Source organism: Coffea arabica, chromosome 9c, assembly GCF_036785885.1.
Source record: "Coffea arabica cultivar ET-39 chromosome 9c, Coffea Arabica ET-39 HiFi, whole genome shotgun sequence".
NCBI classification, from domain to species: Eukaryota; Viridiplantae; Streptophyta; class Magnoliopsida; order Gentianales; family Rubiaceae; genus Coffea; species Coffea arabica.
Genome location: NC_092326.1, coordinates 31379515 through 31451603, shown reverse-complemented (window position 1 = coordinate 31451603; position 72089 = coordinate 31379515). Strand labels below are relative to the sequence as shown.

At 36.0% G+C, this 72089-nt stretch overlaps 1 protein-coding gene and 1 long non-coding RNA gene across 2 annotated transcripts; one reads left to right on the top strand and one right to left on the bottom strand.

Annotated features, from left to right (window-relative positions):
- The first annotated feature begins 21759 nt into the window (after positions 1–21759).
- On the top strand, positions 21760–24927 carry LOC113707763 (uncharacterized). The gene is made up of 2 exons (XR_003452325.2): positions 21760–22122; positions 24759–24927. It is a non-coding gene; the product is annotated as an uncharacterized lncRNA (long non-coding RNA).
- Positions 24928–48693: 23766 nt separating this feature from the next.
- On the bottom strand, positions 48694–49701 carry LOC140014174 (uncharacterized). Its single transcript, XM_072064588.1, has one exon. The coding sequence runs from the start codon at positions 49699–49701 to the stop codon at positions 48694–48696; it is 1008 nt and encodes a 335-aa protein (XP_071920689.1).
- Positions 49702–72089: the final 22388 nt, after the last annotated feature.

The window sequence follows — 72089 nt, the reverse complement described above, 5'->3', positions numbered from 1 at the left end:
GACAACCACATGCACAAATAAAATGATTGAAAGCACAGACAATGGTCCCCAAATTAGCAATATGAACTAATCGTCAGAATGTCCCCAATAATGCAATTAGTGATGACCAATCTCACAAAGTAAATATGTGAGAACCCGTACTTTTTATATTTTCTAGGGTTTTATTTATTTAATGGCTTGTTTTCTGCATTTTCTTTAGTAGGAAAATTTTCTAGATAATTTTTATGAGTAAATATAGTTTTTAAATGATTTTTCTAGTATCGAATAGGTTTTGAGAAATTAAGAGCGTATACCGGACGTGGGACCCACTAGGGCGAAAAGTTCGAAAAAATTCGGCCAACTCAATTAAGTTTTGGATACTGAAATTAATTTATCGGGTGTTAAAAGATAATTAGAGGGTGCTATTTGGATTGGTGTGAGAGGAAACAAAAAGATAGAGATGCATTAATGATGGTGACAAGTGTCACCATAGGGTTGGTAGAAACTTTTGACTATTATTCCATGTCTTACCATTTGACTTAATAAACTAAAAATTTACCAAAAATTGCTTCATTTCTTAGCTCAAGGGGCCGGCTCTCTCAAGGAAGGAAGGAAAGAAAACCTCTTCAATTTCTTGATTCCCTCTTGCTCAAATCCAATCACTCAACCATCTATTCTTGTTTTTGTTCCATAGAAAACCTTAAGGGAGTGTTTGTGAGTTGTTTTGTGGAGTTACTTGGAAAGCTAAGAGGACTAGTTGCTCTCTTTCTTGTCTTGCTAAGGTAAGTTGAGAAGGACCCCTCTCCTCCCTCTAATGATGTTAAATTCATGATTAGTGGTAGTATAAGGTGTAAATTTATGGATTATATCTTAATTTGTGGTTGAATTGATGAAGTTTTGTAATTATTGGGGATTTTTCTGTTTTAATATGAATATGATTATGTGGTCATGTATGATGATTGTAAATGATATTTGAAAAATCTAGAAGGTGGAAAAAGTGGTTAATTGCAAGAAATTTCTGTTTTGGAAGAAAATTGAAAAAACTAGGGTTTCATTGTTCTTCATTTTGCCTGGTACTGTAGCTCATAATTAGAGACCGAATTGGTCTTGGGTTAAAACATAAAAGTTGTAGGGAATGATATTTTAGAGATGCCTGCAAAATTTCAGGTCAATCGGAGTAGCATAGCCTGAGAAAAGTTGAAATTACCCTTGCTGTCCTGGTTTTACCCGAATTTGAGAATTGCGTCTGTAATTGGTTATTTTGGTTAGGAATGCTTCAGAATTGGTTGTTGAGGCCTTCTGATGAAATATAGCCCTGTTTCTAAGCTTTCGGATGGCTTTGGAATTATTAGATTTGAACTTAGGTAGCTTGTTTTATGATGTTTACACCAGAATGCGTTTTGTGAATCTGTTTTTCCGGTTCTGGTGTAGTATCTTGCATTTTTGACCTTGTTACACTCGAAACTGGACAGAGTTGCCTTCTGGAACATTGTAGCCCTATCTCTTAGCTTCGAAACGGTGGATCTTGTACTTTCATCCGATAATCGTAGTGCCTTTGGTGCCATTACCGTAAAACGAGGTCAAAAACTATTTTTTTCAGGGCTAAAGCTAATTCCATTTCCGGATTTTTCTGGTTTCCTCTAATGCTTGTATATGCTTATGGAACCCTATTGGGGTCATATTTGGTATTGGTTTATGACTCGTTATCGAGTCTCATTGTACTTTTTTGCATGTTTTAGGGCGTGACGGTGGTTCACGACGTTCTTTTGACGGAAGTGCATGAAACACCATTTGTAAGCTTGGTGAGTGTACTACTCACTTGTGTGTTACTATATGGCTTTGATACTTGAACTTGATGCGTTGAATGTTAAATGATTGAAGTGAGAGCGTACTTTATCACTCTCACTTATTGCTTATCATGTTATTGGAATGCTATATGAAATGTTACATGAAATGAAAGTACTTGACTTGGTGTCGTTTGGACGAGTATCCAACGACCATGATTGTTACCATTGAGCTCAACCCCGTTGGTAGTTGATTGAATCGAGCCGGCAAGGGTTTGGTTGTGCCAATTAATGAACCTTGGGGACTGTTATGGAATCTTGTAGTATGAGAGACTCTCGATTCCGGTATACTCGAGTAATACCACAGTGCAAGTGTTTGAAGTTCAGGCCCGGTAGGGGAATATTAGGTGGAAGGAATGGAAGTAAAGTGAAGTCTACGATTGGTTACTTTTAAACATTGACGGAGAGTCAATGAGATCAGATCAAGAATGCAAACGAGGAAAAGGGCTATTGAGAGCCGCCCGTATCCTCTTATCATCATTATTGATGTGTGTCTTTATTTACTTTTGATGAATTGGACTGAAAAGCTTGATGCATCTATGAACTTGGTTGCTTGAGTAGTATTATCTCACTGGGCAATTAGCTCACTCTATTCCTTTTGTTTTCCTTACAGGAAAATAAATACTTTTGGACTGCAATTGATATTTGGTTGCCGAATTGAGCTAGTTGGACATATCTTTTGTATAGCTCATTTATTGAAACCCTAAATGTACTTTTGGGTCTGTATCTCTTTTGTTTTGGCAAACCATATATGTATCCACTTTTGTATGCCACTTTGGATTGTAAATACTAAAGTTCAAGATGTGAATGTTTACTTGATATTTGGTTGGGTTCTGACGGGTCGGTTACTACTCATGGCCGACTCCGGATTTCTTTTTTTATTTTATTTTTTTTATTTTGACATTTTGATTTGTTTACGCGCATTTGTAAGTTCCAGAACGCAATAGATCGCTCTAAACTGCACCGTTAGTCCTGGCGAGAGTTGGGCAGGCAATCCGCTAATCCCTTTGATTCGCCTTAGGGGAAGGTGGGGCTGTCACAAAATCACGTGGCACAGGGCCCCAATTCAATAGGCAATATCAGAAATAATTGAACCAAAACCTCAGTAATCGAAACACCGGCAGAGATGCCTTCCAATGATCAATAGACAAATGCAAAATTTCATCCCACCCAAAATTTCATCAAAGACTTGAGTTGGACAGTTAATCACACAAGCAACACCAAACAATATCAAAGACTTGTAATTGGAGTTTGAGTACCTCCACCATTGGAAGCTGCCAAATAATCACCGTGACAGAGAATGATGTCGGCGGCCAAAGGATAGCTAGTGGTGGCAGCGTGCGTGCGAGGGTGGGATCGACGGCGGTGACTTGACTAGGTGGCCACGTGGGTGGCACGCGGTGAGGTTGAGCGCGCGAGGGAGAGAGCTGTGAGGGGGAAAGAATGGGCTGCTCACGCGGGCTAGGTGGGCAAAGAGAGAGAGAGATGCGGCGATGTGGATCGAAGAAGTAGCGGTGAAACGAGAGTGGCGGAGCACGGCAACAGAGGAGATGGCGGCAGATCGATGGCACGGCGGACAGAGGTTTTGCGTCGAGCAGGAGGAAGAAATAAGGGAGAAGAGAGAAAGGAGAAAGAAAAAGAAAGAAGAAGAAAGAAAGAAAGAAAAAGAAAGAAAAGAAGAAAAAGACAAAGAAAGAGAAATTGTTTTTGTTTTGTTTTTAGTTTAAAACAATTATACTTTGAAAATCTAAGCTACGGTGAAACAAAAATTAAAATTTTTTTAATTTAAAAAAAAAATTTTGAATTTTTTTTTGAAATTTTTTTTCTCATTGGCAAATTTTATTTTCGAGATTCAAAAGCAGAGATTAAACGACAATCAACAACCATTCTTGAGTTTTTTAAATACTTATCTCTCCCGCGAACGTGACGTGGGCACGCCATGAAGGCACGGAAGGAGGAGCTTTCTAGGTGACTGGACGCGGACACGTCATGAAGGTAAGAACCCTTCTGACCGTGAGCTTTACATGTGATTTGACGCGGGCACATCAAGGGGATCGGAACCCTTTTTACCAAGCACCAGGAGATCGCAATATGTCACGCGCCCAGTTGACGTGGGCGCGTCATGTCAAAGAGATACCTATGAATCATCAAAAACGAAAATTGAAGTCATAAATCAGTCAAATCCAAGGAAAAATATATTTAAACTAATGACCAAAAATAAACAAATAACTAAAAGAAATTGGTTGCCTCCCAATGAGCGTCTTTCTTTAACGTCTCCGGCTAGACGTTGTCATATTTGCTCAAGGAGGATAAAATCTTATAGCTCGTTTTAATGCTTCATCCTATATATAGTCCTGATAACCCTCGTAAATAGAGTAATTCTTGAGCACACGAGCTACGGTCTTCCCTGGATTACTAAATGGCGCCAAACAAGTCAATGATAATTTGAATTTTCTATTCACTCCTCCCTCACTTGCATTTATTGGTTCAAGATTTCTTGCCATCGCCACTCTTAATTTATTCTTGTCATGAAATTCAAAATTTTCTGATATAATAAAGTCAATTGCATTAACAGAAATTGAAAAATAAGAGTCAGGAGAATATTGATGAAGGAATGGATGAGATGTCATCGCATTTAAAGATTGTTCACCGGATTCATTTACTTGAACGAGTTGATATTGGGGTCTCATTTCTTGCACTTCAGCTCCCTTTTCAACTGCAGCTTTAGATCTGTTTTCTTGAAACTCTTGCACTTCCATGTCATTTGGTCGGACAATTGCACTCTCATCTTTTTCAAGGTTGATATTGATTTGTGCGGGCAATTCTTCAAGATGAGAAACTAATCGCGTTATTCTGGATGTCAATAGATGTACTTGATCTGCCATCACGGATGTCAATAGTTGCACTTGATCCGCCATCGCTTGTATTTCCTATTGAAATCGATATGAATTAGCAGTTAGTAATTCAATCATTTCTTCAAAAGATATACCTGACACGGAGGATGATTGCTGAGACTCTTGCTGTTGAAAATCCATTGGCCTGGTCGCATAATTAAAATTAAAATTTTCCCACCATCCTTGATCATACCTGTTTGAGTAAGGGTCATACCACGTTTGAAATCGAAGTGAAAAATCTCCAAAATTATTAATTGGAGCACTTAGGTTATCTTGAAATACGGGGCATATGTTGGTTGGATAACCTGAGGCAAAATAAGTCCCACAATTTGCAACTGTCAATTAATCATTAGGAAAAACACGAGTCTCATAATCACATTCAGAATAAAGTCCAGTCTATCATCAAAATACGGAATGTTAGCAGCCATAAACTACATAAAAAAAGAGAAAAATAAATAAAAAATGAAAACAATATGAACTCAAAAAGAAACAAATTAATCTGACACCAGTCCCCGGCAACGGCGCCAAAAATTGACAGGTTGTCGGCCTGTGCAATAATCAAACCTGCTCAACTAAAGTTAATTTTTGTAGATAGGGGTAAATAGGGTCGAATTCACAGGGACTGGATGCAATTGTTTCTTTTCAAATTCACAATAACAAAGGGGGTGTTTTTGTACAAAAGGTGACAATCAAAGAAATTCAAATAAAATCTAAGAAACTACTAAAAATTAAATAACAAATTACTAAAATCAAATGAATGGTAACTAAAGATCTAGCCAAGAAATAAGTTCAGCAATGGTTCACCTAATTGATCATTGAAGCAAAGTCAAATCCAATTATTTCCAATAAATAGGTTACAACTGCCAAACAAGCGATGACAATCAACCCCTCCTTAATGTGTCGGTGATTAAGGTATGCCCGTTAACCACTACTCTAATTGAGAAATAATTCTAGGTACGCCCGTATGATTTAATATCTCAATTGCCTTACGTATTAGAGGAGGCATATTATAATCAAATAACGCACTACCAGGGTTATTTTAGATTAGCCCGCGTATCCCTCATGACACAAATCTAATCATGCCAGTTGTCACTAATTCAAGGCAATTAAACAATTACGGATTTAATGCCTTAATTGACAGTAGATTATCAAGTTAGCTAATTATCTGGATCCAAAACAATCAATTAATTAAATAATCATAAATACTACAATCGAGAAATATACGAATATCAATAAATAAAAGGAAAAGATGAAATTAAATCGATATCACAATTTTGGGCGAATCAAAGCCTTCATTGTTCCTTGACTAGACAAAGGGATTTAACTCATCCCTTGTCTACACCTACGGAAAAAAGAAAACGACTAAAGACGAAAAGAAAAGTCAAAGGCTCAGCTCCAGTCCTCTGACATACGTAGGAGTAAAAAGCAAAAGAAAAGTCCCAAGGAAAAGTCCAAGACAAGCTAAGCTGAAAAGTTTTCTTCTCAATTTCTATCTAAATCTTCTTCCTACGCTGGCACTGTGCGGCGCCCCCCTTGCGGAGAGGACCACCCACAGCCCTTCGTTCCTTTCCTCCTTTTATGCTGTCTTTCGCATATTGCCAAAACAAGGTCGTGCCTTGATATTTCAAAAATGCCCCTGAACGCCTGCCTTTTGAGCTCTTTCCCGATAGTCATTAAATTGGCTCTTGTTATGGTATTTTCGATCTATTCCCTGAAATAAATGTAAATTAAAAAAAGTGAATAGAATCTAATAATTAATCCACATCAAGTCAGGTAATAGGAGAAATTAATAATAAAATAAATGACAAAATTGCAACCTATCAATATGTTTCATAGAAATGTGAGTGCTACGTTGACAATCTTGTGGTAAAATCAAAGAAGCGAGAATGTCATATTCAAGACCTTTGAAGAGTTTGTCAACGCCTTCGAAGATACCAATTGACAGTGAATCCTTTGATGTGCATATTTGGGGTCACTTCTGGCAAATTTCTTGGTTTCATCATTCATCAACGGGGAATAGATGTCGATTGATCTAAAATTAATGTCATTATGAACATGCCTAAACTGCGAAATATCCATGAATTGAAAAATCTTCGAGTAAATTGGTTTACATCCGGAGGTTTATCTCTAATTTGGTTAGACGATGCCAACCTTTTAGTCGACTAATGAAAAAAGGGGTCCCCTTCGAGTGGGATGAAATTTGTAGAAATGCTTTTACAAGTATTATAATGTACCTCATGAATCCCCCTGTGTTAGTTGCGCCAATTCCAAGAAAATCATTGATCCTCTATATTTCCGCTCAAGAACGGTCGGTTGGGGCCTTACTTGCTCAAGAAAATAATGAAGGTAAGGAGAATGTACTGTATTACTTGAGTCGAATGATGACATCTAATGATTTGAATTACACACCCATCGAGAAGTTATGTTTGGCACTTATATTTGCCATTCAGAAGTTGAAACATTATTTTCAAGCACATACTGTTCGACTCATATCCAAATCCAATCCCATTAAATATGTCATGGTAAAACCTGTACTGTTCGATTGACTTGCGAGATGGTACCTTCAGTTTCAACAATTTAAAATTATTTATGTACCTACGAAGGCTGTCAAAAGGACAAATATTGGCAGACTTTCTAGCCGATCATCCCATGCCTGCCGAGTAGGAGTTGACTGATTAACTCCCGGTTGAAGAAGTGTTTATGGTCGAATCTCCGTGGTCGATGTATTTCTATGGAGCTGCTCACCATGATGGAGTTGGTGCGGGAGTTGTTTTTTATACTCCTGAAGCAGATATATTGCCGTACTCTTTCACTTTAATACGTCATTGTTCAAATAATGTGGCTGAATATCAGGCGTTAATTTTCGATCTTGAAACCGCTGTAGACATGAAGCAGTTACATCTCAGAGTCTATGACGATTCAAAATTAGTGATAAATCAACTTCTTGGCATTTATGATGTCAAGAAACCTAAATTGATCCCATATTATAAGTATGCAAGACAACTCATAGGATATTTAGACAATGTCACTATAGAACATATCTCTAGAAATTTCAACCAACAAACTGACTATTTGACAAGGGTGGCGTCCATGATCACTCTACCTTCTCATCGAAATCAAATTTCAATATGTCAAAATTGGGTCATACCTCCGATGTTCGATGAAGAAGATAATGGTGGAGAAGAAAATACTTATCATATTTTTGTCCATGAGATTGAAAAGGAGGATTGGCATCATCTCATTATGGATTACCGTAATAATGGAAAGTTATCAGAAGATCCCAAGAAAAGGGTTGATATACGTCGTCGAGCGCCATGCTTCATTTATAACAAAGGGACGCTTTACCGAAGGTCATTTGATGAAGTGTTTCTACGATGTCTTGGAGAAGATGAGGCCATGCAAGCAATGGAGGAGACTCACTCTGGGATATGTGGCCCTCTTCAATCTCGTCCGAAATTACACTTTTGCATTAAAAGAATGGGATACTACTGGCCAACGATGGTGAAGGACTGCATCGACTTTGCTAGAAGATGTCAAGCTTGTCAAGTCCATGACAAATTCATCCATCAACCTCCTGAACTATTGCACCCAACTGTGGCTTCTTGGCTGTTCGATGCTTGGAGTTTGGATATAGTTGGACCGTTTCCAAATTCTTCTGGAGGACACATTTTTATTTTGGTTGCGACAGATTACTTTTCAAAATAGCCTGAAGCAGTTCACCTAAGAGAGGTAAAAAAGGAAAATATAGTAGATTTCATTCGTTTGCACATTATTTATCGGTATGGAGTCCCACGTTATATCATCACCGATATGGCAAACCATTTTGCAATATAGCCATGAATAACCTTTGCGAAAAGTTTCATTTCAAACAATACAACTCTCAATGTACTACGCTGCTGCAAATGGGCTCGCCAAAGCATTCAACAAGACCTTATGTAATCTGTTGAAGAAAATCGTGGATAAATCAAAAAGGGATTGGCATTTTCGAATTGGAGAAACTCTTTGGGTTTATAGAACTACTTTTCGAACTCCCACACAAGCAACCCCATATGCGCTTGTTTACGGTGTTGAAACTGTTCTTCCACTTGAATGTCAAATACCTTCGCTAAAAATTGCCATTCTGTGAGGACCTAGTCCATTCGTACGTTGAGATTAGGGTTATTCATTATTTTGTACGGTTAAATTAAGGTTTTAGGGCTAAGGAGAAACCCTAATCTCGGTCAAAATTGAAAACCCTAACTTTGCTTATGATAAAACCCTAGTTTATGCGGTATTCTAGTGTGTGTTTTGGCACAAGTAAAAGTAGGATTTGTTATAGTGTACAGAGGTTTAACAAGTTTGAAAATGGTTAGTAAACTCTGGATTAGTAAACCTCTAGTGTTACAATTTTAGGAAGCTTAAGAGGAGTTTTATTTATCGCCCGCCTTTTCTACATTTTCTTTATTAGAAAAATTCCCCAGATAATTTTTATGAGTAAATATAGATTTTAGATAATTTTTCTAGTATCGGTTAGTTTTTGCGAAATTAAGAACGTATATCGGATGTGGGACCCACTAGTGCGAAAAGTTCAGAAAATTCGGCCAATTAGGTTAAGTTTTGGATACTGGATTTCATTTACCGGATGTTATGAGATAATTGAAGGTTATTATATGGATGAGAGTGGAGAGAGACAAAGTGATAGAGATGCATTAAATAAGGTGACAAGTGTCACCATAAGATTAACTCTTACAATTTGACTTACTATTCATACTTTTACCATTTTGCTTAAATATCTCAAAAATTTGACCCAAAAATTATCAAAAATTCCTCCATAAGAGCCGGCCCTCTCTTCTTTTCTTTCTCTCTCTCTTACTCCAAGCACAAGGAAGAAACACTTCAATCTTGTTCCAAATCATCAAAACCAACCATCCAACCTTGATTTTGCTCCATAAAACACCTTCAAGTGGTGGTTGTGAGTTGTTTTGTGGATTTGTTTGGAAAGTTAAGGTGGTCAATAGCTCTCTCTCTCTTGTTCTTAAGGTAAGTTGTGAAGAACCACCCTCCTCCTTTAATTGATGCTTAAATCATACTTAGTGGTAGCATAAGATGCAAAGTTATGGTTTATTTCTTGATTTGTGGTTGTAGTGATGAAGTTTTATTATTTTTGGGAATTTTTCTGTTTTAATATAAGCATGATGGTATGACTATCTATGATAATGGGAAATGGTATATAATAACTCTAGGAGGTGGAACAAGTGATTAATTGCACCCAATTTCTGGTTTGGAAGGAATTTGAGAAAGTTAGGGTTTTATATCCCCAATTCTGTCCAGTTTTGTATCTCATGGTTAGAGGCCGAATTGGCCTTGGTTTAAAACATGAAAGTTGTAGGTAATGATGTTTTAAAGGTGCCTGAAAAATTTCAGGTCAATCGGAGTAGTGTAGAGTAAGATAAGTCGAAATTACTATTGCTGTTCTGGTTTACCCAGAATTGGAAAACTGTGATTGTAATTGGTTGTTTTGGCTAGGAATGCTTCCGAATTGATTGTTGTGGTCTTCTGATGAAATGTAGCCCTGTTTCTAAGCTTTCATATGGCTTTCGAATTTCTGGATTTAGACTTGTGTAGGCTAAGTTATGAAGTTTACGCTAGACTGCGTTTTGTGAACCTGTTTTGCTGTTCTGGGATATTGTACTGCATTTTGACCGAGTTATACTCGAAACTAGATTGAGTGGTCTTCTTCAACACTGTAGCCCTTGATTTCTGAATATACCTGTAAAATCTCAGGTCAAATGGATTAGTGTACTCTGAGTTATGGACAAAAACCTCAGGCCTGTTTTAGACATTACTTGGTGTACATTTGGAATTTTAGTTTCTGATCGTGGGTTTTTCCGTGTTTATCATGTACGAACTGGGTGTTGATCCCTTCATATGAAATTTAGATCTTGGTCTCAGCTTCGAAACGGTATAAAGTACGTCAAAATCCAAGTTCCGTAGCTCCTGTTATGACCGAAATAAAAGTGATCGTCAGAACTGCCTTGTATCTGGACAGTTCTGACGGGTACTTTGGCACTCGATTCTCGTTCTGTTTTGAGTGGATTCAGGTCTTGGCCAAAACATCAAAGTTTTAGCCTTGTGTCTTAGCTTTCTAATGCCTTTGGAATTTCCTGATTTGGAGTTGTGAGCTGGGAGTTATGGTCCAGCAAACAACCCTGTTCGTCATCCTAAGACGTAAACTTCTGGTACCGTCTTCCACGATTTCGGCCTGCTTTGATTCAGATCTAGATTAAGGTGTTTTCATGAAAATTGTAGCCCTATCTCATAGCTTCGAAACGGTATCTTGTTCACTTTGATCCGACATTCCTAGCCTAACTTTTGACCAAAACGGTTTGAGATGGCAGATTTGGCCGTCCCGTTTGCCGTTCCGCGCCTACGCGTGTGCCCCTTTTTGCCGTTTCCGCACTTGCGCGTACCAATTTTGTCGTTTGGCTTGTTTTAAATACGTTAGTGGCCGTTTGTGATATATTATGACACAATCTTCTATTTCAGACAGTGGTGAGTTAGGCGGAGCCGGTGGGGCCCACTACTAGCGAACACGCGCGAAGCAATTTTACTTTTGTACTACTTTTGTATTTTGAGTAAGTATTCAGGCCGCTTTTATGTGTTAGTTGCTTATATGTTTCGACATGTATGAAGAGGGTACTTAGGCGAGAGTGTACTTTATCGCACTCGCTCTAAACCCGAATTTACGCTCATATTTGTACATGACTTATGTATGTGAATCATTTTGGAACTAAAATCCTTGAGCTTGTGGCTTGGGGTGATTTTGAATAATTTTGTGAAGTTTGTGAGTTTGGGGCGAGTTCTTGACCTAGATGGACTATTCGAGCCGGTTAGGGTTTGGTCGAAGTCAGTCCAACCTGGTTGGAGGTCACCAAGTTTGTGAATCCGGTTCACCGAGTATGTGGACCAAGTTTGTGACCCGAGCTTGTGACTCAAGCTCAAGTTTGTGATTTCGTTCGCCCGGGCAAGTTTGTGAGGTGACTGGCTAGTGAGGGTGATAAGGTGTCGGTGGGTGTACAAGTGAAGTTCTACGGACCATTAAGTGTGGTCGACGGAGTGTCGGCAGGAGATCACGCATGGCATATGAATTGGCTTTGGAGCCACCTGTATCCTTATTATGTGATGTTATTTTTCTGCTTTTGCTTTACTCTTACTATGTCACTGTTGTTACGTGAAATTTACGCTTTTGCCCCTGTGTACTTACTAAGCATATAACTTACCCCATTCCTTTTGTTTTCCTTAGCAGGGGCCGACGCGGGGACTTTTGACTCGTACACTAGTATAGTTAGATTGGCTTGTAATAGTTGAACAGTTAGAATGTTTGTTTTTGTTTTGGTGGTTTGTATAAGAACCCTTCTTAGGGTCTATCTTCTGCTGGTGGTGGTTATAGTGTATTAGAGTGATTTGACTCGAGACTTTTGAAGATGTAAATATAACTTTTGGGATTGTATATATTGTATATAGTGATCTTTCGATTTATCTAGTTTTATTGCGTTAAGTTTTGAGTCCTGGCGCGAGCTAGACAGGCGGCCCGCCGATACCCTTGGGTTCGCCCTTGGGAAAAGCGGGGTCGTCACACATTCAAGAAGGATTTAGTGAAGAAGATAATGTTCGTTTTCGCCTTGAGGAGTTAGAAGCACTCGACGAAAAGAGATTGGAAACTCAACAACGGATTGAATGCTATCAAGTTAGTCTTTCAAAAGCATTTAATAAGCACGTTTGACCTCGCTCTTTCCAAATTGGAGAGTTAGTGCTCGCCGTTCGGAGATCAATTATCCTCACTCATGGCGGACAAAAGGAAGTTTACTCCTAAGTGGAATGGTCTATATGTTGTTCGAAAAGTGTATACAAATGGTTCATATAAATTGGTTGCTGGTGATGGATTAAAGGTTGGCCGAATCGACGACAAATACCTAAAAATGTACTATGCATAATCGGAACAGCATGTTGTTCCTGGTCCGTATGAGCTAAAACTGTAGATGACAACTATCAATAGTGTAGTATGTGGTTAAACTGTTGACACACATCACCAAATCTAAGGTGGTAAAGAAATGGACACTCCTGACCCGCATGAGATTAAAATGTGAATGGCAGGAACTACGTGTGACTTGATTCTCTTTTGGGATACGTAGACCGCTTAGAGAGTGATTTCTAAGTTCAGTTACACCTCCTAAATTAAACCTTTTTTTCTTATAAAAAAAGTCTCTTCTTTTTTATTTGAAAATAAAATGCTGAATTTAAAAAGTTCTTTTCTCTTAGGAAAACAATAACAAGAGATAAGGAATGAAAAGTATTTTATTATTCATAAAAAAATTCATTACAAGGAAAAAGAATGAAAAAAGAATTCAAAAAAGACGTGGTGGAAAGTCTAAATGTCAAATTTGTAGTCCACTACAGCTATTTTACATGATTCAAGTGCGGATTTCATGTCTTCAAGTTTCTTCGCTGCATCATCAGTTAAGACGTTAGCATTCTCAACAGAAGAAAGCTCATCATGTGCTTGGGTTACCGCAGTCTGGATCTCTTTGAAAGTTTCGTGCTTTTGATCGATTGTTGAGCTAATCTCCATGCCTTGTTTCTCCAGATCGATAAGTTCCCATTGCATGTCTTTCTTCCTGTCCTCAATGGACTGTAACTTTTCTTGAAGACTTTGCAGATGACCAGTTAGTTTTTCTTCCCTTGCCTTGACTCTCCCGAGTTGGGCAGTCGCTTTGGAATAAAGTTCTGCATGTGTTTCCTTACTCATCTTTTCCCATGATGAAGATGCCAAAATATCATACGTTTCTGCTTTGGCAAATAATTCTATCAAGTAGTCTTTTAAAGGGAGACCATTTGTAGGATCCGTCCTTGTGATTTCTGTAATAATTTCCTCTGCACACTCTTTTAAGAAAGAGATTTGCTCAATAGGGGTATCAAGAATTTGTCCGTGAAAATCCATCCACAAACTCTGCAAGTACTTCCTTCGATGGGTTTGGATTAATTTTTGCCCATGAAATTCTGAAATCAATGCTGCCTTAGGTCTTTTCCGGATCTCGTGCGAACTAGTTAACTCCTTCTTATGCATTGATGAGGTACCTCCACTGGGGCAAATGGCTGTGGAATGCTGATGACGACTTCGTCACTTCTCTTGGTTGAAACCGTATCATCAGCTTCAAATTTGAGTGGTGAATTGTTACCAACATCTTCTTGATGAAATTCAAGAAATGTGGGCTAAAAATAAAAGAAAAAAAGGTTAGAAAAAAAAAAGAAGGAAAAGAAAGGAAAAAAAGTTACAAAAAATAGAGAGATGATTACTTTAAGTGGCGACATTCTAACAAGTGATGTGTGAAGGAAACCTCCTCCAAATCAGAAGATGTCCTCTTCTTTGATTGGTTCCAATGACGGTCTTGACTACTACTATCGCTCGCCAACGAACGGGTTCCTCCTTGAATAGATCCGGTGCACTGAACTTGAGTCCCCTCCTTTTCAATAGTGATCATCCACCGTTTCAATTTCGACATCTTCTCTCTTGTGAGTCACGGATAAAGGTTTTGAATGTTTGGACAACGTCTTCTTTATTGGAATCAATGGTTATGCTTCTTTGATGGCCTGTCGAGAGTCCTTTGAAGACTTGTTTTTTATGACAATATTTTTCGAGGGTGCATATATTTTACGAGGGACTGCTAGTAATTTTGTTCTTCTGTAAGGTGGATGTAGTAAGACCCGTTACAATCTCTATAGCTCCGTTATGATGTACTGACTCATTGACGGAGGTAACCTTACCCTTCTTCGATGATTATTGAGGGATTTTAACGGTGAATTTAAAGGAAGTTGAAGAGACACTATTTGACCGAGTTGATCACCAGGCGTCATAGTCTTTTGTGATCAATGGATGCTTCCTCTGCATAGGTATAGTCATCCGAGATCGCGTCTGCATGTGAACTGAGGAATTTCATAGTTGAATGGCCTCATCTAAAGTATAAGTGTGAGTGATCTCTTTCAAGTTGTTTGGAATATCCTGACAGAAGCCGAATTGTCTACTAAGCCTGCAAGGATTATATTTTTCAATAATAAAAATATTGTCCCTACATAGAGTTAAGTGACACGAGCGTTGACTAATAAAGTAACTCGTGAGCCTTAATGATCAGGATCCATGGTTGATCAACACTTTTTTTTCATTCTCGGTCCAGCACAGCTTGGAAAGCATCAAGGGATTCATTTCTTTGAAGATTTCCTTAGCTTTCAATTTACCATAAAATATTGTCATTTTCTCATTACTAAATCTCGTTATGCGTGCGTGGTGGCTACTCACTTGGTTATTCTCATAATACACGTCAAAGTATTGGCCGATCCAAGCGTAGACATAATGGATAGGAAAAGTTACCCCGCATTCTCTAAGGTTAGGGGCGTAGACGACCTCTCTCAACCCATGGTATATACTCGCAAGTACGGGAATTGCAAGACAAAATTTTTTTCCCGTGGCCATTAAGCATGCAACCTTGAAGACACTTGGGCGAATGCGGTCGACTTTCTTGCTTGGTAAAAGAAACTTGCAAATCCAACACGCTATGAATGATGCAATATAGGTCACCTTTCTTAGAGACCCTGGGATATCCAATGTGTCCAAAGGAATGTTAAAATCCTTTGTATTAGCAAGATCGTGAGGCTCTACGCTTCCGGAAGGGTTATAAGTCATTTTTGGCTTAGAGGTGGTCTCTCTTCTATTCGCCCTGTTCGGGGGAGCCCTATATCTAGCCTTCCCTTTGAACCAGAAGCGGATCCAGTCTTTCATCCACACTCCTTGGTCATTCGTCCAAAGGTGATAGTAAGTTAAGAGATGCCTGCAACTCTCGGGGAGAAGTGGCTTCCCTTCTTTGTCGCAAGTGAGAAGTTCCTGCGCTGAAAGAATAATTTCATCAAAGAACGAGCCATCGATCGAAAGGCCACCAAGTTGATAAAAGTCCCAAAGTGTGATGGACAACTCTCCAACGGGTGTATGAAGTATATTTGTCAAGGGACACCAATATTTGAAGAAAATCCGCAAGATATTTTCACAGGGATCGTAAGAGAATCGTGACGCGTAGACGGATTCAAATATGCCGGCATGTGTGATCACTTCCTTATGTCTTCCAAGAATGTCATCAACCCACTCCCAATAATGAGAAGTGAAGCACGCCTCGCCAAAGAAGAAAGAGGGAATCTTCCATGTAGCTTTGTCAATATTGAATCCTATGAACGGAAGCGTGAATTTAGTTATTTTTGGATCTCCATTATGAAGTGACGAGTTCAATACGACCACTTCTTCTTCCCTCGACGTAGTAGAGAAAGTCGACGGTGCTCCGACTTCTTTGGTCCACTTGCTAGTCCAATTCTCAAGATGAAAGCATCCTTCAAGAGGTATAAAAAATTCAGCGAACGTGCCGATTACTGGTTTATGAACATGTAGTGACAAGCTCTTTGATTGAGGTCCACCCCGCTCGTCCGTCAATGAAATATGGGGCAACGACTGGTGTAGTCCTTAATTTGCATAATTGCTGAAATTTGGTAAAAGAAAAAATATTAGATGATGAAAAGAAATTCTTACAAAATTTTGGTATTCAAATTTCTTAATCGGTTGTCCTTTTCTCAAGTCCTCGAAATTACTTAAACCTGTTTTTCAAGCGCGATTTTGGTAATCTACAAGAGAGCAAGGTTATAAAGTTGAAACATTAATATCGAAATTTTAGCCACAAGAAACTTCCCAAATATCATGCTAGTATTTTAATAGATCAAGAGGCCAAGTTATCTTATGATATGCCAATGACGCAACTCTACAAGTCCAACGCACATGTTGAGCAGACAAGTAAATTCCAAGTACTAATCACATTCAAAGCACCTAATGAGGAAATATGCAAAGGCCTTGACTGGAGCTTCTCGTAACGATTAAATGTTGTGAGTATAAAAAAAGGGGCTTCAAGTACCTAAGTATGCGAAAAGAAAATTATTGGAGTGCAACTGATGGATGATGATTGATGCTTGCGGCTCGGCAAAGGTGATAACCAACTTCAATTGTCTCCATTAATTAAAGGACAGCAAAGCGGGCGAATGGCAAGTAATAAGTGGTGGTGGTAGCAACAAAGTAATTTACAATAGCATCAACTTGATGATGAAAAATAAGAAGAATGGAATGAAGCTCGGTTTTTAAAAAAGAAAAGCTTTCATTGAAGAATTGAGGGCTTCGGTCTTGACTACTTATAATAAGTAGAGTTAAGTCCTTCAATGTAAGGAATCCGTAAGGTGAGTTTGAAGTTGATTATAAGTCTAACGTGAATCTGGCTTCGGGACTTTCCAACTTGGTTAAGCGAAGATTGGACTATGCATATCCCATAGACTCCTAATGGATTTCAAATAATACTTGGAGTTCTCTATGGCAATTGGTCTCCTAAATTTTCCATCTGAAACTGAAATTGGTTTATCAAGGTCTTTGGATTGCGTTGGTATTAGAAGAATTTGTAATGGCAAAGAGTTTTAATCTGATATGGAGTTGAGCGAGTGAGCAAGTGTGACTTGTCATGGGCTGTGATTATGTTTCAACAAAATGATAATACAATTTATATGGAACTCCTCCTTGAGTTGTCGGATTCAATTCAAGAATTTACCAAGGACGCAATTCCTAGCTTTGAGAGGTTATCCAAAAGAAAGATTCCTTATACACATGATATTTGAATTCCCGAAAGTAAAAAAAAAAAACAACATCTATAGCCAAGACCGTGGACCTGAGGCAAGTACATGATGAGATTTGGTCTTGGAAATTGAGATCACTAATTCACCAAGCTTTGCATGCATTCGGTGACTATCGTGGCATTTTGCATGGCCATCTTATATGATTGAGTCGTTGCCAGGAAATTTGTAAAAGCCTTGAGTTTGGTCCAATTATGGGCTTGCAAGACACGGATTTGTCACAAATTATACCCAAATTATACCACGTTCAAGGAGAATTCAGGTTGAAGAAATTTCTAATTTGAATCCGAATGGGTTTCTGCTCCTAACGGAAGTTCAATTAATAAGCTTGGGATTGGTTTGTCCAGACATAGTTTCCTTTTGAAAGTTGATCTCTTATCTATAAGAGTCGGCACCGAAATATTTCCCAAGTTCCTAAGAGATTGAATTCACAAAGGACAAGAATTCTTGTGCATATGGTAGACTAACAAAAGGAAAGCTACGGACATCGGACATAAAACTTCCAAATGAAGTGATTCGGCCTCGGGAAATTGAAAGCTAGTGATCTTGGAAATTGAGATCAATAAGGGATGCATTGGTGGTATTTCACGTGGAGTTTGAGACCACTAAGTCATTGGACTTTATTTAAGATCACTAAGTCACTAAAACTTCAAGTTTAGTTTATTTATGGACTTATTTGAGAATTAATATTTCGACGGTGCTCAAATTAAAAAAAAATGTCGAAACTTGTCCGTTCAAATCTTGCTTCAGTTTTCAGCATTTGCGAACAAGTTTCGAGGGGGCATTTGTAGACAATGGAATTTTAATTAATTCTTAAAATTACCATTGGTCTATAAATTATTTTTTATGGCTTATTTCTATCCAATTGGATATTGCCATATGTCATGTATACTTGGAAAATTTGGTTATTAAATGGCCAATTATATTTTGCCATGTGTCAAATTGAGGTGTTCCAATCAATTGAAATTATTGGGATATCTACACCAACCAAATTATACCATGTCACATGTCTATATGACTTGACAAAATTTTGGATAGATATCTAAATATTTATTTCTTATTAAAGAGCTAATATTTATAGTCGTTTCATCCATATATATCTCTTATATACTGCAATAGTTTGTCCAACCAAATGGCGCCACGTCACATGTCCCTATAAGTTTGGCTAATCAAGGAAGTATTTATCAGTATTATCGTTTTATTAGTAAATACAAAATGAAGAGATAATATTTAAGTTGGCACAGTCCTAATGTGACTGCGTGTCTTGCAAGACAAGTAGAGTGGTATACATGTTTTTAACCTCTACCTCTTTCTACGGCTATAAATAAGAGTCTCTCTACCAAGTCAGACATACAGACACATCAGGAGGCATCTCATACGCTCAAGTATTGAAACGCCAAGCTACGAAGGTCTGGGTCTTCAAGCTCTCCAAGTCTTCCATATATCAAGACTTGAGTTTTCAAATATTTTCAAGTTCTTCAAATCTTCCATATCAAGATTTGAAGGAATCGGTGGTTGATCCAAGTACAAGCTGCGAAGCCCTTGGATTGGTGTTCGAGGAGAAGAATCGAAGGAATCTCTCTATAAGTTCGAGAAAATTCCAGAGATTGTACCCACATATTTTTCCTAAATTTTTATATTACATATTTGTTGTGTATTTCTTTTTCTTGTCGTTTTGCAGACTTGAAATTTTAATCACGTACAGTAATTAATCTCAAGTTTATTTAGTTTTATAAATTGATTGCACTACATAAATCACCAAGAAAAGAAAGGTGAAGGGAAGGATGGGTGCATCCAAAAGAGAGAGAGGTAAAAGAAAGAAGTAGATGTCAAATATAGAGGTGGCATACTTGTTGAAGTGTTAAAGCGTGGGAAATGAAGATATGACAGATGCTGGTGTTTTTGCAATATTGAGCATAATGAGGGTGGGAAAGGGGGCTAGTTTCATGTTATTTGAACATATTTATTGTCTTGAATAGACGAACCTAGAGCAATGAATAAGTTGGTAGGTCGAGTATAGTAATGTCTTAGATAGGTTAACCTGTGAGAACTCAAAAAAAGAAGAGTTATGTGTATGCCTTGAATTTATTTCGTTTTATTTACTTTGTTATTAGAAATATTATAACGAATAAATGGTTAAATTAAATGCCTAATTCAATTTCTATAAAAACTAGTTTTGTACCAATTCGTTGAATGGAAATTGTTTAAAAATAATAAATTATTTAGTGTAGTTCATAAAAATATTTGCATAAAATACAAACTTATTGTATAATCTATTATAACCTTTCTTAAATACATTATTATGTGCACATTGTTATTCAAAAATAGTCTTATAATGTAAATTTAAATATCTAATTTAGTGATTAATAATTCAAAAATTAAAAAAAAATTTGACTATATGATAACATTCAAAAACTTGAAAATAAGCAAAATCAAATCTTGGCTGATTTTCTATAAACAAAAGAATGGCCAACCCATTACCAAAACATCAATTTTGGTACTTAATATAAATCGCTTAAAGGTTAATGTGAAAAGAAAAGAAACCGAATGAAGTATTAATGAAAGATCAGAATTCAGAATCAATCAAGTTATAGGAACACAACAACCTTCTAAATCTGTTCACGGCTAATAGAAGAAAAACAAAAACATAAGATGTATTTTACTTTTAAGTCAAAAACATAAAAAACCTAAATAGTCTGATGTATATTGCATGACGTGAATTGCTGTATGACAATGAACTTGATGCCTTGCCATTTACGTAATCAGTGACACCTTCTTGTTCTTTAGAAGCTTTCTACCAAAGTCTAAAAAAAACATTGAAAACTGCACAAAATTTTTTTTAACCCCAGAAACCTAGAAAATAAAAAAAATTTAGTACATTGTTGAAGGCAATTAATAAATTGTCAAAGGCAATTAAAAAATCGTGTGAAAACACATAGTTTAAAAGGCCACTTTTAAATCACTAACCAAAAACCAATTTGTGTTCTACTTGAATTGAAGAGTGAATCCATAAATTGAAATAACAAATTAATTACAAAAACCTTGCTAGAAATAAAAACCAAACTGTAACTTTTGAAGACCTAGAAAATTCAAATTCAATGACCTAGCTATGAAGAAGGTGTAGGAAATTACAGACCGCATACAACGAGCATAAACAAAGTCCAAATGCTGTCCTTGCATTGAAGGGAATAAAAACGAAGTTCCAAATCCGATCCTTGCATTGAAGGAAAAAAAAAAAACTTTCCAAAAAAATTGGTGGAAAAGTATAAACATTTTCACTGCTTGATAAAGTGATGAGTAATAGATCGAGAATCATATATATGAGTAAAAATGTAGAGTATATGCGATAGCGATAATCTGATAAAGATAATCTAATATTTGAATTGATATTTCGAACTTTTAAGTTGAAGATAAGAAAGAGTTAAAAACATAATTCAAAATTATTTATACTAATCCCTAGGAAATTTAGGCTTGACGATTAGGGTTAAGGAAAAAAAAAGGTGAAAGAATGGAAGAGAAACTTATGGAAGGATTATCTAGAATTGTAAAGGCAAGAGAAAAAGAGGGATGAAATAACGTAGGTTATTAGGGGGTTAACTTATAAAGCACGTTGCACCTACTTGCCCTGTCGTTCAGCCACGTAGAAAAGAGACAAAATAAAAGGATAATGATGAGAATACGACTTTATTATATATATATATATATATATATATATATATATGATTGAGAATTTAGAAATATCCTAGAATGGTGTAGAAAATTTTAGGAATCAAACAAACAAACGATAGACATATTGCAAATTGTGACATCTTAATTCATTATATAGTTGAATAAATACATGCCTAATTAATTTTCCTTAAAACCTAAATGTGTGAAAATTTATTGGATCGATATAAGGAAAATTTTTTAAGGTACATACAAATTAGGACAAACGAAAAATTTTGGAGCAATGCGTGAGGCAATAAAATCACGAACTCATGGCAAACAAATGAACAAAAAAAAAAAAAAAAGAAGACCAAACCAACCTTAGAGTTTTGGTTAATTTTCCATGCAGCCAAGAAACCAGCTAACGGTACTTCATAAAATAAAACTGAAAGGGAGACATATAAGTGGAGGGCTTGGAACTGTAAGGAGCTGCTATCTAAACGGTGGAAAAGAAAAGGAGTGGAATTTGTGTGATAGTTGGGCGGTGCATGATTGTTATTTGGACAGCTGTCAGATGAACTTGCCACCGAAATTGTTGAGTAGGCAGTGACCGAATGAGAGTTTGGATTGATTAGCACCGAATGAGGAAGCTTGAGTGGTCGGCTGAGCGAAGGAAATAAGTCGAATTCTCTTCTTATAAACCAAGCAGTAGAAACAAAACCGAGAGAGAGAGAGTTTCGGTCATAATCATTCATTCCGAAACACCACCGAGTGAGAAACATTTTTGGTTCTTCATTGCTCCAAGTCTGCACCCGAGAGAGAGTAAGGGAGAAAGAGTGAATCATTTCCTATTACCACGCCAACCAACAGAAAGTTGAGAGGGAGGAAGGACCGCAGCTGTTTGGCGTGCAAACTAGAGGCAGCGGGGGGAGCAAGAAGAGAGAAATCTGGTGCGATTCTTTGAGGAGCAGAGGGAGGAAACTGTCCACATTTTTCCAGCTGAGATTGTCTGCAAAAGGGAGGTAACAATTGTAATAAACCTCTCAATCTTCTAGCACTCTTGATTTCTCATGTTGCATGATAGTTTTTAGCCAAGAAAAGTGAGTTTTGCTGAAGGAAATCTTGTGTGAAAACTGATTCGTTTCTGGAAAGTTCGACTTGGCCAAGGGTAGGAGAGTTGAAGTTCACAACTGTCCATTCGAAAACTTGGAGGAAATTTCACTAAAAATGTATGATATATGTTTAATCTCATGGCTTATAAGATATTTGTTTTGAAACTAGTGAATCATTGACAAACATGGCTGAAATTGTTGAAAGAAGCTGCTAAAAATTTGATGACATGGCCGAGAGAGCGAAAGGAAGAAATTTTCAGTTTTTTTTGATACGGTAGTTCAAAACACCTTATAACACATTAACCTTAACATGCATGTGACTTTTAAGAGGTTAAAGCATGGAAAAGATCGATGTGTGAGCAAAAGCAAGGCTGGAAAATTTTCTGGACAACAGAACGAGAGAAAAGCTGCAATTTTTGGCTCTTTTCTTCAAAATTTTGCTGGATTTAGAAGTTGCATGTTCTCATTTCAGTGGTTATGAGATTGCATGTCAATTTGGGATGGATTTGATGAAATTTGTTGGGAAAATCCCTCACTTGGACCGAATGTTTGCTGGATTTCCTTCCAGCTTTGCTTATGTTGAAACTTGGATTGTTAGATAGCTTTTAAATGTTGATTTTGGTGAATTTCTTGATGGAAATCCTACTAGGGATTATATATTATGTTCAATGATGAATGCATGTCAAATTTGGTTAATGTTTGATTCATTAAATGAAATTTTGGTAAAGATATATGGCTGGAAATCCCAGCTTTGAACCAAGAATGCTCTCGTGTTTTCTCAAACTTAGATTTCATCTTGTAACCTGGAATATATGCAAATATTGATAAAAAACATCCCTACTCCTCTGTTTTACTCTGAATATTGTGATTGTCCTAATTTGAGACGAAATAATTGAATCTTAGAGAAAGAAAGGGGAGCTAATCAAGCATGCGGAACTGTTTTGGTAAATTTGGGGTTGATTGGATGATTTCGATTGTATTCTTGAGTTTTTCTGAAAATTTTAGCTAAGCCTTGACAAAAAACGACCTATAACAGAATGATAGTAAAATGTACCTTGAATTTGAGGAAGTTTAAGCAAGAAAATAGCAAACTAAAGGAAGAAACTTGACTACCTATTGCTGAAAAGCTGTTTTGAACCATTCTTAAACAAGTGCTTAAATTTTGAGTTTAACTTGAATTATAAAAGTCGAACTTGAACCAAAACAGATCAAAACCCCTTCAAACCACCTTATAACAATTTTACTTGTGAAAATTCATTCAAAATATAGGATATAATCAAGGAAGTTCATAGGAATACTAAGTTGCCAACCTCTAAAAAATTTATCAACTTTGAACTTTGATTTCTAAAATGGCTTATAATCACTTAAGCTTGTCTTCACAACTATTTTAAAGACTATAAAACTTAGAGGCTAGTGTAGTGAAATAAAATTTAAAGTGCACACAACTTAGACCTTGGCTAGATAAAAGGAGAACCAATGGAGTGTTTCTAAGCTTGCATCTTAAGATTTTGGGTGGAAAATAGGTTACAGTTAATTTAAATACCTATAAAAACTATAACGTTAGAACATATGTATAATTCTTGGTTTAAATGATAAAATTAATAGGTTTCGAAATAAAATGTAGGATAAATGGTAAATAAAGAATATATTTATATTTTAAGGTCAAACTTGATATTAATAGTTTAGATAATAAAGTAAGAAGATAAGTGATCACCTACAAATTATATATTTACTTTGAACTTATTAAATTGCCCCAGGAAGTAGCTGTGAGCTAGGAAATAAACGCGAGGCTCGCGAATAGTTCATTTGGATATTTGGTGAGTGTTTTTCAAATTTATGTGTTTAATTGTTTATGTGTACCTAAGTGCAATTATGTGACAAATGTGTTTATTATGAATTATTACTAAATGATTTATTGTGAAGTGTATTTCAATTGTCCCTCGCCTTCTAAGTCGAGGGTGTACTTCATCGCACTCAGCTTAGTTGAGCTTGAAGGTCGATAATTGACTGAATGTTACTGTAAGTGTGCATGAATGTAAGCCATATGTGTGCCTTGCTGCATCGGCTGAACTAGGCCCCAAAACCCTCTGTTCAACGGACTATTCGAGCCCGCAAAGGGCTTGGTTGGGTAGGATGGTAGCTTTGGATAAATGTTTCGGTATACTCGAGTATTACCATGAGGTTGGGAGATTATTGAACTGATTATTGAATGTAGGGGATTGTTTATTGTTTTGGAGGACATAAGGGGGTGAATCGGCGGAATGTGCAATAATATTGAAATGAATGTACAATGACAGTGAAATGAGTGTGTCTTGACACTGAAATGAATGCTCAATGACATTGAAGTGGCTCTAATGCGAGCACCGTATCCTTTTAAAAGTGATTGTTTAGTGAAGTGTTTCTTCAATTGCTTAATGAAAGTGATTGTACAGTGAATTGTGCACTATTTGCTTAATTGTATTGATTTAAATGTTTATTAAATGTTACTTGCTCGGCAAACCTCACTGAGCATTAGCTCAGCTCTTTTAGCTTTGTTTTCCTTACAGGAGTTGGAGGTCGGGGATCGAATGAGGGAATTTAGGGATTTATCGTGAAGACTTTAGCCTTGTGATTAGCATCTTAATAAGGTAGGAATTTTGTATCGATCGAGGTATTGTAAAAGAATGTGAACGGTTGGTTTTGGTTTATCAAAATGTTATCTCTGGAGTTAATGTATGGTTAATGGAAATTATCAAACGGTTATATCTGAAGTTAATGTGAAATCAATGAGTTCTGACGAGAGCCAAGCAGACGATCCGCTAACTTTTAGGATACACCCTATAAGGAAGTGGGGTTGTCACATAACCTTTCCCAATGAATACCCCAAACAAATACGTTGAATAGAAATAAAAGAATCAGAGTAAAAAAATAGAAAAATAATAACATAAAATAAAATTATAGAAATTGAAGAGTACGGAATATGGTTTTTATGATAGTTCAGTATGAAGGCCTAACCATGGAGGGTTTCCAACATTTAGTTCCCTATACAAGAAAAGATCAAACCCTAGCAACTTTCCTAATACTAGAGAAGATCAAATTCAAAGGATCGATGCTAGCAAGTTTTAGCTCAACTAGATTGCCCTCAATCTTGCACAAATTTTCTAAAACACCGTTGATGTCTCTAGATTGTTTTTGCAAGAAAAATAAGAGGTTAGTTTGTAACCACAAGAACTCAATAAAAGATTTTCAGTTAAACACTTCACAAAGTCTAATGCTTAGAATGAAGAATACTTATGTTTTTTGTAGAATCATTTGGAACTAATTACCCATTGGACAATTAATGGTTTGTAAAGATTTTGACCACAAAATAAGAGGTTATAGAAAACTTATGTTTGAACTGACTATTGGTTTTTGTGTTTGATGATTGAAAATGTTATTGTTTCAATTTAAAGATTTAATCTAGATATAATGAGTGATTTATGGATATTTTTAATTGGAAAACAATCAAATCTATCAGACCTTAATGAGAAAGTCAGATATAACATTGATTTTCATAAAATGACAATTTAACTTTGAAAAGGGGAGGGTAGCATGTAAACAAAGATGGATTGCTAAATGAATCAAGATCTTTTATGAAAGTACTAACTTTGATTTGTATGAAAGATTATTTGACTAATTTATAGAAATTCAAAAAAAAAATTAAATGCTAGGAAACTTATAGAGAGTTAATTTTGACCACAAAATATATTATTAAAAACTTTTCAAAAATAATTTGAGAAATATCTTAGACACTGATAAACAGGTTGACCCTAGAGACTAGAGAATGACCTTAGAGTTCAATGTTATCACGATAATTAAGTAAATATTTCCTCAACAAAATTCTAACAAAATTCAAAAGATCAGGCTTTCCTCAATTGGCTTATTTCTTTTGTCACCTTGTTTTCCATGCCAAACACTACAAGGTCTTCACTTAAAGTATCCTGCATATTTAAATAAAGTCATCAAATAATGTTTGTCACATTAAAACAAGATTTAGATTGACAGTATTCATCCTAATGAATCAATTGAAAAGAATACCATTTCTCCTTCTATACACATTTAATAGCTTGGTTGACACAAAGAAAGTGACCTTTGGATGTCTATGGATTTTTGATGGTCACCTTTTTGTTATTAGAGATTATATTGGCAGCTTTCAGTTACCAAAAGCGAAATTTGATTCCTATTCTTTTTGGATCACTTTTCCACTTGATAGATAGACGCTCAAATCACAGAATTTATTGGCAATAGAACTGATGTTATGAAAGTTATGGCGCAAAGGGCGATAAAGATGTCATGGGGCTGGAATCTTAGGTTTAAGATCCATTTTTAACTAGTCAATTCATTGAAATGAATTATGAAGTTGTTCGCTGAATAAGAGGCATAGTAAAATTTGAATACTAGTTTATTATTTTTTGTTATTATTTTGACCCAATTGGTCATGGAGATTTTGATTGTGACGAGCATTTAGATTCTTTCAGTCATGTGATTGGAGGTTTCTCGTATGGTTTATGGATTTATGTTAGTTTCGAAAAGTAGAATTGATAGGGTGCATTTTAGTGAGATATTTTGATAATATTGCATAATTATTTTGACTAAATATTGCACTATTTGGTGGATCCTACTCAAGTTTTGTATTTGATATTAATTGCAGGAAGTGATGAAGAAAAAGTGCTGAAAATCAACATTTCAGAAGACTTCGTGAGAGTTAGGCGGGGCCGCCTAACTCCAACCTTCAAAATCGAATTCTCGGGATTATTTGCACGTGAGAAACTTCAGAATAATAAGTGAAGTAGCTGGCTATAAATTGGGAAATCCGTGGGTCACTCCAAAGGAAAGCAAACGCTGAAGAAGTTGAATTGTAATAAAATTGCTATTTAAGTTAGGAGAAAAAGTAGGAAAAGGGTGAGATTGTAGGACCGTTTTCTATTGTGGGAGGATAAAAACGCATAGAAGAATTGTACTTTCTTTTGTCTTTGACCTTTTTTGCTTCTTAGCACAATTGGAAGGAAACGAACGAAAGAAGCCACAATTGTTGACTTGGTCTAATTCTCTTTTTTTCCCTTGTTTGACCGAATTGGAGAGATATCAGACTCTCTTTATGCTCTGCCAGAAACAAACGGAGGCAACGATTTTTCTTGTTTTTTTCTTTCTCTGTTGATCGATTTTGGGAGGACAAGAATTGACGGCTTTTCTCAATTGTGTTGCATGGAACTAACTTCCTATTTCTAGTCAAGGGACAACTGAAGATTTGATTCAATAATAACTGTGAGATCTAAATTATTTTAACTGTTTTTTTCATTTATAGGTATTTGTATGTTTTCTGCTTTTAATTGCTATAGCTATCGTGTATGATTGAATAGATGAGTAATATTTAATTATTCACGTAGGCTACTTGCTAATTGGGGGTAGTTGAATTCGTAATTATTCGATTACTTCCGTCCTGATAGCAACTGGCATAATTGGGTTTATGTCAGAAAAACATACGATCTAATTTAAACAAACCCTCGTAGAGTGTTTGTTAGTTAGGGTTGGGCTTTTCTAATTCTCAATGTAATTTAGAAATTAAATCCTACGATCATACCTAGGGTTATTTCTTAGTTAGAAAAATAGTTAACGGTCATACCTTGACTATCGAAAAAGCAAGAAAAGACTGGTTGTTTATCGCGTGTGTGACAATTATAACCAATCTATTAATAAATATTAGAATTATATTTGAATCGATGATCAGTTGCATGAACCATTTCTGAAGTGTATCTTTGGCTAGAGTTTTTCCCAATTATTTCTTTCAATTAATTATTTTTTTCGCATTTGATTTATTTAGTTAGCAATTCATTAGCATTTAATCCTAAATCCCTCCGTTTGTCTTGACTCGAAAGGAAACGAATTATTTCCCAATCCCTGAGGAGACGACCCTGCTTGCTACTGTCTACTAGTTAGTAAATTTTGTCAATTAATTAATTCTGATATATTGGATTAAGCAAACTCTTCGGAAATAGGGTGAATCAAGTAACCCATTGCACATCTAAAGTCTTTGTTCCAGTACTTAGAATTGATTATTGACTGCTTTTGGTGGTAGTTAGATTTTATTATTATTATTGCACAGGCTCGGCACCTGTCAAGAACTCGGGCCAAATTCCTTTTTTGGCACTAGCAATGGACTTTCCAAGGCTTTTAGATTAGAATATTGCTGACATCTATTGACAAGAAACGAGATTCCACAAAGCTGAGATCTATCTAATCCTATTTCGACTTTGAATTTGAAGTCTGTCTGTAAGATTATATCTTCTTTGTGACAGCCCCACCTAACCCTAGGGTATACCCAAGGGTTTGGCAGATCGTCTGCCTAACTCTCGCTAGGACTCAGTCAAATAACATAAAAATTTACAAATAGACCCTCAAAAGAAAACGAAATTATTACAGCCAAAGAGTCGAGCTTGCCAAAAATCAAACCAAATAAGTCGGCTAAACACCTATGCAGTGCTCACACCAGCAACTAACAAACTTAAAAGAAAATGAGGCCTTCCTCAATTCAACTTCTCATGTTCTCATCCCTGTAAGGAAAACAAATGGCGTGGAATGAGTTAGAAGCCCAGTGATGTTCCAAGTAATTAAGTAGGTAAAATACGAGACAAGATAGCATATTCAGACATCAAGAAACAAGTCAACTTCGATGAGATCATAATCTAGTATATAATTGAGCAAATAGTTAGATAAAACATGCAAAAGGGTGCAGTAAGGAACACATTCATGTCAAAGGATATAGGTTGCTCTCAGGAGCAAGTTTCACAGTAGCTTGATCAAGGTCCATTGACTCTCCGTCAACCACGAAAGTATAACGTCCGTAGATCCCCACTTTACACCAGTTTCCGTCCACCATCACCCCCTACCGGGCCCGAACGTCCAAGAAATACCCAAGGTTCGTTGATCTTCTCAACCAAACTCTTGCCGGTTCGATTTGACCAACTAGCCCCGGGGTTGGACTTATAGTCCCAGATATACAGTAATTCAGAATATGGCTTATAGCCACCAAGTATTCAGTAATCAAGATTGGAGTCGTTGGCAACTATCCAATGCTCCGTATTCAGAAATAAATAGTGGTTGTGATATTCGAATATACCAATTAGTTGAGGAGATAACACTCCACTCGACAAAACAGGATAAAGGTACTGAGACGGGATGAGAAGTACCTCCCACTCGAATGGAGTGTGGTACATGCGACCGCTCAGCCCTAGTGTCGATGAGATAACTCTCCAATCGACTTAATCGGGATAAAAGTACTAAGATGAGATGAGAAGTACCTCTCACTCGGATGGAGTGTAGTACATACGGCCGCTCAGCACTAGTGTCGATGAGATAACTCTCCTATCGATTTAATCGAGATAAAAGTACTGAGACAGGATGAGAGGTACTCCCACTCGGATGGAGTGTGGTACATACGGCCGCTCAGCACTTGCAAGTCAAATACAAGCACAAACACAAATACATGTCAATCAAGTTCAAGTGAGTACAATATCATTCAAGAAAGGGAGGCCAAGTGTGATAATGACACACTCGCCTAGCCAGAATCAAGTCACAAGTAATGTCCAGTAATTCATATTCTCAAGTATTCCAGTACTATCCAGTAATTCATACTCTCAAGTAATGTTCAGTAATTCATATTCTCAAGTATTCCAGTACTGTCCAGTAATTCATACTCTCAAGTAATGTCCAATAATTCATATTTTCAAGTAATGTCCAATAATTCATATTCTCAAGTATTCCAAATATTTCAAGTCAATATACAAATCAAGTTACTTGTTCATGCGTGAAGGAGATATCAAGTGTTTAGTCAAGTCGGGTCAATTGAGTATACATAAGAGCATACTCGCCTAAATAGATTCAAGTCACAATTAAGTTCAGCATATCATGTTTTAAGCAATTCAAGTATTTCAAATCCAAACAGTTGAAAATAGAATGGTTACGAAACTTGATCAAATAAGAAGAATTGGAGAAAATTAGAAATCTCTTTAGCAAATCTGGTCACATATCAATTATAACAAAACGGTCAGTACATATTTTAACAAAATATCAAAGTTTAGTCGAGCGAGGTCAAGTGCAATAAAGTACACACTTATATATGAGACTAGAAATCAAATACCTAGCATTGTCTAACAATAATGAGCATGTAACACGTAAGTCGGTAGGATAATCACTCGAGTGACCAACAAGTCAAGTGCAAGTAAAGCATTTCATCTCATATCAATATCACGAAGTGAACTACAAAGGATCGAGTATGATAAAGTACATCCTCGTCCCAAAGGTTATCAATTCAAGAGCAGTTACTTTAACCAAGTAAGCATGTTATTCAAGCAAGGAGACATTCCACGTAAATATTTTCATGTACTTGGAACACTCACCTGTCAAGCAATGTGGAGTTCAAACGTCAAGTGTTTTGGTTACGACCACCTTCGTTTCCCAATCCTAGGGCAACGAGTGAAATCATTAACAAATTAGGTTCATTTCCCACTCAATTGTAAGATCATTAAGAGACCAAGTCAGTGGTTAAAGCCATTCAATTCATCATGAAAACTTGGCCCAAAATGCAGTAAAAGTTTATGAGAAAACAAGTTTAACAAGTGCAAGAAAGTTGGTCAAAAGAAATGTTTCATTCAAGTTAAAAATGTTCTTCGCGGGTAGAACAGTCCCGCCCGCGCAGTCTTGGGAAAACGGTCATATCTCACTGTAGGAAGGTCAGAATTAGGTGCCGTCAGCAGCGTTGGAAACTAGACTCAAAGGGATTTCCAATGGTACCAAATACGCATACTGGTTCGTCTCCTATCACTACCAGTAGCTCGAACGAGTTGGCTGATTTTCCAACTCTGGATCAGCCCCAACCTCAAGCAAAACTACATTAGTTCTTGGTGCTATCTCCATTTGTTTTGGTTCAAATTCACCCAAATCTATCCTCAAATGTTCATGTACAGGGATTCAAGTCACCTAGGACCTTTGGAGTTCAAAAAGTAACACATAAACATGATTGAGAATAACTATAGCAGCCTAGCCATCAAGAAAAACCAAACCAGTCCACTATAGACCAAACCACCACTTTACTTGCTCAAATTTCATTTCAACTCACCCATGAGCTTAACCAATGTCTAGCCATGTTTATTAGGCTTGAATAGGGTACATTTGAACCACAAAAATCAAGGGAAAACCCTTTCTTCCAATACCGGTCAGCCAAGGAAAAAGAAAACAGTCCACAAGTTCACATATTTATCTAACCTTCATCCTCTCATGATTTTCACTTAAACAACATATCAAGTGTTAAACTAAAACATGTTAATACTTCATAAACAACAATGAACAAAGTTTAAACATTTCATCAAATACATGGTGTGCATACTAACTAACCCAACTACTGTGACAGCCCCACCTCCCCCTAGGGCGTACCCCAGGGTTCGGCGGACCGCTTGCCCAACTCTCGCCAGGACTCACTCACTCGTATTTCTAGAAAATAACTTACATCCATGGAAAATAAGTAACACCAGAAGTTCAAACTTAATATATACATTGATGCTCATATCCAACTACAAGGCTTAGACACACCTAAATATATTAACGTGTTTACAATCCGAGTCCAATTAACCCCAGTCGAGTGCCAGCACGAGTACCATTCAAAATTCAAAACTAGACTACTTTGTACAAGTCTCACGTCTCGTTCGTACCCCCTGCTAAGGAAAACAAATGGAACGGGGTAAGCTATATGCTTAGTGAATAATTAGGGGTAAAATGAAAACTCACATCCAAATAAACAAGTAATCAGGATATTTCACATCAACAACAGAAAAATAACATCACAATGGTAGGATACGGGTGGCTCCAAAACCAGTTCAATTCCCCGAGCTTGAACGCCTGTTGACACTCCGTCAACCAAAGTACTCATGTCCGTAGACTCCACTTAACTTTCCCCGTTCACCTTATCAACCCCCGCCGGCCAGTCAACAGCACACAGCAGCTCGAGTGAAACAAAATAACTTAGCTTTCGTCAAAGTTTTAACAAAGAATTAAATCCCAAGTTTAGCATGGAACTATTTTCGACCAAGCCCCAGCTGGCTCGAATAGTTCGTCTAACCCTTAGAACCGGGCTGGAACCAAGCCCTGAGATATCCGATCTCTCAATAGATGGTATCTCTCAACAAAGTACACAACAAAGTATTTACCCCAAACAGCACACAGCAAATGGGGTTCAATTCAAGTCATGTAATCACCCCCATCAGCACACAACAAAAGGGTGATACTCAAGTCAAGTAACCACCCCCATCAGCACACAGCAAGAGGGTGATACTCAAGTCATATAACCACCTCCATCAGCACACAGCAAGAGGGTGATACTCAACATAAGGCATGTATTCTCACATAGGAAATTAAAACAAAGGATGGATTTAGGTCGAGTGAGATAAAGTACACCCTCGCCTAAGTACTCATTTAACATATATAAAGCACTTTAACAATTTCACATCAATAAACAACCCAATTACTCACTTGATAAAGCTTGGCACAAAAAACAATACAAGTCACTGAGCTTGACCGTCACCGTAAAAAACGTCACAGTCTGTATAGATAGATTATATACACACATAAGTGAAAAGGCCATACAATAGCAGTTAATAACTTAAACAATCGAGAACGGCCGAAAACGGTCAAAAATAATAAAAAATTGATACAAAACGGGTTACACAATTTTGACCAAAATTGGAGTTGTGGTTATCGGATCAAAATGTACTAGATGGTGTCTCGAAACTTAGACAAAATGTTACAACTTTCATGAAGACACCTCAACCCAGTTTTCAGTGTATCCAAGTCAACTTTGCAAAATACAGAACTAGAACTCCAAAGGCAAATTTATATCTCTAGCGAAAATTTGGCGGCATGCCCCTTGTTTTTACCTAATTTCCAGCCATTTATGGCTTCAATATTTTTCTCAAACAGTCCCAAAGTCACACACAAAATAATCTCATTTCAATAGCCATTCCATAGACTCAAACTCATACAAGTACAAAATTAAATTAGGTACATGTCCGGAAATGAAATGGAAGGCATAAATCAAAAGACAGATTTGCCGTTACTTAGCGTAACGAGTACAAGCAAAGCTACACTTATCAGATTGGGATGCAATTTTTACCGTTTCGATGCTAAGACAAAGGCCTACAACTTTGATGGAGATCACTCAGTCCAGTTTATAGTGTATCTAAGTCAAAATCTCAAATTACAGAACCAGAATCTCACATTCGGGCTAGTCAACCGTACTATGCATAAATGACAATAACTCAGGCTACCGAAGTCCAATTGAGGCGATTCTAGGGGAGTTGGAAATCTAAGACATAGCACTACAACTTTCATGTTTTGGCCAAACACTAATTCCGTACGCATCAGGGTGAACAGACACTGTCAGATTGGTGAAATGTCAAAATTGTCCCTAAAGTTCTTCCTATGGCAGTCAGGGGTATGTTTGTCTTTTCACATGGTACAGTACTTAGATTGAGCTGAAATTTTACAGAAAACTATAAAATATCATTATCTACAACTTTTATGTTTTATACTAAGCCTAATTCGGCCTCCATCATGGTCGAACAGGACCGGACAGAACCAAGTAGTGAAGAGCTCTAATTCTGGAATTCAATGAATTTAAGGTGCAAACTTCATATTTCTAGCTTGAACCACTACCTCAACCTCCTATCCAAGATTATATACACCATATACCACCTAAACAACAACAAATACAGTTAACCAACTCAACCCTAACTCAAGAACATGCACCATATCCATCCAAACCACTAAAATAACTATCATTTGACACAAATATGCATTGTTATCCAACCTTAACCAAATTTAAGTAAGAGATAAGGAGAAGACAGCCATGTACCTGTCAAAAACTCCTTTGTAGGTGTGAAACCAAACACTTTATTTCCAAACTTTTACCACACACAACTACCTAAGCACTCAAATGAAGGTTTAATCGGTTTGGATTCATTGATTTTGCTCAAATGAAGGTGATTCAAGGTGAAACTTGGTGGTTGCTCACTTGGTTTCTTTCTCTCCTTTTCTCCTCTCTAAGTCATGGTTCTAATGTGTAGAAATGGAGGCTAAAATGAAGCTTCAAGAAGGTTAAGAAGATATTAATAAGCTTGGGTCAAAGTTAAGTGGATTACCGCCAAGTGTCACCGTAGGATTCAATCTTAATTTTTTTTCTTTTCTTTAGTCAACAAAGGTGGCTGGATTAAGGGGTAATTTAGGGCTAATTAGTCAAGTAAAAATAAGGGAATTAAGGTAATAAAGTGGTGGTCAAGTGGTGTAATCTATCGGTAGAGAACGGTACACGTCGGTTCAACCCGATTTTTCTTAAATCGCGTATACTAGGGTTTTAACTTATAGTTCACTAACTTATTATTATCACCTCTAATCCCACACTTAATATCATCTAAAACTCACTTTTAATCACTAAATTTGATCCATACTTCGTACCGGATAGTCGCACTACGGATAGGCGTAAAACCCTAATTCACGCTAACTTAAAAACGAAAAGTGAAACTCTACTTTCTAGGTTTATTTGCACTTATTGTGGGGGTGATTGAGTAGTAAAGCTATTAGAAAGGAATAAACACCAAATAAAAAGGACATTTAAGAAAAATGTGAGGGATTTTACAATTCCCTTGATTCCAGTTAGGGTTTCGGGTAAAATATGAGAAATTTGAGAAAACGGTCAGTTACAAATGAAACTAGGGTTTTGATTAGACTTTAAGGGTTTCTAGTCTTTTAAAACAAAACAAGGTTTTAAATCAAACCCAAAGAAATAACTTTAGTATCTTCTTTGAAACAAAATAATGTTTTAAAATAAAAATAAACTAAAGAAACTGTAATATCCTGTTTGAGACTAAACAAAAGATGATCTTAAAAGTTGGGGTATCACAACTACTACTTGTTTAATTCAAGAAGATTAATCACAAATCTTTGCAAATAACTTGTAGCTTGCTATTAAAACTTATAGTACATGATATAACACCATAAAACCAAGATTTAAAGATTATTTACCTCTCTTGTAAGAAGCTTGAACCACCAAAATAATCCACCAAAATGAAAGCTTCAAGCTTGAAACAAACTCTAGGGTTGGAGGAGATTCACTCTACTAACTCAAACTCTTTTTCTTTTGGTTTTAGCTCTTGATCAAACTAGGGTTAGAAAGCAAGAAAAATGGAGTTTTCTCTCTTCCTTGAGAAGTTTCAAGAATTCAGCCAACCTAAGAAATAATAGAGCCAAGAATGGTTTAAATTTCCTCTAACCTTTGGTCAAACAAGATGCATGGCTAGCGTTTGGCCACTTGGCTCAATTCTTATTCATTTCTTCCTTAATCTTTGACTAATAGTGTTTCAACCATTCCAAATATTTCAATACCTATTTAACACCTCTAACCTATCATATAAAGTCCCAACCACAATAAAATAATATTTGGTAAAAATGTAAGTGGTGAAATAAACTAAAACTAACTCAAAGAAATGTTTTAATTCAAGTAGAGGAAATGAAATGCAATACAAGGGAATTGTTGTAACACATGTAAAATATAATGAAAGGGCATATAAAAAGTGGTTTAAATCTTAGGGCAAGGCATGTGGTTTAGGGAAATTGCGTTTTAAAGTGAGGGTTCTCACATTCTTGCCAAATTATATACTATTCACTAATTGATATGTTTTAGAAGGCTTCTGATATCATTTTCCAAGGTTTTTAGATTATTTATTTTTTTGATAAGTATGATTAATGTTATCTAATGCTTATCTATCAGTTTAGTTCAAATGTTCAAATCACACTACAACAAAAATGGCTTTTCCTGACATGCCTATAAGGATACTTGTTGGTTTGTGTCATTATAGCACTTCAATTATGACATTTGTTATCAACTCAATAATATACACTCTAATTTTTTTTTAATTTTATCTGATATGAGAATGATAATGTGCCTTTGGACTACCTATCATGACACTTGAGAAAATGTGAGATAAACCAAAAAAAAAAAAAAAAGAAGAGGCACAAAACAACATCATATATAGTGAATTGGCGGAAGATTCATTTGTTGTGAAATATTCAAAACTTTCAATTTGCCGGCCAAAACACTTAGTCAAATTTTGCTTCTTCTGATCTCTCTCACAAAAAACACACTCTCTCCGCAAACTAACTCTCGGCAAATTATCTCTCAGCCAAGTAGGGGCGTTAAGATCGGAGCTTTTTGTAGATGGCGCAAGGCGATTGCAGATGGGTAAAGAAACCTGGAAAATAATAGACCACCGAGGTACTAAAGGAGACTTTCTTCCACTTTCTTTCCTTTCACTCTTTCTGGCTCCTGTGACCAGTTACAGTAACGAACAATCAGCCACTGTGAAAGAGTTCCAGACTCTCCTTTCTAAGAGTATCCTGCCTTTCCTAGCATGGGGAGCGATTACAACCAGGACGAGAAAGCCACAGCCGAATCCTTGATTTGTGAGTACCAATACCCATCCTCTAGCCTAGTCTGTTTGAGATTGAAATGGATATAGTAATTGTTTATAATTGAGTGTACTTGTTGTTTAGCTTTATTCCTCTCGGTTGTCTACTTGGTTCATGTGACTATTTTGTTATGAATTTGTTGTTTATAACCTGTTCGATATAATGTCTAGACAACCGAGAAACTGGTGAATCTTAGAAAAGTGATTACAAACAAATCTCATGTGACCAGATACTTCGTGTGAAAGAGTCTTAAAAGGATACATGTTGACAATCCAGTGAAAGAGAGAAACCTAGTTTATTCAATTTGAATTAATCATAGTTTACATAGTTCTGAGGGGTGAAACTTTTTAGTTATTTGCATGTTATTACAAGCTCGACAATTACATCTGCCAAGAAAAATAAAAACTATGACTCCATTGAATTGTGATTAATGGTGGCTTGGTTTGCTAAAGTAGGAAAAGTATGCCTGAGTTGGACTGGGACAAGGCCGAGACTGATAATGGGAAAGGCAGAGCTGATGAGGCTGATATTGAATGACAAAGATGGTCACTTCCAAAAGCCTCCACAGAACCCTCTTGTGGACCTTTTAACGCTGGGAGTCTCTGTGACGACCCCACCTCCCCCTAAGGCGAACCAGAGGGTTCGGCGGGCCGCCTGCCCGGCTCTCGCCGGGACTCAGTCGTTCACTAAAGTCCTCAAATGAATTACAAGAATAAACCTCAAATATACATCACATGGTCCACAAATATACATCCAAGTCTCCAATAATTACATGTCACAAATGCAGCGGAAACTAATTCCCAACTATACATCAAATGATTCCAAATCCAAAACTGTACAAGATATAGGCCATCCATTCACGTGCATAAGCACAACAAGTCCTGCCTTCGCCTTGAGCCCTGTGGAGGGGAATAAAATATTTTTGGGGTGAGATAGAAGCTCAGCGAGTAACCATTAAAATCAGTAATCAAATCGGTTTCACAATATTTCTTTTCAATGATGTCATAAATCAATGATGTCATAAATCAAATGATAAGTCCAGAAACGATTACAACATTTACAAAACATTAAATATGGAGTATCAATAATTCAAGAAACATGTACAATGGAAAGCGATAGTAACATTCATGAAAAGGATACGTTCATTTTTTTTATAAATAATCCCTCGTTCATCTTTTTATTCGTTCATCTTTTTTTTTTCCGGACGTTGGCCGGTCTCCACCCATCCGGACGTAGCCGGACTACAAGGTAATACTCGAGTATACCAAATTCACCCAGAGTCACCATATCGCCCGACCGAGTCCGCTTCTGGCTCGAGTCGATCGGTAACGAAGGGCAGGGCCCAATTCAGCCAAACGACTTACATTCATGCGCAACTAGCATTTAATCATTAATCATTGAAAATTCATATTTATTTAGGTCGAGTGCGATAAAGTACACACTCGCCTAGAAAACTCGTTTTAACAATCATCAAAAGCACTTAACACATTATAAATCAATAATAACAAGCCAATAAGTCATGAAATACAGCAAACAAGGAACACTCATATGCAAGAAAACAGTTCAAAAGTAACTTTGGAAACAGTTTAAAGGTAAATAATGCAGGAAAGCGGTTCAAAAGTAACTTTGGAAACAGTTCAAAAGTAAATAATGCAGGAAACGGTTCATAAATAACTTCAGAAATAGTTTAGGGTCACTCACCTCCATGGCTCAGAAACCATCCATCATATATCATTGCCTTGCTCAAATCCAAGTTTTAGATCACAAACTCAATGCAAACAAGTCCTTTAAAAGTTCGGACAGCACTTCCCCTAAATTTGCTTACTTTTCCAGCCATCATGGCTTCATGATTTCCTCATTCCAACCCAAAGGTACACACACAACAACAAGTTCATCCAATAGCCATTCAGCAAACTCCAAGTAGTACTAGTACAAGTCAAACTAGGGAAAAGTTTGGAAATGAAAGTTAAGCTCAAAACCAGAAAAATAGCTTTTGACATCCTTTTGCGGTAATGGCACCAAAGCCACTACGATTGTCGGATGAAGGTACAAGACCCACTGTTTCGAAGCTAAGAGATAGGGTTACAATATTACAGAAGGTCACTCAACCCAGTTTCGAGTGTAACCAGGTCAAAAATGCAAGAAACTACACCAGAATCACAAAAACAGATTCACCAAAACGCATTCTAGCGGAAACATCATAACTCAGGCTCTCCAAGTCCAAATCCAGAAATTCCAAAACCAGATGAAAGCTAAGAAACAGGGCTAAATTTCATCAGAAGGCCTCAACATCCAATTCAGAAGCAATTCCAGCCAAAACAACCAATTATAGTCGCAAATCCCAATTTCGGGTAAACCAGAACAACAATAGTAATTTCGACTTTTCTCACTCTACGCTACTCCGATTGACCTGAAATTTTCTAGGCACCTCTAAAATGTCGTTCCCTACAACTTTCATGTTTTAAGCAAAGGCAATTCGGCCTCTATCTAGGACCTAAAAATTCGGACAGAATGTTCATCACAAAACCCTCACTTTTCAATTTTTGGTCCAAAACAGAAATTGGTTGCAATTAATCACTTTTTCCACCTCCTAAAGTCATTAAACATCATTTACAATCATCATACATGACCCCATAATCATATCCATATGAAAACAGAAAAATCCCCAATAATTATAAAACTTCACCAATTCAACCAAAATCAAGATATAATCCATAATATTGCATCTCATACCACCACCAATCATGATTTAAGCATCAATTAAGGGAGGAAAGGGATCCTTCACCACTCACCTTGGTAACCAAAGAGATGGAGCAACCTTGCACTTAAATCTTCGAAATTACTCCAATAAACACCTCACAAATACTCACTTAATGTTTTCTATGGAGCAAAAACAAGATTCAATGGTTGATTTGGTAGATTGGAGTAAGATTGAAGCTAGAAAGTGGAGTAGAAAATGAAGTTTTTTCTCTCTTATTTTGCTCCTCTTAACAGCCGGCCATGACAAGAAAAATGGGAGAAAAATTGGGTCCAAATTGGTTTCAGTAAAGTTAGAAAAGTCTTGGTCAAATTCAACATCCAATGGGTTTGTGACACTTGGCACCTTTTTGTTCAAAACTTATCCTTTTGTCTCTCCAATACAAATATCTTAACACATTGTAAAATAATATCACTTAATACAAAATTCCAACAAGTTGTCAAAAATATAATGCATTTACCGCACTTGCGGGTCCCACGTCCAAAATACGCTTTTAATTTCTCAAAAACTAACCTATACTAGAAAAATCATTTTAAAACTATCTTTGCTCATAAACTTTATTTGGGAAATTTTTCTAATCAAGAAAATGTAGAAAAGGCGGGCAATTAAATAAAATAAACCTTAGAAAATTAGAAAATTTTCGGGTTCTCAAACTCATTTTTCGGGGCGTCACAGTCTCAACCTTGGAAGGTGAGAAATGGGCCAAGCGTAGAAGGTTAATTACTCCTGCATTCCACTATGAGAAGCTGCTGGTAATCCCTGCTTTCTTCTAGATTACTGTGGAATTTTTCTGATTTTTTCTGTCCCACTGCAGTGTAAGTAATGCTTCGTGGAATGCTTCATATCTTATTCTGGTAGGCTTTTGGCTATTAGTTGGTGTCTTATAGACTAATGGTCGGAAAAGCAGGGTAGACAATTCTTTTTTAGTACATTTGACCAAAAAGAATGTGAAACATAACTGAACATTCTTTAATTAAATGCATTGCAATAAAAAGAACTTTTCTGAGGTCAACAAGTTATGCTAAGGAAGAGCATAAGTGCATTATCTTGATCAAGTTGCATGCCTAAACTGTTAATATAAGTGAGCTTCATCCCTATGTACTTATGACTTAAAGAAAGCAGGGAATGGTGCCAGAGTTTTTAGCAAGTTGCTGCAACCTGATTGATCGATGGAAGATGTTGGTTGCATCCGATGGATGGAGTGAAATTGATATCAATCCTGAACTGCAGAGCCTTTCTACTGATGTGATTTCTAGAGCAGCCTTTGGAAGCAGCTATAAAGAAGGAAAGAAGATATTTGAGCTTCAAAAAGACCACCGAGTGTTGGATACATGTTGACAAGCCAGTGAAAGAGAGAAGCCATGTTTATTCAGAAAATTTTTTTAAAAAAACAAATGATTCAATCATTCCTTTCTTGTTCGGTTGTTTTTATTGTTTTGTAGTAAATTCCTTTCAAGTTTCTGTTTCTATTCCTAATAACTGCCAATAATCTTCTGGTGACTAGTTGGAACTTCTGTCCTTCTTGATCGTTGAGTTGTGCCTTGTCGGGTATGAAATGCTTAGGTTCCCTCGTCTCTCTTAGTAGCTGCAGCAATCTTTACTGCATAATGCTCTGTCAATGGATTTAAGAAGTGGATTAAGACATGCGAGAGGCACACAAACTACACTGAATATCAGCTTTGGTAAGTGGTTCCTTATGCTTTTCACACATTAATGAATTTTATTGCTAGCTATGATGATCTAATAATCCCAACAAACTTTGTGCATAGGTGGAACCAGCTGAAGATTGATGGGGTATTCGTGGTTATGACTGACGGCTCTCATTTCATTGGAAAGTTTGGAAGCTACTGCAAGTTCTTTCTACTTGTTAGTGAAGAGAGTCTTTTAGTTTGTGCACATGAGGATCTTTTAGTTTGTGCACAAGAGAATCTTTCAAATTTGTACTTGTTAGGGATTTGCTATGTTAGTACTTGTTACTGACTTTTAGTTCAATAAATTATATTTGAGCATTGACTTTTGTTTTTAGATTACTATATGCGTTCTGTTTTTTGGGATAATTTTACAAGTCCTTTGGGTTTCTGATTGACAGAATGTATAGCAGAGAGCACTACCTACAGGTTACTTCTATATAAAAAAAAACTCCTGACAATTAAAAGTGTCAGCATAGAATTCGATATTCTAATGTTATACTATAGCTATCCTGACACGTTTGAATGCTACGAGCCTATCCCCACATTGGAAGGGACAACACTTGTCCGAAGTGTCAGGTTAAATTATCTATACTGACACTTTTAAATGCCGTTAAAGGTCATTTTTGTTGTAGTGTCAAGAGGAAAAAGTTTGCTTAAACCAACTTAGCAAAAAGCCTATCTAAGTAAAATTCTTTACTTTAATGTTTCTATAGCTAGTAAAAAATTGTAGTTAAACTAACTTATCAATAAGCCTCTCTAATCTATCTATTTATTAGAATGCTATAGAAGCTTTCTAATACTCTGACAGTTTGATATGTGCTTTCTAACAGAATGCTCAAAAAAATTTAAAGCTTGTCATTTAAATTCTCCAATACCAAACATGTTACGTTCTCTAACACTAATATCTCCAATTTTCATATTAGTTATCACTTAATTTTACATTTTTCAAATACTACTACCAAATCCAATCTACTCTCAAATTCAACAAAATAGTTAAATTTATCCAAATTTTGTTACTTTAAATACTACGTACATTAATCTTAAAATAATTGGTTGAACTCTTTCTTATGCCTTAATTTCTTCATCTAATTAATTTGTTATTCTTTTTTCACTTACTATCCATAACTCAAGGACACCTATGGCAAGTTTCATTATATTAACATTTATGTGGAAGGGAGACCAAGCCAAGTGCCCTCCCTTTACTCTTCTTTTATATTTAATAAAGGTTCTCCTAAAGTATCCTAATAAGATTTTTCGCTCTCCTAGTGTTTACTAGTAGGAGTTTCTTGTTTTTTAGGGTTTCATTGAGGGTTTTGTTCTTCTAGAGTATGCTAATGCGAGTTTTTCCTTTAATTTTTTAGCCATTTATTTATTAGATCTAAAAGTTTTTTTTTTCAAATTTGTATGTCAGGTCTGGGATTTCTCAAGTCCTTTTATCAAATTTTCACTATCAAATTCGAGCTTGAACTAGTTGGATTACAGATCTGATGGTGTTGACATGATAGATATTTATTGGGCTGCTCATCATTTATTTGAATTATAAATTTATTAGAGTTTCATAGTGTCATTTTTATTATTTCTAAAATTTGTTAGATCTAGAGATTTTTCATATGTATTGTATTTGTGACATGTTTAATATGTTGTTTGCTACTTGCCCTTAGGGCAAATTTCATGGAATGAAATTATATCTTTTATCAATAAAATTATGCATAAATTTAATTTTTTTTGTTATAGGCTTTTTCTTTTTTTTTGTTTAGTTCATGTACAATATTTAACAATTATATGTTTCAATATATCTTTATTCATATATTGAAAATGACTAAAAATATTCAATTAAAAAAACTTCGACTATCTTTTTTTTAATCTTTGTCTTTTAGGGGATAATTGGGTATTTGGTTCGAAAGCTTTTTGGTATTAAGATAAAGTAATTTTACCACTATGTTTAGGCAGGCCTATATATACATTGCTTTCTTTTATATTTTTACGTTAAAAAAATTTTCCTATTCCTTTTATTTCTTTCAAAGTTTATACATATTTCAAAGAAACCATAACATCTTAAAATAATGGTTGAATCATAAGTGTTTCAAGTATGAATGTTGAGAGGAAGCCAATCAAGAGTATCATATACTCAAAGTTTAAAACGTGATTTACTCTTTTAGCAAATTTGTAAGTTTTTTTTTGTGTTATAATAGTGAGCAGCTTTAGCTTTGGTAAAAAAAGATGGAAGAATGATATTCTTTCTAGGGATTTAATCCATGAAACAATAAAATATTATGCAATAGATATTGAAGTTAAACATGATTTACTATCAAATTATAGCGCGACCAAGTTCATTTGATCATATTTACAAACATAGTAATGTAGTAGAAGGATTTGAAATTAGGTAGATTGTCAGATTGTTACAATAAATTAATTTAATTTAGTATCTTATGTATTCATTTTATTCTTAACTTCCTATTTTCTAGAGAATTAAAAAATTATCTAAAATAATTTACGTTTAGTAGCTTCATATAAAGTTTCAATAAATTAAAATAGATTTTGAAATCTATCTCAATTTCAACAAATTAAATCAAGTGTGTCCATATGTTTAAACACAGGAAATGAAACAATTATTCACATTTTTAAATATTTTGCATGGTTTGATTTATATGAGCTACCGACTAGCAACAAATAGCTGGAATAGATAGAAAATCCCTAATCATAATCTATGGGATTGTGATTATAATCGTTATAGGGTTTTATAGACTTCTCTCCTTCTATGCTATTGGTTTTGGATAAGGATGGGGATGGTTGGTAGACTTCCAATAATTTGGATGACTAAAAAGTTGTTCCCTATAGCTTAGTTTATGAAAAGATTCTGATATTGTAATATTGTCGAGAGGAGGTAAAATAAAGTAAACCCTTTGAGAATGAAGAGTCTTGTTAATTCTGAATTTCTGCTTTTGAATTATTATGCAGCTTATCTACCTTTTCTCGAGGAGATCGATTGTTAAAATGGGATAGGAAATTATAGTAATTTTTCTTACCCTTTTGTCAAATTTTTTTTTGTTTGCCTGTTGTTAAAGCTTTAGTAAAAGATCCATATTGCGTGATGCCTACTAGTAAAGACGATTTGGGAACCTATTTCATGAACCATTCTTACGTAGAATTGTATATCCTTTAGCTGCCAACAGCCATCCAAAGATATCTGTGCCAAATTATCCAAATGACTCATGCTAGACCGTGAGAATTTTAATTTCATTACCCCGGAAGCATTGACAGAAAGTTGTTTGAAATTTCTACCAACGGCCTAGCAAATATTTATGCCCAAATTGCTACAATTAATTTGAGCATTAACACGCTGACAAGAGACATGGGGGTTTATCATGAGCTACCTTATTATCTAGCTCGAAACTTCCCTTTGGAATTTGATGTTATGTGTGTGAATCACAATATGGGTTTTGGGGTCTCATGCATTCAAAACATCCTTGGGAGGATTGATTAATTGGTTGTCATTATTGTTGCTAGGTTTTCCATGATATTATTGATAATGTATGTAGACACCAAATTTTTAGTGTAGTTTTATTTACTATTATTTTTATTTTTTATGTTAGTTTTTATTTACTTTTAGTTTTTTATTTTTATTTTTATTTTTTAAGTCATTTTAGCATAGAATTTATCGAAAAAAAAGAAAATTATTCACAAAAATATGCTTTAGTTATTTTAGATTCAAGTTCGTTGTTATTTAATTAAAAAAAAAGAAAAGAAAAAGGAAAATCATCACTAAAAAAAAAAAGAGCTCATGTACCTGAGAAGCATAAAATCAAAACTCCTCTACATTTTCATCTGCAAAAAACGCAGATACAAAATTTGGGAGCTCCATTTTTTCTCATCCGTTCGATCATTCAAACAGCAAGCCACTTGGTTTGATCTAAGGCTCAAAAGATCCCCAAGAAACTGATCTTTCATCAACACCATTAATGTGAGGGTTTAAGGATTTGAGTGGGCATATAAAAGGAGAGCCGCAGCCAAGAAAGGAAGGAGGAGGGTTTGGAGTGAGCTAAGAGTGAGGTTGACGGCCAGGGAGAGTCTAATAGAGAGGAGGACGGCGAGGTTTTGAGGAAAAGAGAGCTGGGTGAGATAGAAAGAGCGGAGGCTGAGAAAGAAAGAAAAAAAGGGGGCTGAGAGGTAGAAAAACATCGATAGTTTGTGGGCAAGGAAGGAGAGCGCTGCAACTAAGGGGATTCGGAAAAGGAGGCTGGAGACGGAAAATCAACGGAAGGAAAAGAGCAACCTAGAAGAGCTTTTTCCCAAAGTAAGAACTTTTTCTGGGGAGCATCTTCACGGTGCATCAGATTCGGGTTGAAGTTAACTATTGTTCTCTCGATTCATGTTTCGTTTGTATCCACATGATTCTTCATTACTATCTTGGACATCTGTATAGAGTGATGACTATCTTGGAGATCTATATGCTTACTTTCTGTTCCTGAGTGCATTGGAGATTGCTGTTGTTTAGTATTCGAAAGTGTTCTCGGATGAAAATTACACCTGGGTTGAGCGGGTTAGGTTTATTTTTCTTACGGAAATGGATTCATTGCAAAAAAAAGAGATGAAAAGTTAGAAACTTTCACGGCTAAGCTCACTTTTTGTGTAGTTTGTTCTGTTTTTTTGGGTCCTCTGCTGGTTCCTTGTTTCATTTGGTACGGTTGCATTCGTTCTGTCTTGCTGATTTTCTTTTGCTTTCATTTGTTCATCCAGCAATCTGTTGAAGCCTTTTGGGTGCGACCTTTGAACCTAAAAATGATTTTGTCAAACCCAAAGTAGTTTTGTTTTGTTGCAACAATTCTGCTCATAGCAGAATGCCCAAGTTAAGGCTGACCCTGATTCCAAATAACAGAAACCTGGTTCCTTGTCTATTATTTTTCTGTTATCTAATGGTGCATGATCCGATCTGATTAGTTAGTGTTCGTGTGGGTCCTTGGTATATGTTTCATTATCTGAATTTGAAATGCTAGGGTTTGAGTCAAAAGATGGCTAAATGAAGCTGTCGTCCTCACGGTCGCGGTCGCGGTCGCGGCCCGGAACGTTCCACATCGGTTTCGGCATATCGGTCACGGTCTCGGTGAGACGCAAATTTTAAAGCATTTAATATTCTAAAAACTGTTAATAATATAAAAAAAGTATGCTAAACAAAAATAATAAAAAATAACAAAAGAAAATTTGTAAAATGTACTATTTTTATACATATGACACACGATAAGTACTTTTAATTATTTAAAACAATGGCATCACAAATAAAATCAAAATAACATAGACTACAATTTTAAAACTAATAATTGCAAAAGTAATATCAACCATTAACAATACAAACTAAAGATTTATTTATAGCATAAAGTTGGAATATTTTGATCAATCTCCTGCCAAAAATAAAAAGAAATCATATTAGATAAAAGGTAAATATGTAAAAAGATATACTAGTACTTTATATTTTCGTACCTGTTAATACCAAGTAGAATGACGATGTGGTTCAAAATCATCCTGATTGGTCGATGAATGGTAAAACAGATGTGGAAGCGGCATAAGACCTTGAGTAGGTAGTGTAAACGAGTTATCTGGTGTATTTACTGGATGTGAGGATTGACTAGATGTTCCATAATCATTGGACGGAAGAACTTCTGGATTAGAGATGATTTGTTGATGGTAGTATCCAAACTCTCGATAGTTAACACTATCGTTGGTACCATATGATGCAGTAGAATCATGACCATAAAATCCAATGTTATTGGAATCAAAAGAAGAACCATCATGAGACTTATCTATTTCTTTTTCATAGTATCCACTACCATGAATGCTAGTAGACCTTTCAACCTGTCCAGGTCTGTCAAATGGCCGATATCCACTGTAATAGTCAGGAGTGATTCCATATGATTGGTCATAACCATATCCCAATTGACTAGTACTACGGTTTTGATTAGATTCATGCTCATAAGTTGAGTATATACCCAAATTTTGCATCTGATCATTGACTCCTCTATATCTTTGTGACCCTAAATGGTGAGAGAAAGTATCCTCACTTGAAAATTGAGTTAAATCATTGAGGAATTGACGTTGTGCTTCTATACCAGGACGATAGCCATGATCAGTATCTTGAGTGGCGTAATAATTATCTTGTCCTTGAGCCCATGACATACCTCCTGCTTGTTGGCTATCTCGATTGTAACCACTATGCCTAGAAGAATTGTTCCCTCCATCTCCATTGTCACCATTGTCATCATCATCATTACTGCTGTCACTTTTATTTGAAGATGACGGAACAGTCTGCTTACTGGTTTGTTTAGTCTTACTTTTTTGTTTCCTACTTGAGGATGCAGCAAGACCTTTCTTATTTCTTTTGGTAATATATTGGGACAATGTATCACCAAAACCATCATTGTCATGTTCTTGATATTCACTACTTTCTGATTCAGTTTGATGAATGCCCTTATCCAACCAATCAAGATTATCTTCAGGCAATGTGGGTTGTTCATTTTCTCTTATCCAATCATCCAATATATCATCTTGGTGAAAAATGTGATTCAAGTCAATTGGGTTGTAGAAATCATCAGTATCTCTTTGATGCATCAAAATTTTCACCTTCAATCGCATATTGTAATGCACAAAAACTAATTTATGCAATTTTTTAACTGCCAAACGGTTGCGTAGTTTTGTATGAATTAATGACCATGTACTCCAATTTCGCTCACAACCAGAGGATGTGCAGGTTTGACTCAATATTTTCACTGCAATATTCCTTAAATTTGGCGCATCTTCACCGTAGTTAAGCCACCATTCAGCTAAACAAACAAAGTAATAATAACATTCATTTATTATTATTATTTTAATATTATAAAAATATTAACTTCATTTATATGATTTGGATGTTTATGTAAGTATGAATTAAGTTGAAACCTGGTAAAGATTTTGGTAATGCTCTTGCTGCAATAGCACTTCCAAAGCCTCCCTTTTTGTCTGCAAAAATTTTGATCTACAAAAATAATGTATACACAAGTGTTAAAATTTTAAAATTTGTTGATTAATATAAATAAATAAAATAATCAAAAGAATACCTCATTTATTGAATCAACTTGTGCATCTAAATTTGGCTCCAACTTTGCAATGACGTTCTTTAACCCTTTTCGAACTTCATCCAGATTAAACTCACAAGTTCCAGAATATTGAAGGATCGGGTTCAAAAAATATGCTAAATACAATAAAATAACAAAATTAGAAAATAAATAAATAAATATTACATATTTAAATTGGATGTAATATTTTAAATTACCTGCCGTATGTAAATCCCGATGAAGTTGATTGTACCATCTATTATCAATCACTTCCCAAATTGTTTTCCAAGATTTCACCGACTTTTGAATAGCCATTTTTGCTCTATCCATTGCCTCATAAATAATTGGCAATGTTGGCTTCTTATCTTGATCAATAGTTTTTAAAACTTTGACCAGAGGCTCCATTATTGCACACACATTTCTAACTTTTTTTCCAAAACTTCTCTGACAATATCAACTCAGCTACTTTAATAGTTTCTGCTTTTCTCTTGGTAGTGTTATTAAACTCTACCCATTCATCTGAGGTGCACATTCTTTTCAGTTCTGTACAATGCCGAAGAAGACTTTCCATAGAAATGAATTCAGTTGCAAATCTAGTGATACCTGGACGTAGCAGTTCCCTTTTTTTTGTATATGTCTTCATCAGATTCACTACTTTGTCACTGTTATATATGAAACTTGTTATCTTCTTCCCCTGAGCAATAGTTTCTTTTACATTATCCATTTTGCCAATATCCTCCAACATCAAATCCATACAATGCGCAGCGCAAGGTGACCAGAAAAGATTTTTTCTTTTTTTCATCAACAGTTGTCCAGCAGCTTTCATACTAGATTCACTATCTGTCACAACTGGCACAACATTTTTTTCCCCCACAACCTCTACTACCTCATCCATTAACTTGAAAATATATTCAGCAGTTTTCTTAATATTGGTACAATCAACTGAACTATGGTATATCATGTGCCTATCACAGTATACCATAAAATTTATTATTGGATGTTTTGTACGAGTGCTCCACCCATCACACATAAGTGTACAACCAAAAGTTGAAAATTTATCATAAATATCTCCAAGATATTTCTCAAGCTCTTCAAATTCTTCATCTAAATATTCATTTCCAATTTGATAAGCTGAAGGGCCTTTAATACCAGAACCAGCTTTGGCAATTTCATCAATCATCGATTGATAATAAGGATTGTCAGCTGCATGAAATGGTATAGCATTGAAATGAAAAAACTTTGAAACTGCCTTACCAACTCTTTTTATATTTTCCTTCGCAAACATTGATTTGACTGATTTTTGTTTCGAAGGAAACATATGTGAGTCAATTCCTCTACTTGTCATTTCATCTGCTTGTCTGACACTGAAATTACGTGACAATCCTCTTTTATTTTCAGAAGTCGTTGGGTTTGAAGTGCCAACACCCATATTCCCTAAAATTCACAATATTTAACAAATAAAAAATGAATGACTAAATTGCAACTTTATGTAATTATATTTAATAAAATAGTATCAAATTTGTTATAATATTTTAGTTTACAAATCATACCTGACATAAACATAGAAGGTCGACTCCCAGATACCGAATGCCTTCGTTGTTCGTCTAAAAATTGCAAGTATTGGCTCTCTCTAATTGCTTGCTTCATTTGTTTCCAATGCCATCCGACTTTCTTCATCAATTTCAAAAAAGACTTCGTCCTCCTCGTCGCCAACCATGTTGAAATTACCATGCATACTTTCTTGTTGGAAAGAATTCAATATTTCTTCTTTTTTCTGTTTTATTGTAGCTCTTTGAATCTTACCAATCTTTAGATGCATTTTCATTAAATCTCTAACTTCACTTGAGGCCCTTGGACAAGGCTCAACTTGTCCTATGACATGACCGACATGTTCTTTCAACCTTGTAATGCCACCATGCATTATTTTTCCACAATAATTGCATCTCACAATTTTTCTATTCCCTCCTACGGGTTTACCATGTTCCCAACCAATATCCTTGCTCGTCATTGTAACTATTACACATATCAATATAAATGGTTAATACATCACAAAATAATTAAAGATATATGAAAAAAAAAATACAACAAGCAGTTTCTAACATTTTATAATTATAATAATTTATTTCTATTATATTAGTAAGTTAAACATCTAATCTATAATGTAAATCTGCAACAATGATCATTTTTTCATTTATTATAAGAACTTCGGCATTTTGTTTGTTGATGGGTGATTAACTTAAACATATAATTTAGCTCTCCATCTTCCTATAGTTTTTAGTTCATGATCATGATCACCAGGATGATTATGTATTATAATAAGTTGGAAGATAATACTAAATGTCCCTCTCTATTAACACAAAAATATACACGTACAGTGGAAGCAATTCTCATATCTCTCCAATTTCTTTGTTAACCATCGTCATATATATATATATATATATATATATATAACTAGACATGATTTTTCACTCACTTTGCAACCTAGTCGTCCAAGAATTACAAAAGTTTTTGTTTTATACGTAAGGATTACTAAATTTATAGTGGAAAAATTATTCTTGGAAAAAAGAATAATTTAGTAAGCATCGCAATGGATTAGTAAGCAAAGTACAAATCCAACCTCTAAGATTGCTAACCATTAAAAAGCCGGTAAAAAGACAAGAAATTTACTCACGCTTTGGAGTCACTTGTGAATGCAGATTGCTAATTTCCACCTGGGGATACCTATCAGCAGGAGGGAAGAGCAGGACGGCCAGCTATTCAACAACCTAGGCCCCCAAGAATTCCCTACTGGCATCAACTGAACAACACATGAGCAAAGCAATAATGTCGTGATTGCCCTCAGATGAGAATCCACCACCTCATTCTAGCTGTAAACAAATCCACTCCATTTCTTTCTGCTTCCCTTTCACCCAAAACCTTGGGACTCACCTCCCATTTCCCCTCCCTCGCTTTATTCATCTCTTTACTGCTATTTAGTCTACACATTGCAAAACCATCAGTACTTATGCCCCTACTCTCATGAAGACTGAGTACGATGGGAGGTTTTTCTATTATTCTATTCACTTGATGAATCCTGAAGCTACCACTACTTTTGTTATTAATTGATGAACACTCTATCCTAAACCAATATGTATATTCATATCATAAGTGAAACGACTGTCTGGGAAAGCTACAGTTGGCCCTTGTAATGGATCAGTTTCTTTTAATAACTCTAATGTCTTAGAGCACCTTACAAGCAGAATATCTGAAGGTACAATAAGAAAATCAATTACCTGCTGAAGCTTGACAAGGCAAGGGAGAACAAGGCAAAAGGACATGAATCACAACCATCTGGGTTATCTCTATGAAGGTATGGCCAAATGACTCCATTGGGCACTATCTTTTTGCAACATTCTACTTTGTTTCAGAGGGCGGAATTCCAAAGCTCGGCAAGAAGACAGAGTTAAGTTACCATGAAGAAGAATTGAAGGAAACGGAAAGGATTACTACGTTCTGCAACACTACTAGTCCAATAATTTAGTAAAGTGAAGGTAGTATGTTTAACGTGGACCATTCAAGGTAGTACCTTCAAAGTAAAGTGAAGGTAGTACACCTCCAAGGTGGAAAAGAAAACGCATCTTTTCACGTGATAGTACTGTGGCAAATTCTTTTTAATTCTTTTTTTGCTTTTTTTCTATAGATTTTTTGTTAAATTCACCTTGACTCGGGATGACTCGGGGTGACTCGACCGTGACAACCCGTCGCGGTGACGTCTCGGCCGATTTCTCGGCGAGACGAGTATCTCTGTCTCGATTCGTCGCGGTATCATCTCGGCCTAGGCCGAGACGGTTACGACTCGGCCGAGTCTTCGAACCATGCGCTCTACTGAAGGACGCAGCTTCGATTGCGTTTTTGCATGAAAGTTTTCCAAGAATTTGCGTCATTTCTGTTTAGGTTTTTACTTGTTTGGATGTCAAATTTATGTGTTGTGTTGTTTAATTTAAAGTTTTGGAGGTTTGGTTGAAAAGGTCTTGATCAAACTTGATGTTCGAATCTGAAGTATCCGTTGGAAACAAAATTGCAGCAGCAAACCTTGACTTGAATATAACTTGGATTGAACCTGAAACCTCAATTTTTTTTCTTTTTTTTTCCTTGTTCTGTCTCGCTCTCGCATAGTATCTTGGCAATGAATTCCTGAGGTCTAGTGTGAACTTGGAAGTTGAATCTTTCTCCTTGTTAAATTTTTGTTTGCTGCAAAAGGTTGCTGAAGTTCCTAAAGCTTTAGCTGGCTGTCGAAAGTCTCTTCTTGTTGCAGAAATGTTTCGTAAGCCTTGCATGAAGTTGCTTGAACTGTCCAGATTTGCATGTCTATCATCCGACCTTTGGTGTTTAAATTTATAAGTTTCATGTTGCAAATGAGAAGATCTTGTGGTTGTTTTTGTTTGGATTTGATCTCGTTTGAAAGCTGGTGCCGAATTGCAGAGGCATTGTCTAAGGAAGAAAGCTTCGTGTGCATGCATGAAAAACAAAAGAAAATTACACTTTGGTCCCTGCAATTTTTAAGTAACACTACAAAGGCTCAGTTATATTGTAATTTCTTGCAATTAGGTCCTAGAATAACTGCAATTTCAATCATTACTTGACCCCTTCTTTGCTTTTGGACCCTTGAAGTTCCTAAAATGTTTTAATTGGGCTTGAGTGCTTGGTTAATATTTGAAATTGGGTCCTTGGTAGTTTTTTCTATTTTAGAAATTTGATCAATAATTTACTTTCTTGGAATTTATGCATTATGTGATTTCATTTAAGTTGCAATTGGGAGAGATTTGGTGATTTTGTTTATACTTTACTATTTAATTGGTGCCTTGACCCTTTTATTGTTTTGAAGCTAATAAATCCTTCATTTCATTACCATTGCAAGGGAGGTAACCTCTATCTCCTTGATTTTATTTTACTTACGTGCTCCTACATGTTTTGTGTGAATATGCATGCTTTAATTCGCTTTTCATTTTATTAATGTTTAATTGCCTGTTTCGCTTTCTTTTTATTTCGCCTTCTTTAATTGGCAAGTCATTTGAGGACATTTGAACCCCAATTTGTAATAGCTAGGTTTTGACGCCTCTCTTGAAGACATGTCTTAGCTAGCTAATGTAATAGTTAGGATTTACTTTTCTAAGTCTTCCCTCTTTAGATTGTAGTAGGCATCCCCTTTGTAATAGATAGGGCTTGTGCGTTATGTGTTTGTGTGTGCCTATATGCCTATGTGTTTAATCACTTTCCCTAGGATTCTGCATCTAGACAAGCATGCTTATGTGTTACGTGCTATGTGAAACTATATGTTCTGCATGCCTATTTGCTTTTAGTATTATAGCTGATTATGTGGATGGAATGTACGTTACCGTGGCTAGTCCATACTAGAATATAGTTTTGAATGGTACATCAGAACATGTGAATCACTGAGGGTGATGGAGGCATACTCTCTACCATATATATAGGAAGGAAAATTTGTTGGCTGATGCATTTGTAGGATGGGGGTTGACTACTACACTTGTGAAAATTTGACATATTATTGAAATAATGAGCATTATATGAGTTTGATTGAAAACATGTACATGCAAAAGAAGTTGGGATATATTATGGGTTATGACATGGAGCCCCATCAATTATTCAACTGCCACAATGAAGTCCATGATGAAGTTCTATTTTTGGTCCTCTTTCATTGAAGTCATAGGCCATTGAAAGTTCTCTTTTATTTTATTTCTCTTTGAATTCTGTCATAGGTTCTTCAGGTTAGGTTTAGCTTTAAATCAAAGTAAATCAATGTTTTATAGTTTGGGATATTGTGAATAAAATGAAATGTAAGTTTGGATAAAAAATATTGTGCATGGGTTTTGAAAGGGTCATAGTTACAGTTATTGAAAACAATGGTGAAAATTAATTTTTGAGAAATATAGGATTACTTCTTTCAAGAATAATGAGAAATTTAGATAAAAATAACTATTGAAGAAGTCATATAAAATTTCATGCATTCTCTCTTTGAATTGTATTTCATTGTAAGGATATTAGATAATTCTTCATTAACTTTATATTTATATTCTAAATTTTATTTTTTAAGAATTCATAATTCCTGTGCATAGCATGAGCTATAAAACTAGTCAACAAACTATTCAAAATAGAAATCTATTAATCACATCTTTGAAACTTTTGAAATTGCTAATTTTGATGCTATGATGATTGAACTCAACATTAATTGAAAGTTTCCATTTAAAAATGGCATCCAAAGTGGTGGTACCAATTAGGTGGTTCATCTAATAACTTTAAAGGTATAAGTCTAACTTTTGATCTCAAATGTACTGGGACATCAAATCTTGATTTTAAATCACCTTATTATTTAGACAATGTAAAAATGCAAAAGGCTCAATTTTGCTACTAAAATTACTGTTGAATTTTCAAAAGAAGAAATAACAAAAAATTAGAAAATTGCAAATAATAATACACAATGAATCATATGATTTTGGACTTCTTCACTTGACCTTGACAATAGAATTTATTCCGATTGATTGATTTTTCTCACTTATACATTAGCTATGGTATAATTTTTAATTATATGTGATACTTGATTTCACTAATGCATCAACAATATATGTAATTAATCCATACTTGCTTTCTTGATATTCAACAAGCTATAAGTTCTTTAGTTTTGTAAGTTATTTATTTAGCATTAAAGGCGTATCTCTACTTTTGCATGCCTTGGCCAATTAATATTAAATTTAGTTATTTCATTTAATATCTTAGATGGTCTACAATTAGTTGCGAGGTAATTGCAAACATAAAATTCAAAAGCACTAACTGGGAAATACATACCAAATATCACACAATTAAAATCCAACCATGCTCCAAAATACAAATGATTTTCATCTCACACCCTAGAAATTAAAAGCTTAGCTAGACATAGAATTAAGCAAAGGAAAATCCGTTGTACTGTTGCAATAACACATAGATTTAAATGCTTGAATTTGATAGACAAAAGTGTAAAGAAATTCTTGTTCTATAATTGGATGCTAAACTCCTTGTCCTTCTTCCTCAAGCTTGTCTTCCAATTCAAAGTTAAGCGTACTTAGCTATTAAGTAAACTACTAAATTAAAGTACAAACAATTATTTTTTAGAACTTTTCTAGTGATTAGGCAATTCTTCTAGTCTAGTATTAATAGAGTCGGCGGTGTATTCCAATAGAGTCTAGTTAGAACTTAATACTTCTACCTAACCTCCATTTGGTTCCTTTCTGGAGTATCTAGATACCCACCCTAATACTCTTTCAAGTATGTAAACTCCTTGGTTTTGGTGAAGAGTCAAGTTGCTTTTAGTTTTTCAAGTATTTCTTGCTTATAACTTCTACCCGTAAGAAATATGCTCTGGTGGTATTTCTCAATCTTGGAAATATGCTCTGGTGGTATTTCTCAATCTTGGATCCCAAGGCCCCCTCTATTTTTAGACAGAGAGACTACCCCCTAATGAAAATAGTCAAATTTTCTCTGATCTTCATTGCTCTTTAGGTAAAGTTTCTACAATGTTTCTCAATTTTATCAATAATAGATGCTAGTAGAATAGATGATTGCATAATGTAAGTAGGAATGGTTGATAGAACTAATCAAATTAGAGTGATTATCAAAGAATTCTTCTTCTACTTGAAGAACTTCTTCCTCACTTTTCACTTTATCTAGCAACTCAAAGTAAGTGTTTTTTGTCACTCAATTATTTAGGTGTGGGGATAAGATTCTCAAAATTGGGATCCCATCAAAATCATTTTTTGTTCTTAGGATCAGATTGTAGGATGGAATATCCCAAAAAAATGTCTAAAATAACTAATTTAATGATTCTAAAGCACATAATCATATGGACTAATAAAAAAAATAAAATAAGTGAATTAAATATGATAAATTTTCACCCTATATAAGTTTAGGTTGATTTTGTCTTTCTTAATTTTTAATCAATTAACCTATAGTTTTTTAAAATTTCTTTAATAGCTTTCTCTATTACTATTTTTTGGCTTGATTATTTACTTGTACTTCTAAAATTTTGACAATTTTCATTTCTTAATTATTTCATATTCTCTATTTATAGCATATTACTCATAATAATCCGTAAAAGTTGCCTAAGTAGTCATTCATTTTTCAAAAATTTTCAAAAATTATTATGCTTTCTTAGTTGTAGTCCAATTTCTTTGCAACTTATTATACAATTTTTATTGTTTAAAAAATCACGAAAAGAAAATCAACAGAGAACTTTTTCAAATCCTTGCATCTATAGGTAAAACTTTAGTTGATTGTATGTGAATTTGAATATTCTAGAGGTTGCATTTTTTTTTTGAAACAAATGAAGTTGCGGACTATTTGAGTTGGTAAGACTGTATTTTTTTTGTGTTTCATATTCAATTTTTGTCTAGCATCCCTGCATGTCAATATTTCTAACCAATTTAACATAAATCTCAGTAATGATTGTAGTACTCCTCAAACTGTTGAGATATTACATTCTCCTACAACACACAAAGCCAATGCGGTGAGTGCTCAAAATCAATAACTATTCTCCAAATTCTATCAGATTATGTCCACACTTGAAATTATGGTAAAACCACAATAATTATGTGCAAAGCTTTAACATGCTAACAACAAAAAATTAAGTTTGATTGCACGTTTTATATTTCTTCAAGATATTTTTGTGCTTAGAAGGTCACAATTCTGAAAAGTTGATTTTAACAATCAATTGTACCATAAAGCATGTCCAATATACTAGAAAATGTGACATTAGAAAGAACAAGTTTTATTTGTAGCGCTTGAATACTTTTCATGATCACTTGCAGCTGTATCATGAATGAATATTTTTTCCAATGCTTGGTTTGTATATGAAGACCATCGGTCATTAAATTTTTTATTTTGATAATTAACAAATAAATGATGATTGGTACTAATGTTTCTCTTTGAGAAAGTTGCTAGAATAGGCACTCAAACATTGAGGAAATGAAAGGACGAAAATCAAGAAGGAATGAAAACTGTCGCTTAGTATCTGTGACGCCCCCACTTCTCCCAAGGGCGAACCCAAGGGTATCCGCGGGACGCCTGTTCAACTCTCGCCAGGACTCGAAACAATTCCAATTCAAACTTAAAGTCTAATACTAACAATAAAAATCGGAATAAAAGTACGAAGTCATTTCCATACGTAAATATTCAATCTTACAACACAATTTCAAACTTACAATTACTTTTTCCAAAATATACAACTTCCAAAAGTTGTCTAAACAAATACATTCAAAATTCTAATCAAATGGGCCACCAAGTAAACTTCTCCATAATTCCTCCCATATCCGCTCCTGTTAAGGAAAACAAATCTAACGGGGTGAGCGAATGCTCGTGAGGCCAAGAAAATATGCAAGACACGTAGTTCAATAACAATGGCACTTACACAATAATGAAAGTATAACATTCAAATAATTCATAATTTATAATAAACACACTTGAGTAGGATGCAGGAGCTCTCAGGAGCAAATTTTCAATTGCTTTGCCCAAGTTCAATTTAATACCTTCTCGTGATGACACCCCGTCACTCGGGTAGGTAATCAAATTCGTAGCACTTCACTTATTCCATTTATGTTTCTGAGACGACTCGAGAGGTACCTCCCACCCAAATCGGCGTGGTACTTGCTGTCGCTCAATTTATAGTTCTGAGACGATTCGAGAGGTACCTCCCACTCGAATCGGTGTGGTACTTACTATCGTTCAGAGGTTTAGGTTACTGAGACGACTCGAGAGGTACCTCCCACCCGAATCTGTGTTGTACTTACGATACCCGAATCTGTGTGGTACTTACTATCGTTCAGAGGTTTTGGTTACTGAGACGACTCGAGAGGTACCTCCCACCCGAATCGGTGTGGTACTTACTATCGTTCAGTGATCGATGAGATATCGCTTCAATCGACTTAGAATGCTTTATGGTTCTGAGACGATTCGAGAAGTACCTTCCACCCGAACCGGTGTGGTACTTACTATCGTTCAGAGGTTATACGAATACGAATACGAATATAAGTCGATGAATAACACTCGAATTGACGATTTCAAATACAAATCACAACTACGAATCACAATCACATTACTACGTACAAGTCGGATATGAATTCACATAGCAAAATTTCAAATATAATTTCATTTGAAAGAGGACAAGTGTGGTAAAATACACCCTCGTCTCACAAAGTTCAAATTCATCTAACGGATAAGAAACAGTTAACCACTTAGCAATAAATTCATGCACTTGACACTCACCAATCGAAACAAGGGAGTAAGTGCGTAAATGAGCCTTTAGGCGTTCCCCTCGAGATCCTCTTGAAGGTCTCCTTGAGCACCTGAGCAAATAGTAATTGTCTATTACACACTATCGCTTAAAACCCCTAATTATCGAGGAAGATTACACACTTGTACAATCTAAGAAAATTTCATGAAAATGAGCCTTAATTACTCGTAAATCGAGGCTCAAAAAATAGGGTTTTAAAACAAAAGCAAAATCTGATTTTCATTTTTTAAATCAAGTGTAAAACGGTTTAGCAATATCGAAGGAAAATAGAGAGTTCGCAATCCTCAATTTCCTTTAAGTTCGGAAATTTCAGATTTGTCACCCATAGTTTGAAAAATCGTATCTCATTTCCTACAAGTCCAAAATTGGAAACCTTCATGCCGTTGGAAACTACTTCCAAAGTACTAAAAATTCCGAGAAGACACTTTTCCATGATTCCAATTGGAAGACATTCGAAATTTAGCCCAAAGTTGCTGTTTTAGAAAGTCAAGACAGATTTGGGTTGATTTTCGACAAAGTTTGAAAATTCGGCAAAATTCATACAATTCGAGCTAGCCTCTGAAATTTGGCAATAAATTAGAGTTACAATCAAAATTTTCAACACAAAAACTGGAACAAGAATTGGAGTTTCGAGCACCAAGATAGGGTGGCTCAAAGTTGCTCAAAGTTGCTGAAAAATGAGACCGTTGGGCCAAATTCCAGATTTAATTCACGAACGTTGGGACTTTGGTTAAACATCGAAACGGACTCCGAATGGCACCAAAATTAGTGGCATTACACTACCATACAAGGGATATTCCTCTATAAAATTTCATAGAAAAATACGTACGGGAAGTTGGTTAACAAAATCACTAAAGTCCCACGAATTTCCAGGCAAATCTGTCTTGTATGTAAATTTCCCCTTTTCTAAACGTTTGGCCAAAGAAATCTTCCCAAACATGGTCCATTTGGGTAGATAATGTCTAAGAAACATCCAAAATGTGTTTGGTAGGTGATTAACACCAAGAATTTCGAAACAACAAGTCCCAATCAAGGTTCGTTACAAATCAGTCCAAAATAAGGGTTTTTTTTCACGAAGACAGTTCTGTAATTTAGCCACATCTCACTCAATTCAACTTCGAATTGAGCGAGGTCAGTGGTGTTGAAAACTAGATTCATAAGGCTACAATTTCTCAGAAGAAATCATTTTCAAAATCTATCTACAACTAGCTCACATTTGAGCATCAATTCACTGCTCAAAACAGAGTTCCCAGTGTAGACATGAAACAAGACAGTCATATTTAAACGATTGGTATGGACTACTCAGGTGGAATCAGAACATGTATTTTATACCGTTGGAAAGCTGGGAATGTCTAGTTTCCATTTCCACAAACAGTACTTGATTTTGACATCGGAGCAAAAAGTTATAGGCAAAACAATAACACTGCCAGAGCAGTTGTGGGAAAATTTTCCAGTTTTGCTGGTTTCGAAAACACATCATTTGGCCAACCAAATCACGTTATTTTTTGATGAAACTTTCTACACAACCCACACAACATATATACATCATAACCAAGTTATTAAAACCACAAAAAATCACTCTAAAGCTCACAGACAACACAGGGGCAGAAATGGAAAATTTTCACCTTCACTCCCCTTTGAACTTTCATCCATAATATGACTCATTTCCAATAATTTACGCACTAAACCAACATTGATACCATCAAAACACAACAAATCAGTCCATCCAACCATAGTGGGAGTTCATAGAGCCCACACAACACTTTCCATCATAAATAAAGTTACCCACATGAATATACAAGCTTATAAGTGCAATACTACCCCCATAAATCAAGTTTTCAAGGTTTGATCATCACTTACTTTGCTCGATGTTCAAGGCAGAAATTTTCGGTCCTCCTTAGCCCAAGAAAACCGTGGAAAGCAGCCCCCTTTTGTAGCTTAAGATGATCACCAAGTGTTTAGTGAAGTGTGGTTAAATTTTGAGGTGAAATGGTGAAGGATTGGAGCAAGATTTGGTGAAATGAAGGAGAATTTGGAGCTGTCTTTTTCTTCCTTCTTGGCCGGCTGTTTGGAGCAAGGAAAAGATGAGATGTGCTGATGGTAAGCTTCCGTGAGAAGCTTTAAAATTTGTGGCCAAAAGTCAACTAGGAATAGTGCGCGGGCACGCGCGTTTCGTGCTCGATTCTACTCGAGTTTGTTTCACTAGTGCACTGAACCTCTAATGCACTTGTATTCATACTATTATTATTCACTCTTAATGGTCTAAAAATAATGATTTTTAATCCCTCAATTAATCGCGCGCGTAAAAATGCGTACTTCCGATTTGTGCGCGATAAAATGGAAATTCCAATAAATCCTTATAATGATAGTATCACTAACTAATAATTGAACACTTAAACATAAAAATACCTATTTCAAAACTAATGTACAAGTCTCCAATTTTTCAAGTTTATTGTATCCTCGAATCGATTATTATTTCCAATCGCGTATTCACTATTCTCACTTTACGAGCTTTCAAAAATTAAATTTTGAAACGAGTCATTTTAAGAATATAAGTAAGTTATAGTTCCATGTAATTGAGTATAAAGAGGTTGAAATAAAATATTTGAGGCAAACGGGCAATTAAATATTGAAATAAGCTAGTACTAGGGGCTTAAAATAGGAAATTTTGCGAGTCCTCACATAAGTCGAGTTTTAATTCCTCAAATCTCCAATTAATTATTCTTAATCTACTATTGATCATTCTTACTTCTCCAAAATTAATACACTCTCGATTCAAATATAGTCTTAAAAAACGTGTACTCGTTGTTTCGAATTAAACGAGTTTTCGAAAAGTAAATTTTCTAACAAAACGCTTTAAAAACATAAGAGAGGCGTTTTCCATATAAATGAATTTTAAGTAGTCGAATTAAATAATTCGGAGAAAAAGAGTGAATAACTATTTAAATAAACCAATAATATTTGACAAAAATAAGAAAATTTTCAGATCCTCACATTCTCCCCTCCTTAAAAGAATTTCGTCCTCGAAATTCATACTTAGGATAATAGTTATACCCCTTAATAGTCATGCCTATCAAAATTTTCAAACTCAGTTTGCCCAAAACCATCTACTGGCATTCGATTTTCAAAATTAACAATTGTAGAAATGACATGGTTTCTTTTGTCCCAAACAACCAATCAAATTTTTGTCCAAATCAAGTCAATCATAATATGCGATATAAAATCTAGGGTTTTAATGTATTTAGGATATGTATGTGGCAAAATGCGATTTATAATTTCAAAATTAGAGTTAAAAGATACAAACTTTCCTTCATGAACCGAAACTAAATTTTCTTAGTAAGAAACTTTAAATAATGTGTTTTGCAACCATCATCAATACATATTGCAAATTTCTCAAATTTGTTTAAAAAGATTAATCATGCAACTCAATGCATGGCATTAAAACACATTTATAATAAAATAACATATACATGGAGGATATTTCAAAAATTCTCTCAAAGTTTCAATCTAAGAGTTGCGTTTGAGTAAGCGTATATTCTAGAAAACACTTTTAAGAAATATGAGTAAACATGCAAGTTCATATATGCATAAACTTCGATCCAACACTTTTATCACTCTTCATCTCTAATTCGAGAGTTAATTCTAATGTTGCATAAATCTCAGTCATTTTACTCTCCAATTCACAACAAATTTTCATTCTTAGTCCTAAGAAAAGATCCAAGCTTAAGCTCTGCCTCATTTTCAATTCTCACGCGGGTTCGAGATGTATATACAAGTTACAAATACATTTAGAATTAAAGCATGATTCTTTGAATATATCAAAGGTCATAATACAAGTCAAGAGATCACAAACAAGTCAAGTATGTCAAATATAGGGCATAGACAACTAAGCGCCACAAAAATAAAAATACATGCAGGCAAATTACAAAAGACCTCACGGCGCGCACCACCCTTAGTATCATAGGCAGGATCATAAGGAGAAAAATCATAAACCTAGTTAGGGTAAAACTAAAAGAATCCACGATACCAAGTCACATCATTCAAATAATTATAATTCCAAATTCCATCCAAAAACCTAAACCACTTTCTAAATTCTTAGCCTAGAACTTCCAACGAATACGAGCTTTCCTTACTAAATTTAAGATGAAAATTCTTATACAGGCTAGGGTAATGAGTCAAACCAAAAGAAATGCAAAAGATTTCAAGCTCAACTACATTCCACTTCTCTCTGGTCAATATTGCCCCACACCCGGTTAAAATATTTTTCATCGAATGTCTCACTTCTCTTACTACATGAACTAGACGTCCGTTGACCTCTTGCACTTGCTCTCGTAAAACATTAGTCCGTTCTTATTTCTCATAATGGAGATCTCAAGTCCAATACAAGAATCCTCCGTGCTCTGACCTTTGCCATCAGAACTTATCTCAAAAACCACTTATGATTTCTATTCACATTATAATACATGAGACATATCCCTTTCGAAGTCAGAAGTATTCCCACAGGAAAAGTATTTAGTACTCAAGTACAAGAATCCAAAACTAAAAGAATTTGCAACTCAGGCCGTACGCTCCCAAGTGCAAATCAATAAATTTTAAGATCCCTACCTGACGTACATATCTATCTACCTCAAGTAGCATGATAACGGTTTTACGCTTACCGCTTTCGTAGTTCACAACTTACGCACAAGAAAAGCACTTAGCCCTTTATACATATTCACATAATTGGGACCATATCACCACTTGGTCCAATCTCACTCCGTGCAGAGACCATGCGAAACTACTCTGATTTATTTATTTATTTATTATTATTTTTTATCTCTACAAGTGGTCACTTAGCTTTCAAACCAGTCTCACTGTCCAGCATCCTAAACTTCAAGCCTAGGATACACTACAAAGATCTAAAGCCTAAGCTCTGATACCAACTGTGACACCCCCACTTCTCCCAAGGGCGAATTCAAGGGTATCCGCGGGACGCCTGCCCAACTCTCGCCAGGATTCGAGACAATTTCAATTCAAACTTAAAGTCTAATACTAACAATGAAAATCGGAATAAAAGTATGAAGTCATTTCCATACGTAAATATTCAATCTTATAACACAATTTCAAACTTACAATTACTTTTTCCAAAATATACAACTTCCAAAAGTTGTCTAAACAAATACATTCAAAATTCTAAACAAATACACACTTGAGTAGGATGCAGGAGCTCTCAAGAGCAAATTTTCAATTGTTTTGCCCAAGTTCAATTTAATACCTTCTCGTGACGACACCCCGTCACTCGGGTAGGTAATCAAATTCGTAGCACTTCACTTATTCCATTTATGTTTCTGAGACGACTCGAGAGGTACCTCCCACCCAAATCGGCGTGGTACTTGCTGTCGCTCAATTTATAGTTCTGAGACGATTTGAGAGGTACCTCCCACCCGAATCGGTGTGGTACTTACTATTGTTCAGAGGTTTAGGTTACTGAGATGACTCGAGAGATACCTCCCACCCGAATCGGTGTGGTACTTACTATCGTTCAGAGGTTTTGGTTATTGAGACGACTCGAGAGGTACCTCCCATCCGAATCGGTAGGTACCTCCCATCCGAATCGGTGTGGTACTTACTATCGTTCAGTGGTTTTGGTTACTGAGACTAGTCGAGAGGTACCTCCCACCCGAATCGGTGTGGTACTTACTATCGTTCAGTGATCGATGAGACATCGCTCCAATCGACTTAGAATGCTTTATGGTTCTGAGACGATTCGAGAGGTACCTTCCATCCGAACCGGTGTGGTACTTACTATCGTTCAGAGGTTATACGAATATGAATACGAATACGAATACGAATATAAGTCGATGAATAACACTCGAATCGACGATTCCAAATACAAATCACAACTACGAATCACAATCACATTACTACGTACAAGTCGGATATGAATTTACATAGAAAAATTTCATATATAATTTCATTTGAAAGAGGACGAGTGTGATAAAATACACCCTCGTCTCACAAAGTTCAAATTAATCTAACGGATATGAAACAGTTAATCACTTAGCAATAAATTCATGCACTTGACACTCACCAATCGAAACAAGGGAGTAAGTGCGTAAATGAGCCTTTAGGTGTTTCCCTCGAGATCCTCTTGAAAGTCTCCTTGAGTACCTGAGCAAATAGTAATTGTCTATTACACACTATCGCTTAAAACCCCTAATTATCGAGGAAGATTGCACACTTGTACAATCTAAGAAAATTTCACGAAAATGAGCCTTAATTACTCGTAAATTTGTGAGAACCCTAAAAAAAATTTTCATATTTTCTCAGCTTTTTGTTTATTCTCACTTCCCCTTTTTAAATGAAAATTTGTTAACCATTTTTTTAAAAGGAAGGTTTTGTTATTAAGTGTAATTGTGTCAGATTATAGATATATATATTCGTTGGAAGAACGGACGAACGCAGCGGGTGAGTTCGGAAAAGAAAAATTCGGTTGCAAATACTTGGTACCAAATCCGGCCAGATCTTGGCCGGATTGTTGGCCGGATTGTTTGAGGGTTTTGAAAAAATTGGGATTTGCCACTGCCCTGGGTGAGATTGGAAAAGAAAAATTCGGTTGCAAATACTTGGTACCAAATCCGGCCAGATCTTGGCCGGATTGTTGGCCGGATTGTTTGAGGATTGTTTGAGGGTTTTGAAAAAATTGGGATTTGCCACTGCCCTGGGTGAGTTCGGAAAAGAAAAATTCGGTTGCAAATACTTGGTACCAAATCCGGCCAGATCTTGGCCGGATTGTTGGCCGGATTGTTTGAGAGTTTTGAAAAAATTGGGATTTGCCACTGCCCTGTATCCGGCCAGAATGATTGTGACGTGGCATGTATTCGGCCAGCAATCCGGCCAGATTCTGGCCGAATTGTGATGTCACCTCCGGCAGTCAACTTTGACTGGCTGCTTTTCCTTCCTTCTTATCCTGTTTTTGGCCCAAAATATCTTCGTTTTGCTCCTTGCTTGACAGGCCATCTTGAGAGAAAAACCAAGGAAGCTCTTCATTTTCTATCTTCAACTTTTGCTTAAATCTTGAGTTTTAACCGGTGGAATTACAAACTACTCCGTACAAGTGCTAGCTAAGAAGAAGTAAAGGTGTTAGTGGAGTGATTTCTGAGGGGGAAGTACTAAGCTTTCATCTTTCTAGTGTTTCAAAGGTAACTTGTGAAGAACCCCTCTTTTACTTCTAATAATTGTATAGTAGTGGTTTATAGTTGTTAAATGTGTAGTTTTGTGAGAGATTTCTTGGGTTACCGTAGTAGTATGGTAATTTTCTGATTTTTGAAAAATTTTTCTGTTTTCACATGATGATTATGGTTGGCCTTGGATTGATAGCTCTAAATGGTGTTAAATGGAGCTTTTGTGCGTCAATTGTGATCGATTGCAGAAAATTTCTGGTTGTGTGGAAATTTCGATTTTTAGGGCTTAATTTGAGGGTTTTCTTATGGTTGGCTCTTAAGCTTCTAATTGACCTTGATTGAAGGGTATTGTGCCCTAATTGGACGTGTTTTATTACTTATGGACTGTATGTGTGATGATGGTTAATTGCTATGCAAATGGGTATTTGATTGTAGGGTGAAAAGGAAGAATTTAGGGGGAAATGCCGTCCGGTTATTTTCTTGTATTGTGAGTGAGTTAAAGTGGTTTTGGAAACGTGATTTTGGGTCAAGTTGGACGTATTTCATTGAAAACTACATCGGTTCTCTCGAAGGGTATTCGAGGAACTACATTTCTATTTGAACTTGTATATTCTCGTTGGGTGAATACCATGATCGTTTTACCAGTTTAAAACATGATACCTCTTCCGTTTGAAACTTCAAATGTTTACTTACTCCGTACCAAAGTAAAGAGGTATGAATTAGGGTTTTCCTGGCTACGAGAAAACTACTTTCAAGTAAGGTTTTAAGTGTCCTCCTTTTCACATGATTTTCATCAGGACATTTATTATATAATATCTACTTGAATATATCCTAATTTTAGCCACGTAAATGATTCAGAAAATATTTCTTTAGCCTATCTATTTGGATTCTGATTTGTCTTCGGTTCAAATGCTTTCCGTTGGAACTTTCTACAACCCTTTTTAGTTTAGTCTTGCGTTTGGTTTATGAAATCCTAGTCATTCCCGTCCACAGATCCAAATGTCCTCTTTTCACTTTTAAAGGCATCTTTATACGTTTTATTCGTCGTTAGTCGGCTTTTCTTCGTTTTCACTTAATTGTTTTGCTAGATGAACCGTAATATTCTTTCTCGTTTAATCTTAGGTTTCATCGGTGACTGAGGGTAATATCCGAAAGGATATTTTGGACGTTATTTTGCATAACTAGGTGAGTGTTCCTTGTTTGTTATATTTTCCTTGACTTCATGGATTGTTGTTATTGTTTGATAATGTGTTAAGCGCTTTCAATGATTGCCAAAACGAGTTTTCTAGGCAAGTGTGTACTTTATCGCACTCGACCTAAATGAATGTGAAATTTTCAATGATTTAATGATTGAAACGTTACTTGTGCATGAATGTAAGCCTTTTGGCTGAACTGGGCCCTGCCCTTCGTTACCGATTGACTCGAGTCAGAAGCAGACTCGGTCGGGCGATATGGTGACCCTGGGTGAACGTTTGGTATACTCGAGTATTACCTTGTTGTCGGGTGGAGCCTGGCCAACATCCAGGAGAGGATGAATAAAATGAATGAACGAATGTCAATGCAAATGAAGGGTTTTACTTACAAAAATGTATTTTCAAATGATTGGAGGAATAAGGGAATGACAGGAGAATGAATGAACGAATGAATGAATGGCTCATTGTGAGCACGTATCATTTTAATGAATGTGATATTATCGCTTTCCGTTGTAAATGTTTCTTGAATTGTTGGTTATCTATGGTTAATGCATTGGCTTTATTGTTTGGTTATGTGTTCGGAACCTCACTGAGCTTTCATTCCGTTAGTTTTGTTTTCCTTAACAGGGGAAGGCGAGCAAGGACGAGAGCTTTGTTTAGACTAGTTTTGTCTAGATCTTTGAGTTTTGTAATGGTTCTCGTCCTAGTGCTTGGCACAGCCTGGATGTATGAAGAATTAAGAACCTTTATATATCCGATATTTGTACTCCCTTATGAGATAGAATGTCTATAAGTTGCGCTTTAAGTTTTGGATTTTGTTATATGAATCCCTGTGATTTTATTTTAGTTTTGCTTGAGGTATGATTGAGTCCCGGCGAAAGTTGGGCAGGCGGTCCGCCAAACCCTTTGGTTCGCCTTAGGGGGAGATGGGGCTGTCACAGTTGGTATCAGAGCTTAGGTTTCAGATCTCTATAGTGTATCCTAGGTTTAAGGTTTAGGATGCCGGACTGTGGGTCTAATTTGAAATGTAAGTGATTTCTTGTAGGAATGAAAAATTTGATAAGTGAGATGGGTGTAACTCTTCCTGCTTGCTTGGAAGTGCTTGTTTGACCTTTGCGGGATATATTGACTTGATTAGTCCAAGAGGAATGTCGAGGACGACATTCTTTTAAGGAGAGGAGTTTGTGACGCCCGAAAGGAAAAGAAACAAAAAAATTGTGGAAAAGGGAAGGGCCAAATCCAGCCTCAAATCCGGCCATTTCTTGGCCGGATTGTTGTTGATTTTTTAAAAAATTTGATTTCGTCTCTGGCCTGAATTCGGCCAGGAATCCGACCGGATTGTGACGTGGCATGTCGGCCATCAACTTTGACCAGCTGATTTTTCTTCCTTCTTATACTGTTTTGACCCCAAAATATCTTCATTTTCTTCCCTTGCTCAGCCGTGCATCATAGAGAGAAGAAAGAAAGCTCTCAATTTTCCTAGTTTCAATCTTTGCCAAAATCTTGAGTTTTCACCGATGATTTTGAAAAATACTCCATACAAATGTATACTAAGGAGGTTTAAAGAGGTTGGTGAAGTTGTCTTGGAAGGGGAAGCTCTAAGTCATCATCTTTCTTGAGGAATTAAGGTACCTTGCTTGGAATTCCCTCTTGGTTCTTAATAATGGCATATTAGTGGTTTATAGTGGTTAAATATGTTGTATTGTGAATGATTTCATGATTTTAAGTAGAGTTTGACCAATTTCTACTTTATTGGGGAATTTTTTGATTTTATATGATTATGGTTCATTGGTCATGAAGTGATAGCTTGTTTTGGTGTAAATTGGAGCTTGTATACGTTGGATATGATTGTTTGCGGAAAATTTCTGATTTGTGCGGAAATTCCGATTTTAGGGTTTAATTTGGGGGTTTTCTTATGGTTGGCTCTTAAGCTTCTAATTGGCTTTAATTGAAGGGGTATTATGACCCTTATGAAGAGAGTTTACTAGCCTATGATGTATATGTGTAATTATGGTTGATGGTTATGAATTTGGTGATTGTTTGTAGGTTGGAAAAGTGAAGTGATTAAGGGGAAATGCTGTCCGATCTTTGAAAGCATGTGATTGCACGGAGTTTGAGTTGAAGGGCTTGGGTTTGATCTACGAAACTGTCTATAATGGATGAGGTTCATGAGTCGTGTGAGGCCCCAGTCCGTTCGTAAGCTGATATGAGGGTTATTCGTTAATCGGTGGGGTGGAATTCGGGTTTTAAGGCTAAGGAGAAAAACCCTAACCTCGGTTAAGGTTGAAAACCCTAGTTTATTTTATTAGAAAGTTTAAGTGGGGTTTTTTTTTATCGCCCGCCTTTTCTACATTTTTTCTTTATTAGAACTTTCCCCAGATATTTTTTTATGAGTAAATATAGGTTTTAGATGATTTTTTCTAGTATCGGTTAGTTTTTGAGAAATTAAGGATATACAACGGACGTGGAACCCGCCAGTGCGAAAAGTTCGGAAAAATTCGGCCAATTAGGTTAAGTTTCGGACACTGGGTGAAATTTATCGGGTGTTAAGAGATAAGTAGAGGTTGTGGTGTGATTGATGTGAGAGAGAAAAAGGATAGAGATGCTTTAAATGGAGTGACAAGTGTCACTATCTCATTGGTTGGACTTGTTGGACAACTATTCACCTTTTTGACTTTTTACCATTTAGTTAAAATATCTCAAAAACTTACCAAAAATTCACTCTTTCCTCCTCCCTCTTGGTCGGCCATCTTGAGCAAAGAAGAAAGAAAACTCTTCCAATTTCTAGCTTCTATCTAGCTCAAATCTTCCAAAACAATCACATAAACTTGTTTCTACTCCATAAAATCTCTTCATTAGGTGTTATTTAGTAGTTTGGTGAAGTGTTTGGAGAAGCTAAGGTGTCAAGCAACTCTCTCTCTTGTTTTACTAGGTGAGTAGTGAATGAACCTTCTCCTTCATCTAATGAAGCTTAATTGATGCCTAGTGATAGTTAAAGTGATGAATTTTGTGATTATTTCTTGCTTTTGCATGAATTGATGAAGTTTTCAATTTATTGGTGATTTTTCTGGTTTAATATGATCATGATGGTGTGGCTATCTATGATGATTGGAAATGATGTTTAATAACTCTAGTAGGTGTAAATGATTGATAATTGCAAGCAATTCTTGGTTTGGAAGAAAATTTGGAAGACTAGGGTTTCATATCCCTCAATTCTGTCCGGTTTTGTATCTCATGGTTAGAGGACGAATTGGCCTTGGCTTAAAACATGAAAGTTGTAGGTATTGATGTGTTTGAGGTGCCTGTAAAATTTCAGGTCAGTCGGAGTAGTGTAGAATGAGAAAAGTCAAAATTACTATTGCTGTTCTGGATTCATCCGAATGTAAGAACTGCGTCTGAAATTGGTTATTTTGGCTGGAATTTCTTTTTGGAATTGGATGTTGCGGTCTTCTGATGAAATGTAGCCCCTTAAGTTCTAAATATGTCTGTAAAATTTCATGTAAAACGGAGTAGTGTATTCTGAGTTATAGACAGAACACTCAGGCCTGTTTTAGACATTAGTTTGTGTACGTTTTGAATTTCAGCTTCTGACCGTGGGTTTTCCGTTTTGATCCCGTATGATCTGGGTGTCAACTCCTTCATAAGAAATGTAGATCTTGGTCTCAGCTTCGAAACGGTATAAAGTGCGTCGAAATCCGAGTTCCGTAGCTTCCGTTATGACCAAAACAAGATTGATCGTCAGAACTGCCTTGTATCTGGACAGTTCTGACGGGTACTTTGGCACTCAATTTTCGTTCTGTTCTGAGTGGATTCAGGTCTTGGCCAAAACATCAAAGTTTTAGCCTTATGTCTCAGCTTTCTAATGCCTTTGGAAATTCCTGATTTGGACTTGTGAGCTAGAAGTTATGGTCCAGTAAACAGACCCTGTCTGTCATTCAAAATGCAAACTTCTGGTACCATTTTCCATGATTTCGACTTGTGTTGATTCGGATCTAGTTTAAGGTGTCTTCATGAGAATTGTAGGCTTTCCTCATAGCTTCGAAACGGTGTCTCGATCACCTTGATCCGATATTCCTAGCCTAACTTTTGATCAAAATGGTTTGAGATGGCCGATTTGGCCGTTTCCGTTTGCCGTTCCGCGCGAGCGCGTGTGCCGATTTTTGCCGTTTTGCTTGTTTTGGATCTGTTAGTAGCTGTTTGTGTTATAATGTGATAAAATCTTCTATTTCAGACAGTGGTGAGTTAGGCGGAGCCGGTGGGGCCCACTACTAGCGAACACGCGCGAAGCGATTTTGCTTTAGTACTACTTTTGGTATTTTGAGTAAATATTCAAGCCGCTTTTGTGTGGTCGTTGCTTATGTGTTTCGATTTGTATGAAGAGGGTACCTAGGCGAGGGTGTACTTTATCGCACTCGACCTAGACCCTAATTTGCGCACATATTTGTACGTGGCTTGTGTATATAAGCAATTTTGGAACTAAAACCCTTGAGCTTGTGGCTCAGGGTAACTTTTGAATAATTTTGTGCAATTTGTGAGTTTGGGGCTGATCTCAATACCTCGATGGACTATTTGAGCCGGTTAGGGCTTGGTCGAAGTCAGTCCAACTTGAATTGAGGTCACCAAGTTTGTGAATCCGGTTCACCGAGTTGTGAACCAAGTTTGTGACCCGAGCTTGTGACTCAAGCTCAAGTTTGTGATTTCGTTCGCCCGGGCAAGTTTATGAGGTGACTGGCCAGTGAGGGTGATAAGGTGTCCAGTGGGTGTACAAGTGAAGTTCTACGGACCTTATTTATGGTCGACGGAGCGTCGACAGGAGATCACGCATGGCAAATGACTTGGCTTTGGAGCCATATGTATCCTTATCATGTGATGTTATTTTTCTGCTTTTATTTTACTCCTACTGTATAAATGTGGTTACGTGAAATTTACGTTTTTACCCCTGTTTACTTACTAAGTTTCTAACTTACCCCGTTTCCTTTGTTTTCCTTAGTAGGGGACGACGCGGGGAACTTTGGGACTCTGCCGTTAGTATAGTTAGGTCTCGTTTGTAATAGTTGGACAGTTAGGATGCTTGTTTTGTTTTGGTGGTTTGTATAAGGACCCTCCTTAGGGTCTACATTCTACTGGTTGTTGTTATAGTATATTA

Excerpts from the sequence above, each read along its gene's own strand:
- LOC140014174 (XM_072064588.1), bottom strand. The coding sequence starts at position 49,701 with ATGGGTGTTGGCACTTCAAACCCAACGACTTCTGAAAATAAAAGAGGA.